At 46.7% G+C, this 72089-nt stretch overlaps 1 pseudogene; it reads left to right on the top strand.

Moving 5' to 3' along the window:
* The first annotated feature begins 20576 nt into the window (after positions 1-20576).
* On the top strand, positions 20577-44862 carry LOC146822522 (uncharacterized; annotated as a pseudogene).
* The last annotated feature ends 27227 nt before the right edge of the window (positions 44863-72089 follow it).

Below are 72089 nucleotides of genomic sequence, written 5' to 3'. Positions count from 1 at the left end.
AGGTACCTACCTATGCAAACTAGAGACCCCCAAATCTAACAAGGGTGGAGATAATTTTTGCAAGCTTTCATCTCAGGCTGTCACGAAGGAGAGGAAGGTCAGACACCAACCTGTCAAGGAAAGGGGGATTTCCAGGGAGAGAGTGCATACTCTGAGTGGGCTTTTTGTGATTGCTAGATAATCCTCATCAGAATACAGCAGCGAAGTCTTCATGACCACTGAATGTAAACTGTGCTGCACATAAGTCATCTTGTTATGTGTGTGAATGGCCTCTTGGTACTTCCCCACTTCAGCAGACCCTAGTGTGCTGCTGGCAAAGCAAAACAAAAACAGAGCCCCCTGTGGTCTTACAGTTGTCCAATGCATTATAAGTGATTTTGGGGCAAATGGGATGAACCAGATGGTCTAACAAAATGGCAGAATGCATGTATGAACATTAATTCCTTTAAGAGAAAGAGCGATGGAAAAGAGGTTAAATGCAAGGAAGGAGATAGAATATAAGAGCAAAGACAAGAAAGTGAATAGAGTCTGCCACAACAGCCTACACTTGTCTGGCAGGGTTTCTAAGTCAGCACCAAAAGGCTTTCTTTTACTGGATCTCAGTGGTCTTCCTTCTGAGATCAATTATGACACGGACAACAACCTTGTAGTCCTTTTACCCTTCTTGAAAGTGTCAGGAGATCAGGAGTTGGACTAGCCTATATAGAGAGCACTACAATGATCAACTTGGGCACAAACAGCAGATTTGTTATCTCATTAACAAGTCAGCGGTGGATTTTAAACATGTTGTCCACCCATGTTACCTATTGCTATCAATGTGTGTGCACTCAGGTGAAAGGGAACCTTGGTAATGTCCCACAACGCCAGCTCACGTAATGGAAGCCAGGACCAGCTGCCGTTTCTGTTTTAAGCATGTGGAAGGAACCGGATGTTCGCATTTTAGATAGGATAAGATTTTTTATGTTTCTTGTGAAATTGCAAAGATTTTTCCTAAAAAATGACTACCAAACTGCATGCAGCAGCAAGTCTGTGGTAATCATTGATATTGGACTTTGGAATTTTGTATCATAGGTCAAACACATTTGACATGGCTCGTTTCCTGCTGCCAAAAGATGGTAGGTCACTCAAACAAAAGGCCGAAACAGATGTGAAAAGAGCTGTAAAAATTAGGAGGAATGATACCTCCTACCTGGACCTTGGATTCACCTATATCACCATAAATGGTGAAATAAAGTCAGTGTGTGGTTTGTGGCATGACCTTGGCTATCAAGAGTCTGCAACCAAACCAATGAAAGCACCACATGGAAACTAAACATGTGTCGCAGGTAGGAAAGAATACAGATTATTTTGCCAGAAAGCTGGAAGACATCATCCACCAAAAAGAGACTGTGAAAAATGTGGTCTTCACATCAACAAATGCCTTGAAAGCATCTTACAAAGTGGTGTACCACATTGCCAAAATCAAAAAAAGTCTTTTACAGATGGGGGAAAAGATTTTTCCAGCAATGCTTTATGTGGCCAACACAATGCTTGGTGAAAAAGCGGCAGAGAAGTTGAAAATGGTACCACTCTCAGACATAACAATTTGCCGCCGAATCTGACATGTCAGAGGATATCCACAGACTACTTCTTGCACGCTTGAAATCGAGTTTGTTTGCTTTGCAATTGGATGAAGCGACTGACTTAGCTAAGGAAGCTCATTTAATTGCTTATGTCAGATACTGCCACAAAACTAATATTGGAAGATTTGTTATTCTGTAAACCAATCAAGGGACAAACAACAGCATCAACCCTGTTTGACATTCTCAATGACTTCCTGTGCTCCAATGGCTTAAAATGGGACAACTGTGTTGGGATCTGTACGGATGGTGCTCCTTCCATGTAGTGTTAAAAGTGGCTCCTCGTATTCTATGGAACCCCTGTATGATACGCCGGGAAGCCCTTGCAGTCTGAAACATGGATAGAGAACTTGGGGATGTGTTGGATTGTGCTGTGAAAATTGTTAATTTCATAAAGGCTCACCCCAGTAGAGCTAGTCTGTTTGCAATTGTGTGTGCAGAATTGGGAGCTGAACATAATGTTTTCTTTTCCATACAAAAGTCCGATGGTTATCCAGAGGGAAGGTTCTGAATGGTATTTTTGAACTGAGAAATGAATTACAGCAATTCCTTCTATATTTGGATACATACAAAGCAGAACAGACATCTTAAATAAATTAAATTCCTTGAATTTGTCTTTGCAAGGAGCTTAAAGTACATCTTTCATAGTATGCAAAAAAATATCTGCTTTCAAGAAGAAGCTGGAGTTGTGGAAAAGACTAATCCAATGTGGCCTGATGGAGGCATTCCCATGTTCATCAGAAGCTGTTGAGGACACAGGATATGAACTTGAAAGTGCTGCATAAGAAATCACTTGACTTCTCTCAGGGACTGTTTAGAAAAGTACTTTCCTGAGGACATTGATCATGACTGGGTCTTCCAAACGTTTCTAGTGGATGCAGGTACTCATCTCCCAATGCACCTTCAGGGAGACCTAATTGAGGTCCAGACAGATCGCGTTCTCCAGATGCAATTCAGCAAAATCTCATTGAAATTTTTGACAAACATGAATGTCCTTCAGACATTTTTAGCCAAAAATTCCCCCAGTCAAGACTATTCTGCCTTTTAGTTCATCATATTTATGCAATATTGGGTTCTCAGCATTGCCAGTATTAAAAGACGAAGTACCGTTCAAAACTTGAGGTGGAACACAACCAGAGGATGGCAGTAGCAAAAATACATCCACAGACTGACCATCTCTCTGGAGAAAAACAGGCAAACCCATCACATTATTTCAGAAATGTGTGATCAAGTTGTGTCAAATTATGTTTTGTTTAGGAAAAGTACTTTTGTGTATTTTTGGGAATTTCTTTTTTGAGCCTTTTTGTTTGAACTCTGTAGTAAGCCTGTGACTCCGAACCACAGTCACCCACAAACCTTTAATTTGCTAAACACCGTTTAATAATATTGCCCCACCGTAAACATGATTTGCCATGGGAACTGGGGGAGTTTGTGGTGGTTGGTGAGGAGTATCAAGTTCTAGAAATTTGTTAGGAGGAGGTCCTCACGCCTGGAAATTTTGACATTGGGGTCTCAGCATCCAAGAGTGACAGTGACTGTCACTGAGGTCACAAGACCCTTGAGGCCAAGTTTAAGTTCAGCCCACAGGTTCACCTTGTCCTCCAGCCAGGCAAATATCACAGATTTAGACCAGTTAATATTTACTCCCGAGAGACCCCCAAATTTGATGAGTTCCCTTAGCACTACATCCAGATTGGACGCAGAATATACAGCGTAATATCGGCATACAGCAAAATCAAAAGACTCCTTGCTCCAAATCCTATGCCTTTTTCGGTATGGTGTTGCCTGATGCGAGCTGCCAATGGCTCCATCGCAATAGCAAATAGTAAAGGGGACAACGGGCATCCCTGCCTAGTGCCTCGCGTTATATGGAACGTGGCGGAGATCATACCATTCACTCGCACCCTTGCCTATGGCTTAGTGTATAGCAATTGTATCCATTTAATGAACAGGGGGCCAATGCCCATTCGTGCCAAAATTTGTAAGAGGTATGGCCATTCAAGCGAGTCGAATGCCTTTGTAGCATCCAGGAATACCACCGCTGCTTGAACATCAGAGTGCAGATAATGTAAGACTGAAAACACCGTCCTAAGGTTGTGAGATGTGGATCTGCCAGGTATGAAACCCGATTGATCCGGTAGCGCCATCATTGGAAGTAAAGGTTGCAGCCTATTCGCAAACAGTTTTGCCAAGATTTTAACGTCTACATTAATAAGTGACAGTGGTCTATATGAGTCTAATTCGGTTTCTGGCTTGCCTGGCTTGAGTAAGGGGATAATGATAGCTTCACGCATTGACTGAGGCAGAATACCCGTTTCATGCGCCTCCCCATACACAGCAAGGAGTTTGGGCGCCAGTTCTTCAACGTATGTTTTGTAAAATGCGGTCGTCAGACCATCTGAACCGAGGGCCTTATCCAAAGGCAGGCTATTAATAACATCTTTGACATCGTCCACTGAGAACGGTAGGTGCATATATTCTCTGTGTCTATCATTAAACCACACCAGCGCCACTGAATCCAGGAAATCCTGCCTACCCTCCGGACAAGCAGTTTTTATGGCTGTGTAGAGATTTGTATAAAATAATGAAAACTCATGTAAAATCTGAGGAGCCCCCGACAACGTCACTGTACCGGACCCGGTGGGTCGTTCGGCCGGGCCCCGGGGATTACCTTGAGGGAAGTGGTTGGTTTGTCAGAAACACGACAGAAACAGTTAGAGGGTTGGTGAAAGAAGGGCTGCTTCTTTTGTTTTATTTCGTTGCCTTGCTCAGGTGCTGGGTAATCGAACACCGGAGGTTTGAAAAATGGGGAAAAGGGTAGAACACCAGGAGGTAATCGTCCCGTGTGGGGCCAGAATCTTCTTCCCTTGCGAAGTCCGTCGGCTGTTTGCTGTCTCGCTCCTCTGGAAGGATTCCGGACCTCAGCGACATGCAAAATAATAAAGGTACGGGGTTACTGTTTTGCTCCTACGCTAGGAACTTTGTGTGCAACCATCACCAGGGGTTTGGGGGGTTTTCGTGCGTTTTTTATCGTGACTATCAAGGAGAACTGGTCGGGGTGAGACAGGGTGCTGTTCGGTCGGGAAAAGGTCAGTGGCGACACAGGCTTCACCTCCAACCCTCTTGTGCCCCTTTTTACAGCCCCATGCAACTCTGCCCAGCCCACCACCACAGTGAACCCCGAGCGGTCACTTGCCTTGAGCCAGGGACTGGGCCGCGGCGCTGGGACCTTGAGCGTTCTTGGTAGTCTCTGCACTCCGGGACCCTCCGGTCTTCGGATCTGCCGCCTTCCGCTCTCTTGGGTCACCGCTGGACTCCTCACCGCTGGACTCCTCACCGCTGGACTCCTCACCGCTGGACTCCTCACCGCTGGACTCCTCACCGCTGGACTCCTCACCGCTGGACTCCTCACCGCTGGACTCCTCACCGCTGGACTCCTCACCGCTGGACTCCTCACCGCTGGACTCCTCACCGCTGGACTCCTCACCGCTGGACTCCTCACCGCTGGACTCCTCACCGCTGGACTCCTCACCGCTGGACTCCTCACCGCTGGACTCCTCACCGCTGGACTCCTCACCGCTGGACTCCTCACCGCTGGACTCCTCACCGCTGGACTCCTCACCGCTGGACTCCTCACCGCTGGACTCCTCACCGCTGGACTCCTCACCGCTGGACTCCTCACCGCTGGACTCCTCACCGCTGGACTCCTCACCGCTGGACTCCTCACCGCTGGACTCCTCACCGCTGGACTCCTCACCGCTGGACTCCTCACCGCTGGACTCCTCACCGCTGGACTCCTCACCGCTGGACTCCTCACCGCTGGACTCCTCACCGCTGGACTCCTCACCGCTGGACTCCTCACCGCTGGACTCCTCACCGCTGGACTCCTCACCGCTGGACTCCTCACCGCTGGACTCCTCACCGCTGGACTCCTCACCGCTGGACTCCTCACCGCTGGACTCCTCACCGCTGGGCTCCTTCCCGCTGGGCTCCTTCCCGCTGGGCTCCTTCCCGCTGGGCTCGTCCGCTTCTCTACTCTCGCCTTTCTCCGTCTCGCTGACTGTCTCTTCCGGTCGGCAGACAACTCTCTCTTCGTTCCCCGCCCCTTTTCTTTCCTGGACTTCCCTTTTCTCCGCCTTCTTTTGGTCGTGGCACCAATCCCCTGTCAGCGATGTTGGTGACGCCGGGAGGTGTGTCCGGAGTGTTTGGGCCACTAGACCGCTCCGTGCTTCTGGAGGCGAGTCGCCATCCCCCTCGCCTGAGCTCCGTGTTCCGTCGCCATCACAGTCACCCTGTGGACTTATGATTTCCGGGACAAATGCTGCAGAGCGGGAGGCACGAAGCATATCAGCCAGTGTTCTCCCCGGTCTGTCTCCTTCCTCATACCTCCGGGCCTCTGCATATTTCCCCAGAAACTTTACCTTCCTCTGTGCTTCCTCTTCATATTCCAGCAGCTTGACCATCAACTCAGCCAAAAGGGCGGCTTCCCCATCTGTCGTACTTTAGAATTTGGGACCGCGTAGGAGGCAGGGCCCTACCCCTGTCTATCCCGGTATTAGTGAACCGCGAATGGTTAATGCGGTATGTACAAGTGCTTTGTGTAACGTTTTAGCTATGAATGCACTGTGTATACGCTATTATACATCACTACGTGGGTTCCATTTTAGAGCGGTGGCCATCTTATGGTTGCCCTCACATAGGCTACATAGCATGAAGCAAATACGGGCCTTTTAGAGCACATGTGCCTTTCTTTGACTTTTCTGTGACCTGGGCAGCTTGGCTCCGCTGCCCCAGGTCAGTCCGGTCTCACGAGTTCCCCGTCCTCTGGCCACCTGTGATTAGCATCAGGGCTTGACACACCATAAAGTCTTTTCATCCTACACAAGCCTCCAGCTAATCTCTTTCGCACCTGACTGTTCCTGCTTTATGGCTTGTTTTCCAAACAGGAGATGCTCATGTTTATTGGGCCCTATCAAATATCTGATGTGGGATCTGAGCCTTGCTGGGTAAATAATTGCGGGCTGGCTTAACTGGAATGTGGGATGGTCATCATGACTCTGCCTTTTCGTTTGAAATGTATACATCTAAATGACCATGCCATAAAACTAGGAATGTATGCCTGAAGCAGGATATTTTGTATTTAAGGAGAAGCCCGTTTCTGTGATTTTCAGCAGTCTCCTGAGAACATACACGCTGTTGTACTTCTAGGATGCCTGTAATTGGTCTGCAGCCAATAAACTGATCTTTGACTTCACCCAGAAGACTCTGTTTCTGTAGGTCTGAAACAGGAAGAACCCGAAGTCATAGGGTGTGTTCCCCTGCACCGCTGGGCTTAAAATTCCCAGTACTCCAGTTGGCGCCCAACTCGGCGCGATTTCAGCAGTACCGGTCCAAGCCAGAGGTTCGTGAGGAGCTTTGTGTGGAAATTCTGGAGGAAGGCCGCCACTTCATCGACCCCTGCATGTCGACGTGGACGAAAGTCTTTTCTGCGAGGTTCTCCGCGTCCCGACGGCTACGAAGGACTGCTGCCCTGATTAATCGCCCTGTTTTGGACCCTTGACGATTTTGGTAGAGCGAAACAATCGAGAGAGTCTTCTGGTGACGCCATTGATCATCGATATTCAGTTAAGTATAAGTGGAGCGTCTCCCAATTTGTTTGGTATCCTTCGGGATAATTTTGGTTTATTTGGAGTTTGCAAACCCCAAAGCCAGAGGACTCATGTATTTACGAGACTATCGTAATCGATAATCCTTTGAAGTTTGGAACTAGACTAGTGAGCAAAGATGCCTGGTGCTAGTGTATTTGGAAGATTATTTTGTTTGGGTTGTGGAAGGGATTTCCAGTTAGAGGATTCATGTCCGGTTCCTCCAATTGGAACTCCAACTTATGAGCTTTATGTAAAACATGGCGTGGGCCCCATTGCATATAATGAAGTATGGATCCGATACACCAGAAAGGACGGTGTTTTAAAATGGCCCCAAAATGGTAGTTTCGATGCAGATATCTTAGATAATTTGGAAGTTAAATTGTTTAAAAAGAAAGCCCGGCCGGCGATGTTTGATTTTTCCGCCTATGGCGAAAGGAAGCCAAACAGAAGGAAATTAAGCTAGCGAAAAGAAATAAGAGAGAAAGAGGTATGTCAGTGATGCAAGCAGCTGTGCAATTTAAAGATAATGAGGAAGAACAAATGAATGAGCAATTGCACAGACAGCGCAGACTAGGGATTGATAAATGTTACCATGTTTTGTCACCCCTTGTGCAAGATGAGACAAAAGAGAAAGAGAAAGATTCCCTAATGTCCCATTTGTTAAGTTCACCACCCCATATGCGCAAAATGCCACAGCACCTCCACAGCTCGTAAATGTGCAGCCTCCGGTAAATATGCCGCAAGCCTTCCCACAGCCGCAGCTCCTCCTCAGCTGGCTCCTATCCCTGCAGTGCAGCCCTCTCAAGGGTCGCCAGTTTTGTTACCTGTTACCCCTGCGCTTCCTGCGACTTTGCCTAGCACGCCAGCGGCTTCCCCTGGCGCTCCTTCTTATACTACCCAGGTACCTGTATCTGAATCTGTTTTTCTTCCCTCTGTCTATCCCCCGTTTTCGCCTCAACTTCTCCTTCAGCACGACAACGACTAGCTAATGTAGTTACTAGTTTAATGTCGCCTCTCTTTGGGTCATCGAGTGCGACTCCTGCCTTACAGCGTAAGCAATTGCGCAGTCAGCTGCCTGGTCCCGACGAGAAAGAGGTGTTAGATCATCTGGCGCGTAGGTGGATTGGTTTCCCTTTACTTTATAATGTGGAATCAGTAGTTACCGTTTTTCACCAATGGGATGCCCCAACACAAAGGTATGTCTTTGACAAAATGTGTGAATTCCTCTGTGAGGAATTGGAGGATAATGGTGCAAACCCAAACCCACAGGAATTGTGTCGAGTGCGATTTGATTTTGAAAAAGGTACAATTGTGGGTCCCAATGTAGATAAAGCAGTTGCGACTTTGCTGTCCTTCAGAAATGGCGATTGTCAGCAATCATTGTTTAAGCAGGATTTCCCTGTGGGGAAGAAGCTAAAAGCACGCCAATATCCGATGCGTGAGGTTCCTCCAGTGTGGAGACCTGGTGATTTAGCTGCTAACCCACCTGTTCAGCCATATTTTCAGCGTGTTTGGGTGCATGTTCCTTGGAAGCGTTCTGAGGTCTTAGCGCTTAAGCAGACATTGCCTGACCCCCGTAAAAACCCTACAGGATATTATAAGGAGTTATCACAAACTGCAGAATCATGTGTAATGAATCTGGCTGACATAGACATGTTGTTTGGGAATGTTGTTCCACAGCCTTTATGGGGATCCATTCGTAATGTAGATCACGCTGCAGAATTGGGTAACACATGGGCTAATATCATTGCTGCAGATGCTGGCCAAGTTGGTGGCGCGAAACCTGATCCTTTGGTAGCAGAACTCTCTGGTCGAATTATCACCTACATGAAAACTATGATGCCTGCGATGCGCGTAAATTGGGATAAACTATCCGCATGTAAGCAGAAGAAAGATGAGACAGTGTCTGATTTCTTCACCAGGTTTGAAGAAACGTTTATCGACCACAGTGGTCAAGACATGAGCACTGAAGGTGGCCAACGGTTATTTGTTGATAAATTTGTGCAGAATCTACTTCCCGAGTTGTGTAGGAAATTAAAAGACTCAGAAAGTTCTTGGGCTGTTTCCTCTTCAGCGCAAATACTGGCTACTGCACAGTATTATGAGAATAGAGACAAAGATGAGAAGGATAGAACAGATAAGAAAACAAAAGAACTGAAAACAAAGGTCCTCTTGCAGCAGGCCTATCCGCCACGTGGAGGACAGAATAATTATAGGCAAACACAAGGTGTCTATCAGCAGCCCCAACAGTTTCAGAATAACCAGCAAATGAATGGGTATTATCAACCACGCATCCCTGTAGGTCCCAACAAATGCTCATATTGCAAAGAGGAAGGGCATTTTAAATATAGTTGCCCTAAATTAATGCAGCGTAACAGTAATGCGTATGGCGCAAGAGGTAGAGGTGGTCAGCAAGCTCCTAGGGGTAGAGGGCGTGGAAATGCTCTCCAGAACGCGCGTCCTCTTCCGCCTCAAAATACCATAAATAGCTTTGATCAGCAAGCCAATGCGTCTGGTAATACAGCTCAGTACTACAATAATGATTATTATGCAGAAGACGACAATATGGAAGATAATGATTACTAGGACAGCCGTAGACAGAGAGAGTGAGTTGTTTCAGTGCCAGTGGATCAGAGCGGACCTTATGTTAAAGTAACTACAGCAAATGTAACGGAGCCCTTTCTGCTGGATACTGGTGCTGCAAAGAGTTCAATCATGCATTCAAAACTCCCTGGCGCACCTTTGTCTGGCGAAATGAATGTCTCAGTAGGTTTTTCTGGCGCCCCAGTTAGGAACCCGATTTCTAGTCCTATGTCACTTTCTGTTGGACCTTGTGAGCTAAAAGCACCCCTCATTCTAACAGGTTGTGGTGAAAATTTGCTAGGCTTAGATTTGCTAAAAAGATTGCATGCAACGCTATATTGTTCTCCCTCAGGAGTACAACTTACATTAGGCAAGAAAGTGATTTCCCCGATGTATTTGTCTAAAAATGCAATGCCACCTGAATTGTCATCCCTTCCGGATGTCCTTTGGGCTACTGGTCCCAATGATGTGGGTCTTTTGGAAATACCGCCATATGTGGTCACTTTAAAAGCCAATGTCAGATTGCCACGTATTCCCCAGTACAAGATCTCCAATGAAGGTCAGAAAGCATTGTTAGCAATTGTCAGTGATTTGATTAAAAAGGGTGTAATTGAAGAGACAAGAGGCAACGTTTGCAATAGTCCTGTTTTACCTGTCTTAAAACGAACTGACCCTTCACAGCCACCTGTTTACAGATTTGTGATTGATCTTAGAGAGGTTAATAAGATTGTTGTACCACAGTTTCCAGTTGTCCCTGATATAACTGCCTTGTTAACCATGATTCCAGCCTCCGCTGCATGGTTCTCAGTGATCGATCTGAAGAATGCTTTCTTTAGCATCCCAATTGCAGAGGAGAGCAGAGACATTTTTGGCTTTAGTTTAGGAGGTCGCAGCTTCCGCTTTAAACGCGCTCCCCAGGGCTACTGTGAAAGTCCATCTATATACAGTCAGGCTTTAAAGGCACAGCTTGATGCACTGGTTTTACCTAGTGGCGCTATCCTCATTCAGTACGTTGACGATTTACTAATCACCGCGGATACTGAAAAGATTTGCAAAAACGCTACCTTGTCATTGTTGCGTCATTTGTCTGCCTTCCATCACAAAGTGTCCCTCTCAAAGCTGCAATATTGTCGACAAGAAGTGACCTACTTAGGTCATCTCTTATCGAAGGAGGGAAGGAAACTGACCCCAGAAAGAATTCAAGCCATTGCACAGTTGAGTGTGCCAAGAACACAGAGAGAAGTGCGTGCTTTCTTGGGCATTACTTCATACTGTAGGCATTGGATTCCTAATTTTTCCTTGTTGGCAAAACCTTAGTTAGCATTAACATGTAAAGACACACCGAATCCTATCCCATGGTCTGAAGAGTGTCAGAAAAGTTTTTGGGAATTGCGTAATGCATTGTGTTCAGCTCCTGTGTTGGGTACCCCTGACTACAGCAAGCCTTTTACATTGTATGTTCATGAGAAAGATGGTTGCGCATTATCAGTGTTAACACAGCCTTTTGGCGACAGACCGCGTCCATGCGCGTATTTTTCGTCAACCTTGGACCCGGTAGCGAGGGCATTGCCAAGCTGTCTGAGAGCCACAGCCGCTGCAGCTATGTCTATTCGACAGTCTGCTGGCCTAGTAATGGATAATACATTGATTGTTATGGTTCCACATGCTGTGGACACATTGTTAAACAGGACCAAGACACAGCACTTAACTAGTGCGCGATTATCTGGTTATGAGCTGACACTGTTAGCAAACCATATACACATAAAGAGATGCAACACATTGAATCCAGCTACACTATTACCAATTCCAGCAGACCTAGACGAGATTGAGCAACATGATTGTCTGTTCAGAACAGAAGAAGAGACAAAAGGGAGAGTAGATCTTAAAGATACTCCCCTGACTGAGTGTGATGGTACTTTATGGGTGGATGGTTCGTGTTTCAAGCTTCCGAATGGTGATACGACTGCTGCATATGCTATCACGACTTTGCACACGATTGTGGAAACTGCACGTGTGCCACAAAATTCGGCTCAAGCAGCAGAATTGATTGCCCTTACGAGAGCATGCGTGTTGTCTGAAGGAATGAAAGTGAACATATATACGGATAGCCAATACGCCTTTGGCGTGGCTCATAGTTTTGGGCGATTATGGAAGGAACGTGGGTTACTGACTTCGCATGGAGCTAAGATTCAGAATGGCAAGTTGGTGTTTGATCTCCTTGAGTCGCTGACCCTACCGTTACAAGTTGCGATTATGAAATGCAGTGCGCACAAGAAAATCACTGATGATGTTGGTCGTGGTAATGCGTTTGCTGATGAAACCGCGAAAGAAACAGCAAAAGATGTGAAGACTCGAATGTATGTTGCAGGCCCTGCTAGATGGGTTGGTGATGTTGGAATGTGTGAAAACACAATAGAGAGTGTAAAGTCCCTTCAAGCTGAAGCCACAGAGAAAGAGTTGAGCAAGTGGAGAGAAAGTATGGGTAAGTTGGATGAGAATGGTTGTTGGATTGATCTGTCAGAACATAGGCGATGGTTGTTACCTGATGCATATGTGCTTCCAGTGGTTACTATGGCACATGGAATGGCACATATTAGTACGAAAGGAATCTGTAAGTTGTTGGCTCCAGTATGGCAGAATGCTGGAATTCCTAAGTGTGCAGAGAATGTGGTCAAGAATTGTATGGTATGCTTGAAGTACAACCCTGGTAGGGGAACCCCAACTCCAGCTGGTCATTTTGCGCCTCCATCATATCCATTTGAAGTTTTGCAGCTAGATTTTATCCACATGGAAAGATGCAACAACCTGAAATATGTATTGGTGGTTGTTTGCGCTTTCTCAAAATGGATAGAGGCCTATCCCCTAAAAGAGAACACTGCTCTATCCACAGCCAAAGCCCTTGTGAAGGAATTTTTCCCTAGGTTTGGAATGCCAAGAATGGTGTGGAGTGATAATGGGAGTGAGTTTGTGGGCCAAGTGATGAAGAATGTGTGTGAGGGAGTAGGGATAAAGCAGAAATTCCACGCTGCAAATCACCCCCAATCAGCTGGATTAGTAGAGCGCTACAATGGCGCTCTAAAACTCAAACTGGCCAAAATCCAAGCGAGCTCAGGTCTTAAATGGCCTGACGCTCTGCCTCTAGCACTCCTGTCCACCAGAATGACTGTGCATTCACGAGTGGGACTTAGTCCCTACGAGGTCGTTTTTGGCCGCCCGGCCAATGTATGGGGTGTGCCAAGACCGACAAAATTCAGTGAAATCGAACACCCAGTACTGCTTGATTACTTGTATGAATTTGACGGCTAAATTACGTGTTTTACATCAACAGGTGCATGATACTCTCCCCCAGGCGTCTGAGGCTCCAGGACACCCTATCGACCCAGGCACGTGGGTCTTGGTGAAAAATTTCCAGCGCAAGAGCAACGAAGAGCCTCGTTGGATCGGCCCTCATCTCGTACTCCTATCCACAAGATCAGCTGTTCGAGTAAAGGGGAAAAGGAACTGGATCCACGGCGCCCACGTGAAGAGGATACCTTTGCCTCTGCCGTATGACCAGTGGGTCCAGGAGGGTATCGCAGACTCTGAAACAGACACTGTACCTCGTTTTGTGCCGTTCAGTGATGCACGCATAAAAGGCACAACTTCAGCACAGGAAAGTGACGATATTTTGCAAGAAGCTGTGCCACCGTCAATTCGATTGGACACCACAGAGCCTGAACTTTTGTTTCAAGATCAAACAGTACCTGGCCGTCTCCATTATAATCTAAGACCAAGGCCTATGGACAAATAAATATTCTTTTTCCTTACCCTTTTGTTTCTGATACCAGAGCTCTCCCATCTGAAGGACTTTCTTGATTTTTGTTTTTCGAACCACCATCCGGGTTCAGCCGCAGGGTCGCGGTGCCACGACTTTGGGGTACAGGCCGAAGACGTTAGGTCGACGGTTCTGGTTGGTCTAGGGCGTTCCCTGGACTGACAGGCGTACTCCTTAGCAGAAGATACTCACCCGCCGCGAGCGGCACGATTAGAGGATGGAGTTTTGTAAGATGGAGAGACTCACTGAGGAAATGAACTTTAAAGCAAGAATGTGTAAAATATTAAAGAGCAAACGTTTTGTATTTTTATGCCTGTTTGTATTATGTAGTATGGTAGTGTTTACTGTAGGATTTGTATTCTTCTCCTCTCAAGAGCCCATTGCACCCACTGTACAACCTATACCTCCTCCTACTGTCTCCTCACACTCTTTTCACCCTCTGCCTGAACATGAACAAGCTATACGGTCTGAGTTTGTAAACAACTCGTTTATTCAGCTCCTGCACCAGCACCAACTAGTGATGAATACAACCAATTGCTGGGTGTGTGGTTTAATGCCACATACCATTAATAAGGGTATTCCCTATCTAGTGCTGCCGTTTAGTTACAATGGATCGTCATGGGCATTCCAGACCATGTTTCTCTATGCACTAGATGCCTACTCCCCGCGACAACCGCGTTCCATCAGACCTAGTACCAATAACAAAGCTTTAATGAAAGGAGTTGCCGATATGAGCAGAGATATCGATGCATACTCATCTATTCCCAAAGAAGAGTTGAGAGCTTATGTAGGGTGGAACGCGACGGGGTATAGTATTAGTCTGGGTGAAAGACAGCGAAGAATCTCATCCCCAATCTGGGTCGTACCCCACATAGGTCGGTTCTGTTTGCAAGGTAATGGTCAGAATCCTAGAGCTCAACTGGGAAGAAGTGACTGTACTGAAACGTACACTTTTCCGTCACAGTTTTCCCCAGCGTTTTTGGCTGCCAAGGGTACATATTTTATCTGCAATGACCGAGCATATACATGGTTGCCCCCTGATTTCTCGGGCACATGTTATATTGCAAATCTGCTACCGCCAACATTTACTGCCGCCTCTGACTATCACAAGACCAGAGTTGTGAGAGGCGTGATTAGTAAGGAGGATACTGCCGGTCAGGAAGCGGGAGACTTCTTTTTGGGTTTCCTACCGTTTTGGGGACCTATGGTCAATAGTAGGAACCTGAGACAACTGACTCGTGTGGTTGAATCCACTGTTAATGTTACGGCTGGTGCCCTTGGTAATTTGACAGCTGAGCTCCAAGCGGATCGCCTCATGACTTTGCAGAACCGCATGGTTCTAGACGTCATACTTGCAGACCGCGGTGGGGTATGTAAGGTTATCCATGAGTCCATACACGTGGATAAAGGAGATTGGTCACTGGTGGGGTGGTTCTGGGAACTGATATCTGCCTGGGGTTGGAAAGTTCTGATGGTCATTGGAATGATCTTAGCCATCCTTTTCCTGTTCTGTCTGTGCATACAGTGTGCTCCTGCGATATGTGGCCTCTGTGCTACATTATGTGTAAGGAAACCTGTATCGAGGGACGAGCTAAGTAATAGGATGATGCTACAGCAACATCTCCATGACTTCGTGAATATTGACCTAGACTCGGATTGAAATGAGTATAGTTATTGCCTATGTAAGGGCAAAAGGAGGGTCTGTCGTACTTTAGAATTTGGGACCGCGTAGGAGGCAGGGCCCTACCCCTGTCTATCCCGGTATTAGTGAACCGCGAATGGTTAATGCGGTATGTACAAGTGCTTTGTGTAACGTTTTAGCTATGAATGCACTGTGTATACGCTATTATACATCACTACGTGGGTTCCATTTTAGAGCGGTGGCCATCTTATGGTTGCCCTCACATAGGCTACATAGCATGAAGCAAATACGGGCCTTTTAGAGCACATGTGCCTTTCTTTGACTTTTCTGTGACCTGGGCAGCTTGGCTCCGCTGCCCCAGGTCAGTCCGGTCTCACGAGTTCCCCGTCCTCTGGCCACCTGTGATTAGCATCAGGGCTTGACACACCATAAAGTCTTTTCATCCTACACAAGCCTCCAGCTAATCTCTTTCGCACCTGACTGTTCCTGCTTTATGGCTTGTTTTCCAAACAGGAGATGCTCATGTTTATTGGGGCCTATCAAATATCTGATGTGGGATCTGAGCCTTGCTGGGTAAATAATTGCGGGCTGGCTTAACTGGAATGTGGGATGGTCATCATGACTCTGCCTTTTTGTTTGAAATGTATACATCTAAATGACCATGCCATAAAACTAGGAATGTATGCCTGAAGCAGGATATTTTGTATTTAAGGAGAAGCCCGTTTCTGTGATTTTCAGCAGTCTCCTGAGAACATACACGCTGTTGTACTTCTAGGATGCCTGTAATTGGTCTGCAGCCAATAAACTGAATTTTGACTTCACCCAGAAGACTCTGTGTTTCTGTAGGTCTGAAACAGGAAGAACCCGAAGTCATAGGGTGAGTTCCCCTGCACCGCTGGGCTTAAAATTCCCAGTACTCCACATCCACTTGTATGCGCGCCTCCAAATCTTTAATTTGTGTCTCAATACTGCACAATGTTGTTCTAATGGCCTTGAGGACACCCGCCTGTCGAGATACATTGACCCCTAATGACCGTATTAAACGCTTCCCATAGTGAGGCCTCCGTGTCGATGGACCCCGTGTTAAGTGTGAAGTAGTCCATAATTTCAGTGCATATTTGTTCTTTGAATGGCTCATCTAAAAGCGCCTGTGGGGGCAGCCTCCAAGAAAATGCCTTCCTTGTAGTGTTGGGCAGGGAGAGGGTCAGCAGGCATGGCGAGTGGTCCGATAGAGTTCGACAGATGCTTAACGTCCTCCACCCAGCTGGCCACATCTTTCAACATCAACCAATTGTCCAACCTAGACCAGGCACGATGGTGTTCTGAGAAGCATGTGCCCTCTTTAGTCAGTGGGTTGCAAAGCCTCCATATGTCCACCATATCACCTTCGTCCAACAGGGCATTTAATACCCTGCTAGCCACAGGGTGATGTGTCCTAGCTGTGCCTTGCCTGTCTAAGTCATCGTGAATAATGGCATTGAAGTTTCCACCCCAGAGGGACGTGGTACAACCAGTGGCCCTAACTTTAGCCCAGACGTCCTGAAAGAACCCAGGGAGTCAGTGTTGGGGGCCATATAGTGCTACAACTGTCAGTAAAGTTCCCCCCAAATAGCCCAGGAGTATGACATAACGGCCATCAGGGTCAGCATAAGTCTCTTTCCCTCCAATCTATGCCTCGCCGCACCAGCACAGCTACTCCCCTAGAGAAATTAGAGTATACTGACACATATGAAGAGCCCCAACGCCTATGTGAGTTTTGTCGAGTGCTGGGATCGGAGAGGAGTCTCCTGCAATAAGCATATGTCGACATTGTGGCGTGCGAGATACGCATGGACCAACCTCGACTTCTTACTGTCATTAAGGCCTCTAATATTCCATGTTAAACAATTTACCGTAGTCTCGTGATCGTCAGCAAAGGTGCATGCGCATCACCCCCCCCCCCCCCCCCGGCCCATCGGACAAATAGTTCTGTCTTTGCGTCCTGAATCAGTCCTAGCAATCGACAGCCACACACCAGCAAATATACCCAAAACAACCCCCCCACCCACATCAACTCCCCAATCAGGTTGGAACAATTCCCCCCCAAAAAACTTAAAACTGAATGTTTCAGGGAAACTTCCCATGGGGACGTATGAGTATCAGCATACTTCCTTACCGTAGCAGGGTGGCCGAGGTACTGCAAGAGACCAAACCTGCACTGCATCTATCCAAACAAAGCATGTGGTCTTAAGGCGACATTCACTTTAACCATCTCTCATCATGTGGTTACGATCATCTATCCCACTTTAACCGTCTCACCCCGCTAGGTTGCAAAGGCATAAGGTGTGAGCGCAGCGGATATCTATCATCTATGGCGTTATTAACCATTACCAATTATTAGAATAATAAGAAAATTCAATGCACTTGTGTGTGACATAGAAAAGCAGAACACTGACTTCTGGAACCTAAATACACAGAATGTCAGTTTGTGTAATTACGAGCATTTGTGTAGGGGGGAAAAAGAACACACGTTCCATAAAGAATACAAATGTCTATTATTTAGTCATTATCACTTAGCTGCCGTTCCTCTGCCACAGCTGGACCTGGACATTTCTTGTTCAGCTTGCCACCCACATGTTTGGCAAATTTCAAGGCTGATTTGGTGAAAAAATGAGCCGAGCGTCATAGGAACCTGAGTTTGGCAGGGTAGAGCAGAGAGTACGGTATATGTGCCTGCAATAGGATCTTCTTTGCCGGTAAGAATTCTCCAGCAGCCTGCACCGCCGGGGTGAAGTCCGGGTAGAAGGTGACTTGGATGCCCTGGTGTGTGATTGTGCCCATCGTACGAGCCTGCCTCAGCACCACATCCCGATCCTGATAGTTCAAGATTCTCGCCAATCTAGGCCGTGGAAGAGCCCCCACCGGTGGCCGCGCTCCCAGAGTACGGTGGGCCCTCTCCACCGCAAAGACCGGTACAGTCTTTAGTGTACACATTCATGTAACTCTCCCTCACTAATGTGAAATGAAGTTTGGATTCTATTAAAGAATCAGAGGTGATGATTATGACTTCTTAATTCAAAATTTAGCAGCAAAAAAAAAAAAAAAAAAAAAAAAAATGTCAACAAACATGGAAGAAAAAATATGACCAGTAATATGAAGGTCAGCTTTCTAGCTCAGCAGTGAGCTCATGTACCGTCCCCCAATCAGGATACAGTATCGGTTATAATTCGCCCTGCTGAGTAGATTACAAAGCATACCCCATGAAGCCATAACACAGCTATTACTGGTTCCAGCAGTTTGGAAAACAATATGGTGCTCAGAAAGGGTCAAAGGGTAATGAGAGAAATTGAAATTTGCGGCCTGAAAAATGCATTGCAGAGAATGAGACCGGTGAATGGGAGTGGAAAGATCAGCATCCATGAGATCTCTGTATTATCCAATGGTCTTTTAGATGGGAATCTCTTAAGCAATGCGTTCCCTCTCTCTTTAAATGTCTATTTGTACGGAAATGCCTTCATTAATGCTCATCCCCACATCATGCTGCTGGTTCTTCGACTCAGAGTGCACGGAGTACAGCTGACCAGACCTTAATGCTAGTGCTCATACCCTTACATAGTGTATGTCAAATTGGCTATACCCAATTCATAAATGCTGGCTTACTTATACGTCCCTAGTGCACAGTACCCAGAGCATGCAGGGCAGAGGGTCCACCCAGGGCTGCAGCACTGAGCGTGACAAAGGTCCACATGGCTCCCAGCTTGCCACTACAGACAGGAAGTGCAGTGTTTGCACTGCCAGTTCGACTGAGATATTTAAAAAGGAATGACAAAGCCATCACTCAACCGCATATGTAAGTTGCCCCTAAGGAAGGCCTATGGAGCCCTATGGCAGGGAGCTATAGTTTGTTAGGACCTATATGTTTCACTTGTCTTAATAAAAACACTTTGAAAGTGTTTTTCTGGGAAAAGTAAGTAGCCCCATTGGCTAAAGCAGGATATCAAATTCAATATCAATATCACAAGGTATCAAATTAATTGTAGTACAGAACTCGAACTCATGTACACACAAACACACACACACGTATGCAGAAGAGGGACTTCGCACTTGAAATCGCTGTGATCTAGGGGGTGAAAAAAACACAGGGGTGTTGAAACGGCCCTCACCCACAGAAATCTGAGGCATGCTTCATTATAGGGCTGCTAACACACCTCTGCGCAGACCAACGCTGGAGATGGAGCAATAGGGGAAGGGAAGACAACACAGAAACAGTGTGGGATCAAGTAGAAATGCTGCAAAGAAAATTTAAAACTGACCACGGGAATTCCAAATGTATACTTTAATAATGGATTCCTTGATCAGAGTAAAAGGTCATTAACGGACCCGTGGATGATGGCATGGTAGGCTATGATTAACACCCTGCCCCTCCACTCTCCACTGCTTGTGCTACTTCTGTCTATGTGAGAAAGCCAAGTAGAAGGGGTAGAGGAAGGGGTTTCTTTGGAGGTCCACACCCCTGTTTAACCCTATGTACCCCAACTTCTCTGGTCAAAACTTTGGGTGGCCACCCACTTTTCAATTCCCAGTGATGCAGGGTGGCCAGAAAGCACAGTTTTCTCAGATGTCGAATCCTTTTTTAGGGAGAGGCCGAGGGAGAGGAATGGGCAAGCAGAAGGGAAAGACAGGTGTACAATGGGAGGACCCGGAGCAGAGGGTGACCTGGAGCATGGAGAGCAACCCATCACCGGGGACGAGAAGGGAGTAAACCCCCTAGTAATGAACCTAACCAACACTGCCCTGACAGGTCCTCAAGGAAGCACTCAACAAGGGGCTTGGTTTTGTTCCGACGAATACCCTAGATGTGTTTAGGATCCGCCAGGAACTGGCAGGTTTCTTCGGCAACATTAGTCTAAGGGTCTTCTTTGAAAACAGGTCGGAGAACACTGAGCCAAAAGGGGACACCAATTTCCGCCCTAAATCCAAATTCACACCCCCCCACTGGTACCCTTCCTATTGAAGTGGAAACATTTGAATGAGCAGTCATCCATGAAGTGGAAACCCTTGCGGGACAAGAAAACTCCCCTTACAAGAATCCCCTTACAAGAATCAGACCAGACCTGAAAAGGAGGTTCTGGAAGAACTAAGGAAGAACCAAAATATCGTGATAAAACCAGCAGGACAAGGGGGAGCCATCGTGATTCAGAAGATCACTTATGAGGCAGAGTGCCTGAGTCTCCTTTCAGATGAAAGCAATTACAGCCTGCTTCGCAGGGATCCCACTGCGGACATCAAAAATGATAGCCTCCATGGTAGAGGAAGCGGTGAATAACGGATGGATCACTGAAAAAGAAGGGAGTTTCTTGTGCCAAGAAGATACGGTGACGCCATACTTCTACACCCTTCCCAAGGTGCACAAACAGACAAGACCTCCGCCAGGAAGACCCATAGTATCAGGCATAGGTGGCTATTGGAACCCCTCTCACAATTCTGATTTCTTCCTGAAGCCATTGGTACAAAGCAGCACAGCCTACCTTAAGCACACCACCGATGTACTGCACCTATTGAAGGACCTGATTTTTGATCCAGAGAAAGAGTTCCTGGTGGTTTTAGACGTAGAGTCACGGTACGTGAACATACCCCAAAAGAGAGAGACTACGCGTGGTGGAGGAGATGCTTTTTACCCTCGACTGGGAATTCTACACCCAGAGACCATTCATTTTACACCTTGGCAGAGATAGCACTGCGAAACTTTTTTACATTCCAGGGCACATACCATCTCCAAACGCATGGGGCTTCCAGGGGGAGCATGTTTGCCCCAAGTCTTGTGGGGCTATGTAGCGGCTTATGAAGACCAATACGTCTTCACCACCGCTAGTTCCTGGAGAAACATCAAGGTGTGGAGGAGCTACATTGATGACGTCCTTTTGATCTTGGAGAGGAATGCAAAGTCCATACAAGACTTCTTGGAGTGGTTGAACAACAGGAACCTCCCTTTACATTTACCATCACTACAGGGAGCTTCCCCTTTTTTGACTTGGTGATTTTCCCCAGCGAAGGACGCCTACAAACTAGAGTGTTCCACAGACAGGAAGTCTCCTCCTCTTTGAGAGCTTCCACCCTAAGTCATTGAGGGTTAGCCTTCCGGTGGGACAGTTCCTGCGTCTCTGGTAAGTGTGTGGGCGGTTTGAATGAGCATTGTAATATGAGATGGAATCCAATACGGCTTACCTATGAGAGGGTGGAACACAGTGCCATAGCGAAACTATGGGAGTTTGGTGTTGCGGATAGAACCGGAACGAAGTTAGAATACGTAACCACTTTGTTGCAGTAACAAGTGCAGGTCGGTACGAGCAAAAGAATTGCCCCATCCTTTGTGGGTGGTTCCCTTAGACGCAAGCAAGCTAAGGACATGTGAAGTGTGTGGCTCTACTTACAGGAGTTCGTAGCTCCGTACATATATGCTTGAGAGACTTGGAACTATAGAGTAAAATTGTTGGAATATACCGCATCTGACATCATGAATATTGCAGGTTGACAAGAAGCAACCGTGAATACACGCCAGGGCAGTGTGAAATACATATTGCAGAAATCATGCGCATTGAGAGCAACCACCTGGTAAATATTTATGGCCTCTAAACAATTTTTAACTGATACACCAAATGCGTGGTATTGTTTTAATTATGTTGTGATGTCCTAACCATGTGGCATGTGTTATGTCTTGAATGTTTGTCTATCTCCCCAGGATCAAAAAAGGAATACTAATGTGTTGACGACTGACCCCGAGCCCTGACGAAATTGCCGTAAGTTTCGTAGGCAATGAAACATGTTGGCCTTCCTTAAATGGAAGTGGTTTGCAACATTGTGCCATTTTTAATTGGAGTAGGTCCACTGCATTGATTAAAGTTGGCAGTCTCGTCAGTTCCCGCTCCTTTTTAGCTTTGAGAAGCGAAACATACGTATTTTTTCTTTTCCTTTGCTCTGCACTATGGGGTCATAATAAGGTAGCACGATTTACGTGTGCAGTCTATTCTGTTCACACACTATTAGAGTATTCTTGCTTTACACTATTCTTCACACATTTCATTTTTGGTCTTGAAAGATACCGATGAAGATGTGAGCATACTGGTGAGTACCTACCAGCAGCTCCTGAGGTTGTGCTTACGTGAAGTACTTTCAGACCACACATTTTTTTCATTTGGGCACTTGTAGTAGGGGATACAAGTAGGGGAGATAGGGTATTGCTGTACAGATTTAAGAAAAGTGGGTCTATTTGGAATAGCACTCATCCTGCTTGACCTTGGCGCGGCCATCTATACAGTCTCACACAGTATTTTGCTCCATCGGCTGCTTGAGATTGGTATTGAAGGCCATGCCCTCGACTGGCTCTCCTCCTTTTTGGGTGACAAGTCATTTCAGGTCATTGCCCCTCCATTTCATTCTTTGACGCACCATGTGCATTATGGAGTCCCACAGGGGTCGGCTTTGAGCCCAACATTGTTTAACATTTATGTTTCTCCGCTGGCCTTGATAGCCAATACCAGCAACCTATGCGGACGATACGTAACTAATTTTTTCCTGTACTAAAGACTCCAGTCAAGACAGGACTACATTTCAGGAAGATTTGGCAGTTATAGATGGGTGGATGGAGGGAAATGGTCTCCAACTCAATTCACCCAAAACAGAATTTCTATTTCTCGGCAGAGACTCACATCGGTGGGGCAACAACTGGTGGCTGTCTATATTGGGCAATCCCCCCCATGCCCAAAAACATGGTGAAAAATCTCAGCGTAAGGTTGGATACTGCTCTCTTTTGAGGAAAATGCTAAAATCTGTGGCAAGGACCGGTTTCAGAATTCTGCACGGACTCAAACCCATTTTGGGTCGGTTTGTCCCTCGAACACGCCAGCTAGTTGTTCAAGCCACAATCCTGTCTAGGTTAGACTATTGTAACAGCCTCCTGTTAGGGGCTAATAAGTCTGTGATAAATAGGCTTCAACACACTATGAATGCGGCAGCTCACATGGTACTTGCTCTACCTAAGTATAGTCCAGTGTCAGGTGTAGTGCGTCAACTCCACTGGCTCCCCGTGGATCAGAGAGTTAAGTACAAAGCACTTTGTTACTCATGAAGTTCTGACGGGCTTCGACCCGGTTATCCTCAATAATTTAGGCTACCAAGATGTCCCATCTCATGCTCTACGCTATGCAGACCTTAATTTGATGTATGTGCCTCGCTTCCGTAGAGCCAAAACTGGAGGACGTTCCTTCAAAGTGTTGGCTCCTACTTTATGGAACTCACTGCCTCTCTATCAGGAGGATTTCTAATCTTCTGATATTTGTAAAGGCAGTAAAGATATGACTGTTCCTGTAACTTTTATATATATATATCTTTCCCTGCTTCTCAGCGCTGGGACGTCTCTTTACTGTTACAGCCATGCGCTTTACACATCTCAGACGCTATTTTATCAGTATAGCAGCCAAGTTTGTTTTTTTGAAATTGCTAGTCCAGCAGCAGATCAGGTCTTTATTTGATTTTGTGTGGAGGGCGGTCTGATTTGTAGAACCCTCTATTGCTCCTTATTGTATATGTTCTTTGAAAAGGAGCCAGAACATAAGGGATTTACTGGTTCATACCAGACCTAGGAATACATCAGCAAGGTATGTCGCAGTCCTGGGCCAGAAGAATGCATGGGGTCTCCCGCTAGTGACAGGGCACACGAGGTGTGGGACATGCAACATTTGTCACCTGACTGCAAACACAGACTGTGGACATTGGTCTTAATTACCCATGGGAACAACAAAAGCATACCAACTGCAGCACGACCAATGTCGTACATGCTCAAATGCCCATGCGGCCTTATCTACATCTGGATGACCACCCGCAGGGTAAAAGTCAGGATAATGGAACTCAGATCCACTGTCAGATGACAAAGGACAACTACCCACCTGACAACTCACTACAAGGAGTGAAAAAACATGGCTGAGAATTTTATGGACAGTCCAGAAGTGGCTTCTCTTCTTAAACAGGGACTAGACGAGGGATGGATTTGCGAAAATGAGTATAAATTTCTATTGAATGCGCATCCAATAACACCGGCCATTTACGGTCTACCGAAAATCCATAAAAGTATAAACAACCCCCCGATGAGGCCTATAGTCAGTAGTATAGGCTCGATGTTGGAACCCTTAAGCAGATATGTTGACCATTTCCTAAAACCGATAGTACAGAAACAGAGGTCTTATATCAAAGACACAGCCCATGCGATTTCTATTTTTGAAGGGCAGAGCTTCAATGGGGTGACCCAACTTTTGGTCACCCTAGACATTGAAGCATTATATACAAATATCCCCCAAAATGACACCATCAGGGTGGTGGCCGATACCCTTGAGAAAGAAAACTTGGAAGGGGCTAATAAAAACTTTATAGTTTCTTGTATAGAAATGGTTCTCAAGAATAATATTTTTTTATTCAAAAATGATGCCTACATACAGGTGAAAGGGACCAGCATGGGGGCTACCTGTGCTCCCAGTCTGGCATGCCTCTATGTCAGCAATTTCGAACAGAAACACATCTTCAACGAGATGGCTCCATATTTTGAGAATGTACAGGGATGGTACCGCTTCATAGACAATATTATTTTTATCTGGAACGGTGACAGCCATGAGTTAGAATCTTTTCTAGACTGGATCAATTTAGGTGATCAAAATCTTAAATTTACAGCGAATTACAGCAACTCGTATGTAGATTTTCTGGACATCAAAATTAAAAATGTGGCTAACTCGTTACAGATGGAGCTTTTTACAAAGCTCACTGATAAGAACACCTTACTCACATATGATAGCAATCACCCTCGTTCCCAAAAAGATAACATCCCCTTTGGTGAATTTCTAAGATTGAGACGCAACTGCACGACCTTGGATGACTTCTACCGCCATGCGGAAATCCTAACAAATAAATTAAAAGCAAGAGGATATCCAAGGAAACTAATAAAGCATTCCTTAAAAAGGGCGAGGTTCTACAACCGAGAATGTCTATTAGAGACCAACAAAAACAAAAACAAAAAAGACATATCGAGTGGTAGAATTGTCTTTGTTTCACAATTTTCCAATATAAGCAATAGAATTAAGAACATAGTTAACAGAAATTGGAAAATTCTCAACTATGAAGCAGAAAGTAGATTAGAAAAACCCCTTTTTTAATTTAGACGGAATAAAACTATCCGTAAATCCCTGGTGAAGACTTACAAACAGAATCATGACACCCAAACCACACTGGCAGGTGAAAAAGCCAAAGGGAACTACAAATGTGGCTCTTGTTCGACTTGTGCACAGTGTTTGGAAGCTAAAAGTATCACATATAACCAGAAGAACATATGGGCAAAAACACTTAACTGCCGTAGCAGAAATGTTGTCTATCTCCTCATCTGCCCGTGTGGATTGGGCTATGTAGGCGAGACAGGCAGAGAACTTCGCACCCGCCTGTCTGAACACAGGTCTGCTATTAGGAATATGAAAGATAAGGCTCCACTTACAGACCATTATGGGAAATTCAAACACGATTGCAATGAATTCAAATGGTTCATCTTAGAAAAAATCACAGTCAACAGGAGAGGAGGGGACTCTAATACCCGAAGAAAACAACGTGAACAGTGGTTCATGTGTTATTTGAACACAGTAGATAGGGGCCTTAATTCCAAAGAAGATTGGATGAGCATCATTACAAGATAAGAGACATTGGAGAGAGCCTTTGCTCTATTGGGTTGCAGATAGTTCCAACTGTAATATTGGCTCTGTGACATCGCCTGGGTATTTATTTGCAACCTTCAGACCTTAGTAGTCGGTGTAAGGAATGGTCCCATATATCTGTAGTTGTGAGGTTTTCATATTCAATCCGGTTAATACCTGAGTTTGTGATAATTGAGAATATTTATGCCATCGCAATTTCGGTTAGCAAGATCTCGACTAAACAGGGACACTTGTTAGAACAGGGTGGTTAGGATATATATATATCCTTTTCCACAAACATAGTGTGTATAAAATGTTGTCAGGATAAACTACTAGAGGTAAGGGGTGGTTTGCCTTTCCTCTCTATAGATAATAAAATGTGGCGGACGTTGTCGGGTAATGCGTAAAACGTATTACCCACATTCCTTAAGTACATAAAGGCTATATGGAGGGTGAGCAGACACATATTACTATTTAAGGTAGTGAGGAAACAACAAAACAACAAAAAAACAAAAATAGACGCAATAGAGACAAAAACGAACAAAATTAGTTTTTTTCTTGTATTAACCTGAGTTGTGGAACAAACTCGTAAAGTTTTAATTGAAATCATTTCCAAAAAAAAGACGAGGAAAACAAAACCACTAGATGGATGTGGGTATATGAGAACCAATGAACGGGGTTCTACTTTAAAATCAGAATACATCATGTTTGCATCTGCGTATGAGCAGGCAGATAACATGTAATAACTACAAGCTACATGAATGAGACAAGGGGATTGGCCCATGATAAGTCACAAGATGAAGGTAACCAATCAGAAAGGGAGTTTGTTAAAACAAATAGAGGACATCGGGAGGTAATAGCGGTAATTACAAACCGCATCTAGGAATTATCCCCGCATGGACGACAGAACCTGTATCTCCAAGGTAAGATTAACGAGGAGGAAAACCTAACAGTGAAATCAGTCGTTTTTCGCTGTAATGGGATAAAAAGTTTGTAGGGGGCACACTCCTAAAATTTCCCCAATATTAATTTCAAAACCGTTTTTTTCATCTCAGAATAGGGGAATTGTCAAACAGGGAGGACGCTCCATTCATTGCCGGTCCTCGAACAGGTCTCAAGTGTACCTGCTTTAAATTGGAAGAAAAGGAACGACATGCGGGCCATAGTATAAACGCCACGAAAAAGGTAGGAAAAAACTTCATACAACAAAGGGCAAACGATAGGAATGGAGGAGGTCGTACATAACAGGGATATGACCATAATATGTATGTATTATAGATCACGATAAACGGACAACAGTAGCTGGGCCAATTGAACAGATAAAGAACAGTGCCCGATTTCCCTGACAAGCCGTATCTGTATTACACAAGCCTAACGGTAAGAATGTAAATCATACCCGAACTATACAATCTATAGGTATTGAGTGAGGCAGTGTAGTTGAGTTAACATGAAAAAGAATGGACATGAGGTAATTTATATGCTTTACAGATTGCATATAGGTGAAGAAGGAAGGTGGACCATTAATTCCCGTTACACAAGAAGTGTCGCCCAATCATCCGCAGTGGGCTGTATCAATAAGGAACAAAGAGTAAAATATACTCAGGTGAGAATATTCAATGAATGTAGACCGCAAAAATATGAACATGTAGTATAAATATGAACATAAGTAACATAATGCCTTAAGTGCTACGAGTGAAAGTGATAGTACCTCAAAAATTCTTGAACATGGAGTTTTCCAGATATAATGATATGAGGATTAGGGCCAGTCTGGACAGGGCATAGCTCATTAGAAACAGTTATGAAATAGATGTAGGTGATAACCCATCTAAATATAATTATAAATCTTTTTCTTTCTTAGCGGAAATTTATAAATCAACACTGAACGAGAGAAAAACATCGATTACTGGTCTTGACAAAGATAGCGGCATAAATTTAGCCCATCGAAACACGTCGACGCATAGAACAAATACAATCCAAAGAAACGGATATCCACTTGATAGGATAAATGGTTTAAGATCTCACAAGTGTTTAATCCCCAGAGCTGTCTTAGATTGGATGTATAGTTTATGACAAAGTGTAGTGTCTTCTTCATGTTGTATTCTCTCTGTTATGCGGGCTCATAATAGGGTTGTGTATTTTATCATTTGACTTGTTTATGGTAAATTTGCAATTTTGTCTTAGGCTTTTTTTGTATTTGCGAGTCATTATATGTTGTATGTGATTAGACTCAGGGTGTTGATTAGAACAGGAAATCAATATCAAGTGATGTTTTTAAATGTGATGAAATACATGTTTCTTATAAAATAAATGTACGTGGCCTTTTTAATTTGATTGTGTGTAAATGTAAATGTAAATGTCAAGGTACTTATAGAGCGCACTGTCACCAGACGGACACCTTGCAGTGTCGCCTTTGCGGTTTCCTGGCGCTGATACTCATACCGCTGTGGAACCCCTCCTGGCTTTCCCTGTGAAGTGTCCACTCCTGGGCACCCCCAGGGTGAAGCCAGGCATCCTTAGCGCTGTTGGGGCCGGTGTGGAGGCTAAGCAAGCTATTGCCCAGAGTTGCAGCGTGGGGCCCGTGATTAGAATAGGCACCGAGGCGAGAATAGACAGGTCCGAGGAAATTGAGCCCGAGCCCCGCCAAGGCGGGAATCGAACCCTGGTCCCTGGCCAGAACTCTGCTTCAGGGTCTGCCGCTCTAACCATTGAACCATTGAGTGACTATCTTTGTAAATCTACATTGCTTTAATATATTTGTGTTCAAGGGACTGCTAGTTGTTACTTGGAAGAGTACCCTATTCCCTTGAATCTCACAAGGGGTCTCTCTCTATTTTTAAACACTTGAGCCCAATATCACAGCCACTGCCCGTAACCCAGAAAACACTTCATTAGGGAGCAAAACTGGATAAATGGGGTTTAGAGCAACATTGAGGGCCTGAACGATGACATTCCTTGGAATGCACTGAATAACTTATGAGACACCTTCGGGCCACCGGTTTCCCTCCCTGACCAGCCTTGAACGTTGGGGACTATTTATGACATCCAATACACATATGCAGAGGGATCTGGGATCACCTCATTTATGTGGAGTCAGATACGGCCCCCTGTCCCTCCCAGTCATTTCACCCGTCTGGACCACATTTGAGTTATTTTTTGCTTGGGACTTTGTTTCCTCTTGGAGCATACATGTACTCAGTATTGGCCACTGTATGTGTAGACAGACACTACCCTATAGATGCAGCACAAGCCGGTACCAGTCTAGGGACCAATCATTTCTTGTTTTTGGTCACTACAATTATAATCTGGTTGCTGCACACACGTTATTTTAGCATATACTTATTATAGCATGTTTTTCCCACCAAGGTAGTTACTAGCAAACATACACCAGGTATGAGGAATATTTGTAATATGGGCACACCGGACAGGCACTGCACGCGCACATTATCTATTTTGATGGTGTCATGCATGAGATCTACTTTTCCATGAGCTTGATACACGCACCTGCACCTTCATAAACGCACCTGCACCAAGACACAACCTACACCCAATATGGGATAGGTGGTCAGCGCTGCAACTTTCTCTCTGCCTCTAACGAACCACCGGTTGCGCACGTCTATCAAGTAAGTCTTTCTCTCCAATGCCGCCCCGAGGGTGGAGGAAGCACTTTGTGCTATCGCTACAGAAGGTACACCAAGTCCCTATGCCTACTCGGGGATTAGGTTTAGCAGAGCACACTACCGCGTCGGCCCCGAGGCAGGTCCAATTTTTCTACTCATTACATAGTTAACTATTGGATTTCCTCCTCTTTTATCTCCGTATCCCAAAAGTGTGTGACTATATGGAGCTGTCCTCGCTCCCCTGCCAGTTCAAGCATTGATTTTAATAAACTCAGTAAGATTTGCCGAATTAATGACTGTCTTTCGTTTAGCACAGATGCCTTCTTTGGGTACTATTAATGTAAGGAACAAGTGTGTATTGAGCACTCAAATGGGAAGTCTATCCTCATCAAATGGGGCACAAGGCCTTACAACTCGCACTAGTGGTCTTTTTAATATTGTGACGCCAATTGGAATCGCTGTTTTGATCGGGTTGGTCAAAACCACCTTTGACATTTTTTTCACAGAGGGCACTGTATGTTTGATATAGGTTTTGTTGATTTTATTACAGGTATCCCACGGAGAGCAAGTTACTCTTTGATTTTGTCAGAGTATTCACTCATTCGTGTGTCTACACTCTACCATAGAAGTGAGGCGGTAGGGGTAGTACCTATGGGATCTTTGTTAGTCCTGATGAAAGCCAGGGTAATTACGGTAGCTGGATGAAGCATGTCGAAAGTTTGTAGAGTGGAGGTGTAGTGGGTTCATCATAGCCTATCATACCATCATCAATGGGTCCATTAATGACCTTTTACTCTGATCAGAGAATCCATTATTAAAGTATACATTTGGAATTCCCTTGGTCCATTTTAAATTGTTTCTCTGCATCATTTACACTTGATCCCACACTGTTTCTTTATGTATTGTATTGTCTTCCCCTCCCCTATTGCTCCACCTCCAGCTTTGGTCTGGTCTGTGTGTTAGCAGCCCTATGATGAAGCATGCCACAGATTTCTGTGGATGAGGGCAGTTTTAACACCCCGGTGTGTTTTGTCACCCCTAGATCACAGCAGCTTCAAATGCAAAGCCCCCCTTCTAGATGTGTTTAAGTGTTTATAGGAGGTCAAAGTAAGGCGTTTTTCCTCCTACCCTTTAACTTGTGTGTTGAACTTGAACTCATGCCCAGGTTGAGGGTACTGTCATATTTAAGGTTTTGCAACTTTTAGCAAGTTGCCACTCTTTGCCCAGCTAGTCCAGTGGCCTCAGAAAGGCGCCAGACAACTTTCTGCCTGCCTGGAGAGATGTTATGTTATGTTATGTTAAATGGGACTTTTATAGCGCAACGGCTACTCCAAAGGAGTGTCCCGGCGCTTTTGTGCTCCAGACCAAAGAAAGAGCTGGAAAACATAATAGTAAAAAGAGCAGGGGCCTAAAGAGGGGGCAGATTATCCAGTGAACAGCCAGGTTTTTAAGTCTTTTCTGAAGGCAAGCAGGTTAGCGGTGTTTCGCAAGGACACCGGTAAGGAATTCCATAGCTGCGGAGCAAGAAAGCTAAAGGACCGGCCGCCTAGCCGAGCCCTTTTGATGCGTGGCACCCGAGCCAAAGCTTCTGACCTGAGGGATCGTACAGGCCGATAGAAGTCCAGCCTCCTCTGAAGATATTTGGCACCATTGCCATGCAAGGCCTTATGGGCGAGAGTCATGGCCTTGAAAAGTATCCTCTTCCGCACCGGAAGCCAGTGAAGGGATACGAGGAGATTGGAGGCACTGGTGCGACGGTGCAGGCCAAAAATTGCACGAGCAGCAGCGTTCTGAGTAACCTGCAAACGCTGGAGGAGGTATTCAGGCAGACCCAGATATAGGACATTTGCATAGTCCAATCTGGACCCTATGAGTGCCTGAACAGTAATCCTCCGATGTTCCTCCGAGAGAAGGGGAAAGAACTTGCGCAACATTCTGAGTATCCCAAAGCATGTTCCCGTAAGAGTGGAAACCTGGGATTTGAGCGAAAGCTCGTTGTCAATTTTAACCCCCAGGTTCTTAGCCCACTTAGAGGACTGAGTGGGAGGGAACATGTCAGCAGGCCACCATCCCTGCCAATCTGGTTCTGATGGGCATCCGAAGAATAGTATTTCGGATTTGTCCGAGTTGCATTTGAGGCTGTTGTGTGAAAACCAGCTAAAGACAGCCCCAAGGCACTCGCAGATCCTTTCTCCATCGAACTCTTCGCTCTTACGACAGGTGAATAGAAGCTGGGTGTCGTCAGCATAAGAGACGATCCGGGCCCCGTAGGACTCCGCCAGTGTCGCCAGAGGGGTCATAAGGATGTTAAATAGAGTGGGGCTCAGTACAGAGCCCTGAGGCACTCCGACTCCCAATGGCGGCATCTCGGCGGACCCGGGTGGGACCCAGACCGTCTGCCGGCGGTTGGCCAGAAAGGAACGAAACCAGTTGAGCACCGTCCCCCCTAGACCGATGTTATGAAGTCTAGTGAGGAGATCCTCGTGGGGGACGGTGTCAAACGCCACCGACAGGTCTAACATGACTAACATCACCCTGCCTCCTGTGTCCAGCACCTCCTTCACGATCTCCGAGACTTCCAGGAGCGCCGTCTCGGTGCTTAAGTTGGAACGAAAGCCCGATTGGGATTCATGAAGTAACTCATTAGACTCCAGGAAGTTAGAAAGCACGCTGTGCACGTGTTTCTCCAGGATCTTGGTCAGTGCTGGAAGGAGCGAGATTGGCCTATAATTAGAAGGCGCCTCTGGATCAAGATTGGGCTTCTTGATCAGGGGGATGACCATGGCTTGCTTCCAGGCCTGGGGCAGAAAACCCTGACTCAGGGATAAATTGAGGATAGGATTAGCTATGGGATTAATGACATCTGCCATTTTCGCTAAGAATTTTGCTGGACACGGATCTAATGGTGAGCCTGATTTAAGGTTCCTCATCAAGGCTAAGGATGCGGCAACCGGAAGGGGAGGAAAGTCTAGCAAAGCTGGGCCAGGAGGAGACAGGAAGACTGTCTCCGTCGGCATCGTAGATAAATCATCTAACGCTCTCGACGGGAAAGAATCCTGAATTAGCCTGATTTTGGTGGTGAAGAAATTGGCAATAGTGTTAGCCCAGGTCTCCACCGGGGCACCCTGAGTAGAGGTTGTCCGGGGGCTGGTAAATTCACGTACAATAGAAAAAATCTCCTTACAGGAGTTAGCTGCGTCTTCAATCCTTTTAGCGAAGTAACATTTCTTGCCCTGTAAAATAAGATCGTGGTAGGACTTCATCATGATTTTATAGCGTTGTTTGGCTTCAGGCTCATACTGGACTCTCCACGCCCGCTCAGCAGCTTTACATTGCCTACGAGCGTGGGCTAAATCCTCCGTAAACCAGGGGGCAGAGACCCGCCGGGCAGCAGATCTGGGTGGCTGTGAGGGAGTGAGCTCATTTAGTCTGGCAAGAAGCCAGGATTGTAGGCTCTCCAGATCTTTCTCCAGGTCGCCAGTACAGGAAACAGGGTGATCTGCCAGGGCATGCGTTAGCATGTCTGGGGTCACCCGGTGGAATGCCCTATAGCTGCTGCCCTGCTGCCTCATGACACTGGCCGGAGAGGTCACAGTAGAAAGTATTTCAAAGTGGGCAAGATAATGATCAGACCAGACGACTGGCAGAAGAGTTACAGCCATGATAGGTGTGGTGGAAAACACCTGATCGAGTGTGTGGCCTTTGTTGTGGGTCGGACCAGAAAGATAGGGGGAAAGGCCTAGAGTGGATGCAATATCCAGCAATTTGATGGCGTCCTGGTCATTATGGTCGTCCAAATGGAAATTAAAATCTCCCGCCAGTAGGCACAGCTCCGATCTAAGGACAAGGATCGACATGGCCTGCTGGAGATCATCAAAAAAGGATCCCACTGGGCCCGGGGGTCTGTAAACAATCAGACCCTTCAGCGCTTGTTGCGGCGATAGGGAGATCGTAAAGGCTAAAGAGTCCGCCCCTGCGATGGTGTGAGTATGCGTGACCGTGCACGGAAAAGATTTTTTAACAACCAAGGCAACTCCTCCTCCCCTACCCTTGTCTCTGTCCTGTCGATGGATGGTATAGTCCGTGGGGATGGCTGCCACAATGTCCGGGTGGGGGGAATCATTCAGCCATGTTTCAGTAAGCATCAGACAGGTAGGACTGGTCGTTGAGAGGAGATCAAAAATCTCTTGAGTGTGTCGGTGCAACGACCTCGTATTGAGGAGTACACAAAGGTGTTTGATGCTACACTCCTTAGCAGGGATAGGGGAAGGGAAGGAGCGAACAGGGTGCCAATGGCAGGCAGGGCACGTATGTTTACCCTTATATCGGCCAGGAAAAACCGTGTAACACGACGCATTCCAGTTACGCAAAGAGTATAGCTCCTGAGCGGAGTAGGAGAGCATAGGGGCCAGAGGTACCAGCCACGCCAGACGCTTCCGGGACGCTGACGGGCGCAGACGGGCAGGACTCTAGCACGACTCCGGCGCAGGTCCGGCGCATCCGCTGGTCGCGTCCGCTGCGCGGAGCCGTAAGTGCCTGTTTTTATAGTCCTTGTCTATGGCCTCCCCAACCCAGCCCAAACAAAGATGGCCGCCAAAACCGGCGTCCACCCCTCGGCATCAACACTCAGCCGAGGGTGGGACCGGAGCTGCAGGGAGGGGGGAAAAAAGAGTTTTTAAGCGCTGCTGAGCGCTGGGGGGTCTCTACACACTGCTGCAGGCTAGAAAATACAATTAGCAAGCACAGGTGAAAAAACGAGTAAAATCACGAAAATTAGTTTAAAATTGAAAGAAAAGCAGGAGACCTCCCGGCTTCCGCCTCAGGAGGGGAAAGGTGTGTGCAGAGTCTGAGATGTGTGAATGACTCCAAGGCTAAGGGACAAAAGGCAGTTGCTGCAGAGTGAGGTGTTAACTCCTCGCCCAGGAATGCCACTCGTAGTGTTAGCCCAAAAAGCGAGCTGCATAGGGGAAGTCACGTATGAAGGTCACCTGTGACAACACAGAAGGATGCCTTTTGTTCAAGCAGACAAGTTTTAGACAGGGACAGAGAGGGAATACCCATCCCCAAAAGTAGCCTCAGCTCTAGGGTAGGCTACCAAGCTAATGACGGGCCACAACATTTTGAGAGTGGCTTGAATAGTGTACCCTAAGATAGCCAGATTCCACACACTGCAGGAGACATGTCACCAGAAGGGAAGGGGACCCAGGAGCCCATTGGCTAATGACGACAGTACGTTCCAGGCATTTTCCTGAGATAATTATGGCACCCTGCACATCAGATTACTCTGGATTCGAAGAAAGGACCAAAGAAGGACCGGCCTGCTGCCCTTAAAACTGCACAAGGAGAGGCTGCACTGTTGGAAGGACTACACCTGCTGCAGTTTGCGCTAGTCAGGTTTGGACTGTGCCTGCAGCTCCTGACCCAGGCAAAAGTGGATTCCTGGGCCTCAAAACCATAACAGTGACTCCAAGGATCAGTCGGCTGATCCCCTGGAACCAGCTCCAGGGACTTGAGTTAAAGAAACTGAAACAGGCAAGTTGGTAGTCACCACAGATGTTTTGCCACTACCTGCTGCCGGGCACACAAAGTGACCAATCCACAATGACCAAAAGTTGCACTCAAGCTGGAAGAGCTGTCAATCTGGATTCATCCCCCAAGAGGGATACTAGTACCTGCCAAAGGACTTTGCCCTGACCATGGTACAAGGAGACCAGTAGCCCAGTGTTGGACTTGGCCCTTCTGGCAGGTTCACCCCTAAACTTTTTGCTTTTACTGGTGCCCTGGTGGTAGTGATTTTTGGTTTCTGCGCACTTTCCCTGTGTCCCAGAGTAAAGTGCGTGCGCACTCTGGGTGCATGTGGTGAGATACGCCTGCCCTCCCATAGGAATACATGGGGGAATGCATGTGTCCCTGGTAGTTCCTGATGCGTGGGGAGTGCAGGTGCGAGTTTGGTATGTGCGGACTCGTGTGATTAAATGCTGCGCGATGATGTGTGCGGTGTCCATGTAGCTAGTGTGGAAGCACCACTTCTAGACGCTGGCATAAATGTGCAGTGACTGCCTGTCGCGTGATTGGCTGGCTGAAGTCATGTGACGGGCTAGGAAATCCCCAGAGTCAGGAGGAGTCACCCAGTGGTGAATAGGAAGATCAGCAGCCAGATGGGTGGGAGGAGTACACCTAGGACCTGAATAGGGCTGGGCTTTCCCCACACAATGCTGGCTCCGCCCCCTGTGGTGCGACTGATGACCCTTGCCTGTCCTGTGAATAGGGAGAGGGGCTGAGCAAAACAAAGTGCTCAGGAACCAGTTGTTACTGGTTCGCCCCTTCCCTGCATCTTGAGACAAAGGAAAGCTATGTATAAAAAGGGGCTGTGACCCCATGAATGTGTTCTCTTCCAGGATCCTGCCTGAGGGGGGCTGCTGCTGTTGCTGGACCAGAGGACTGCCACTTGGACTACCTCCCTGCCTGGAGGCCCAGTAAGCTGGCTCTAGGTCCAGCCTTGCCCCCCCCCCCCCCTGCCTTGCTGCATACAGAGGAGAACTTTGCTGGACTTTTATATTCTCCCCTAAAGCGCCTGGAAGTGCTTTTATTTGACTTATAGCGCTAGGAGCGCTTTATTTGGGACCCCAGTGTCGAGGAGCACTTTACTTGGTGCTTTGCTGAAGCCTCCAGCGCCTGGAAGCGCTGGACTTGCCTTCAGCGCAGAGAGCGCTTTCACCTTTACCCTTAGCGCCAGGAGCACTTTATTTCTGAAAGCCGGTGCCCACCCGGCCTTTGCCCCATTCTTGGCAGATCCTGAAGCCCCCCTGGCAGGTGCCCACCCTGCCAGGGACATTGCCGCCCATAACGGGTGCCCACCCCGCTCGTATGTTTAAAGAAGAGGGAGCCTACCCCTCTGTCAGGGTCCGGGTTCTGAGACACCGATGTTACCTTCTCCTCCCCCACTCACCGATGTTTCCACCTTTCAGTCGCCGGACCCTGCCACGCTTTGGACGGCATCATCAGAGTTCCCCCCCTTCCGGGTACTGGCCCTTTCAGGAACAGACGGAAGACTACGGACTCCGCCCCCGGGGGTGGAGCACCATCGCGTCATCTGACGTAAAAAGACCGGCCGCCACGGAAAAGGTAGTCAACAGCGGGAAGGAGGAAGGAGAACGCCGAGACGAACAACGGAGAGGAGAGGAGACGAGGACGCGAAGAATCCAGTGGTGTCGAGGACCCCGGAGGACGAGAGTACAGAGGAGCCTGGAGGCCAACAATCCCGCGAAGCGCCCTGCCACGGTCCCGGAGGACGGTGGCTCGAACAGGTACGGCAGCGTTTGCTGGGTACCGGGAGCCGGGTCCATCATAGAGCCGAAGGAGGAGTGGGGCTGCCCGGTAGGGAATCCTGACCTCTGCGCACGAAACAAGAATCGATAGATGGTGACATCCCGCACTCCCTTGCCCTTAAGCAAAACAAGACCTGTATATTCCTAATCGGTCTCCTTTCTATTTCTGTTCTACCCTCATAACAACGTCGGACGAGTGATTCCTGGTCGAGGGGACAAGGCGAGCATCTTCAAAGAGGGAGAACCTATCCCCCTGGAGGAAGAAGAACATGACTCACCCCCTTTCGTTATGGGTTCTTTTGATGCCCGACTTTGACATTTCTTTATTGTTACACCGAGACCTTTGACTATTCCCCATTAAACAATCATAAGACTACCACGCCTGTGTCAAGCTGTTTCTGCCAACTCTTATACCCTCATTGCTGCCGTACTGAAATCACCGCCGTGGCATCCAGGAAGTCAGGCAGTTCTTGTTAGGACGTGGGCGGGGCCTCGTCCCGAAACGGAAGTCGATGGGAGCCCACCCCGCGCTCCGGTAGCCACAGCGAAAAGGCCGTCCCGAAGGAGAGAGCCCCCGAGGAGCTGGAGCTCTCTTGTGGCCGTCGTACTGCCCCCGAAGAGTCCGGTGTGCCTCGAGCCTCGGAGGCTCCCCAAGAGAACTGCAGGCTGAGGAGACCGGCAGCGGGGAAGACGCCGGTGAGACCAGGCGGAGACAACGCGGGAGTCCCAGGTAAGCGGGACTCCACATGGTAGTAGTCTCTGCCCCCTGTCCCCCACAGTGGCGCCGCAGTTGCAGGCTGCTCCGACGGGGGCAACACTGAAGAGAGTGCCCCTTCGCCCCCGGAGAGGCGTTAGTATCCTAGAGCGCTAGTGCGCTCCACCCGAGGCCAGAAGTAGCTGTCCAGAGCCCCCGAGCGGGACTCCGACCCCGGGGGCATTATTTGTTGCTCAGAGTCCAGAGGGACTCCAACGACGGCGCATTGTTTGTTTAGAGCCCACGAGGCTCCAACGTTGCCCCAGGGCATATTTGTAGTTCAGAGCCACGGAGGCTCTAGGGGGGCATTTCTTGTTGTTTGAGCCCAGCGAGGCTCCAAGGGGCCAGTCCTGTGTTTAGAGCCCAGAGGGGCTCAGGGGACAGTCAGTTGGCCAGAGCCTGCAAGGTTCCGGCGTTGGCCCCCCCATTGTTCTACAGCTGCCCAGCACTTCATGGGCAGCTGGTCCGTTTAGGCCCCCGACATTGGGACACAGGGCGTCCTAGCCCCTACGAAGCCAGTTGGCCTAGGGACTGCCACAGGTGGTGGCTAATGTGAGTTTTGCGCTATTGTTCCCAACCTACACCTCTGAATGTGTTGTGATGCATCATGTGTAATGTGTTTCTACCCCTACAGGTATTGTGATACTTAGGTGGTTATTCTCCCTAGTACAGGTGGTGCTAGTGAGGTCCTGGTTCCCTGCGTGACATTCTCCTAAGGTGGTTAGGGTTGCGTAGGTGGTACTTGCCTGTTACCAGTAGTTACTGGTTGTGTGCTACATGTGTTATTTTGTGCTACAATAATTTGATATCCTATGTTCTAAGTGCTAAGTTCTAAAAGTGCTAATTCCTGACAGTGGTCCATGTGGCCCTGTCCCCTGTACATATAATCCCTTGTAAAATTCTGCCCAGTGCCAGTTGGTACAGTGTAAATTGTGTGAATAGTATCTAATGTGTTTTGGTATAATACAAAGGCTATTTTTATAGAACCTTGTGTGGAGTTTCCTTTGTGGTGGGCCTTGGGTGGTGGTGTTGTGTGCGCGCGCAAACGCTTTACACATTGCCTCCGGGATAAGCCTGACTGCTCGTGCTAAGCTACCAAGGGGGTGAGCAGGGGTTATCTTTGGCGTGTAACTCCCCAGCCCTGACTAGAGTGGTGGTTTCTGCCTGGCTTTGGCGCAAGCCCTAGCCAACCAGAAATCGCCATTTCTAACACCCAGCATTGGCTGGCCAACTGCTGCAACCATGAAGACTTCGTGGACCCCAACCTCTTTGGCCAAAGTCTCCCCACACCACTCATGGACCAAGAACTTACCACAAATGCACTCCTGTCGACAGCACATCAACTGTGGCATTCCTGAGCATCTTTTGTTTTCTCCTATAATCGGATCATCAGGACCACTCTTATAGTCTATGGTGCTTGCCCTGTAAAAGTTTGGAACTTGATGTAAAAATGCTGTAGCGATGAGTTAACTGCCCAAAGTATCCTTTCTGGACCCATAGACCACCATCCTGCCAGATTTGCTGACCCAAGCCGGGCTACAGATGGTGAACTAACTCTTTGGAAACCTTTGGAAAGTTTTAAACTCGTTGACGAATGCTTGTTTGTGGTTGCATTTAAAATAATTTATATCTTCAAAAAACTATCTACGAAAAACTCTGGTGGATTTTCCTCAGTGTCTAAAAATATTCTGATTGTTTATAGATTTTTCATGGTGCGTGACTCCTATTGTGGTTTGGTGCTGTTGAATGCTTTATAGTAAGTTCCTTTGTCAAGCCTTGCTGCTTGAAGCCATAGCTAACCAAGGTTCTGCAAAGGTGATCAAGACTAGCATGACAGGTCTCAAGACAGTTTCTGTACGTGTATTCTATGATAAGCCCCTCCCCCAGCCTATCATGACACACCCAGGTCATTTTCCTGCAGTCGTTTGATACATTTTGTATCATTAAATAGTGATTAAAATTTATATTCTTAGATCTACTAGTTTAAAATGGATGAGGGTTATTTAATATTCAAAGACATGGCTGTAGTGTTTCTTCTGTTGACAACGGTATCAGCACACGATCCATATGATACCTTGAAGAAATATTTGAATATTCACAGTATGTCCAGCAGGATTCACATGTTAATTCTTACAGGTACAATATCCCTTCAGTTACGAGTCAGGAAGCTAGACGAGTTTGAGACAGCACACAAAAAAAAAGAAGACAGCACTGACGCTAAAAAGAGCCTTTTTGTGAATTTAAATGGCACATTCAACTCCCACTGCTGAAAAGTATTATTGAATGAGGATTGGAAAATATCTGTGCTGCAGCCAAACTGCTAGATGAACGTACCCATGGAAAGCAAAAGGTGAGACAATTGTTTTGCCATCTGACCTTTAGAAAACCATACCCATAATATTTATACTTTAATGACAAGTAAATATTGTATGCAGAGCACCATTTCAAACAATCACAAACTATTATTATTGGTTGTGTTCATTGGCAGAGGCTTGAAGCAAGAGCCGGCCATGCATATTGCAGCATCATCTAAAGAGATGTTAAAGGTACGCTATGTAACGTGTCTCAATCTTTTAAATACAATTATCTGTCCTAAAGTTATGAGCAACTAAAGATCACAAAGAATTAAACATTTGTGTTCTTTAATTTACATATACATTTTTAAGCTACTGCTTTAGAAATAGGCGACTGACACCTATAGATGTTCAAGCGTGTAGCATAATTACAATAACGAGACATGTGAATGCTCTTTCAAAATCATTTCACTTTAAACCACACAACACTATAGTAATACGCTTGTGCCAATATTTCTTTTTTTTTTATTTAAATGGCACTGCAAAAGGCGCAGCCTGCATCAAAAGTGTCCAGCAAAAATGTGCTTTGTTTGCTCACGAGTATTCAAAAATAATTTCTATTATTGACTGGAAACCCACTGAGCACCGAAGAACAAACTACAGTGGCTGGGGTTCATGATTGTCAAGCATATGAGAAGCAGTGAATGAAACAGCAATTTATACGAAATTAGGAAACAACAAGTGAACATATAGGGAAATGGTTTGACAAGTTTACTTTTTAGAAATAAAAATAAATTTTATTTCTTTAAATCTCAGAACATTTTCCACAAAGGCAATCAACAGAAAAGAGGGTACTAAGGCTTTCAAATAAAAACAAATAGATAAGGAATGCTGCAGATGTACAGGATATGATCCAGAGCTGGAAGCCCATCACAGAAATCACATTACGAACAAACAGCTGATAAACACATTAAATCGTGTACACATAGTTAATGGGGGAGTGGAGTCTGTTATTGATGAAGGAAAGTCACTGCAAATGGCATATTTCAAACAGAAGAGATTGTGTCCGATTCTAATGGTGAGCTTAGATCTGTAGTGGAAGGACTTCAGATTAAAGAACTGGAAAAGAGAGGACTTGCTTTTTACAGAGTTGGGGAGTCTTTACTGCATGGCTGCCACAAACGCCCCATGTCTACTGTATTATAAATTGGTGTGTGACTTACTTGGTTGTTTGGTGCTGTTGAATGCGTTACACTGCGTTCCTTTGTCAAGCCTTGCTGCTTGAAGCCGCAGCTACCCAGGGTTGTGCAAAGGTGATACAAATGAGCTTCTCCCATGCAACACCAGTGTTGTATCGCAGGTTTGGTGTGCATCACCAGTGCTGCGTCTCAGATTTAGTGTGCATCACTAGTGGTCCATGAAAAAGTAACTCTATTATTAAATGATTTAAAACTAAATGGAGATATACATTTTGTTTAGGGTGTTATTAAGCACCTGTTCCATGCTTTTTTCCCATTTTCCACCATTTTTGAGCATTTTATGACACTTTGAAGCACTGGTGATGAGTTGGGAAATTGATGATTTTTGTGATGAGGGATGATTCAAAAGTGCTGAAAATACATTTGGGACCTATTCAGAACACTGCAATCACACCTATATAGTTTTAAAATGATTATGAAGTATTACAAATTTTAACCTCCATAAGGGAGGCAAGCTGAAATTTTACACCACTCTGAGTTCCATGACCTCGTACACAAAAGTGACCTTGTCCCCCTGAAATTGAAAATGCTAATTTTCATCTTTATTTGTAAAGCTATTCATTCTGTTTCATTCATTGTGTGTTTATAATGCTCTAAGGCCACTTTAACACTCATTTATTTTCATTCCAATCCACTTTTGACCGTTTTAGAGCACTTTGATGCACCAATGATGTATTTGGACTTAGTCTTTTTTCCTTTCATGGAGACTTCAACAGTGTTAGAAATTCATTTTGGAAATACACAGAACAGTGCAAATGCATTTATATACCATTCAGAAAGCTGCAATTACACCTATATAGTTTTTAAATGATTTTGATTAACATTGTTGACCTCCATGGGGAGGGCCCTTAAGCTGAACTTTTACACAGCTCAGAGTTCCACGACCTCTGACACAACTGTGACCTTGTCCCCCCCCCCCCAACCTATTTTTGAGACTATTCATTTTGTTTCATTCATTGTGTGTTTATAATGTGATTAGGCCACTGTAACACTCAATTATTTTCATTTTAATCCATTTTTGAGCATTTTTTAACACTTTGATGCATCATTGATGTTTTGGGTCTTTGACATTTTTTGCCTCAGGTACACTTCAAAAGTCTTAGAAATTCATTTTGGAGGTACACAGGACACTGTAAGTGCACCTATATAGCATTCCAGACACTGCAATTGTACCTATATACTTTGTAAATGATTTTGTAATAAATATTTTTTTGACCTCTTGGAGCACATGGAGCAGCACCATAGCCTTCTGTAGAAGAAGTGACTCTGTTCCCTGAACACCTAAAAATATGACAAATATCACTAAAACAGGTGGCTGGATGCTAGAATTGGGACTCAGACATTGCTGGTACATCACCTGAGGTATAATGTGGATTCCTGATGTCCACAAGGACCCACAAACTGTCATGAGTTGATACCAAAAATTAGCAAAAATTGTAAAAAAAAGTGTTTGACAAGATTTGCTAATTTTCCAAATAGCTCAGAATGGATATCACGGTCACTTTGTGAGTACCCAGGACCTAAATATACTTGTTAGAAAGCTCAGATCTGATGTTTTCATGTGATCTATGTACCTTTGGTATTATCTCAAGTTTTTTTTCAGCTTCTAGCCAAGGGAAAAACCTGATATCGTACCCGATTATGTGCACCTTGGGCTGGGTGAAAGAAGTGACTTTGCCCCCTTAAACCAAAAAACTTCAAAAAGTCATCCCTGGAGGCCAGAAATGGGTCTTAGACACTCTTGGTATGTCATCTGAGATATACTATGGGGTCCTTGGGTCCAGAACTAGAAATGTGATGTTACTCTGAGCTCTATGGCCTATAATGGAAAAAATGAGTTTGACACCAAACACCTTGAAATGTCACAAATAGGAGTCAGACATGTACCTGGAGGCTGGAAATGAGCCCTAGCCACTCTTGTTATATCACCTGAGATATATTATGGGGTCCTGGTGGCTACAGGGACCTGAAAACAGTCATGAGGGATGATATTGAAAATTAGCAAAAATTGTCAAAAAATGTTTTTGACAAAATTTGCTAATTTTCCAAATAGCTCAGAATGGATATCACAGTAACTTTGTGAGTACCCAGGACCTAAATATACTTGTTATAAAGCTCAGATCTAATACTTTGAAGGGGTTTGTGGACCTTATGGACTATAAGAAGGTTTTTTCCAATTCCAGCCATGGGGAAAAACCTGGAATCTTACGGAAGTGGTAATAGAATACGTCATTGTTTTTCATCTCACTGATTTTTAGAAAACAGTTACTTTACTCATTATCCTTATGCTTTTAATGCAACTATTTATTGTATTTAGACATATTTTGAACATTTGTTAACCATTCTTACTATCTGTGTTTGTTTGCAGATGCTTGAAACAAGATAATTCTATACACTGCAGACAACCACTTGATAAGAGACGGCAAAGGTATGCTACGTAGAATGTGCTGCTTTGTTTTTCGTATGCAATCATCTGTCATAAATTATGACCACCTTGTAGATCGTATGTGTTTTGCATGGTCTAATTTACAGATACATTTTGTAAGCTACTGTTTCAGTATTAGGCTACTGACAGTTATAGATTTTATGCACTTTGCATATATGCAAAATGAAAAATACTCACTTTCTATAACACAGAACCATTTACTAATGCTTAACTTTGTCTTTATGTACTTAAAGGGCACGGCATAATGGGCCTTCTACATCCAAAGTACCTGGTGAAAAAAATCATGATGTATTCATACATTTTGAAAAAGAGTTTCCTGTGACACTGAATGGGAATCCACCAGGTAAAAAAGACCGAATTGCCCTGGTTGGTGATCACGAGCGGCGTGCATATGATAAGTGGAGACTGAAACAGCAACTTCTAAGAAAGGAGGTAACAATGAGTAAGTAAACATTTAGATATGCTGAAATATATTGAAAAGTTACAATTTTAGAAACTGATATCAATTTATTTTGTTTCTTTCAATCACAGAACAGTTCCAGCGAAGGCAACCAAAAGAAAAATGTGTACTAAAGTTTTATAATAAAATGCAATGGAGAAAGAATGTACCCGAAGTTGCAGAGCTAATCCAGAATTGGAAACCAATGACAGAAAGCACTTCACCAATGGGTGATAAACAAATTAACTCATGTCTGAGTCACCAACGGTGGAGTGGAGTTTCTGTTGTTGATGAAGAAGGTAGAAGGAAGGCCGTTGCATCACGCATTTTTCAAAAAGGAGAGGTGGTCTGCGATGATTTTCATGGGGAGCTAATATCTGCAACAGAAGGAATACAGAAGTTAAATGAGCTGCCTAAAAAAAAAATGAACAGCTTATTTTTTTTTTACCAATTATCGGAAGGAACGGTATTGCATGGATGCCACAAACAGTCCATGCTCATGTCACCCCTTACTGGAAACTCCTGGAAAGCTAGTGCGGACATCAAAAAAGAAATTTAATGTCAAACCAGTTCTTGAGACTTTTGAAAGAGATGAAAAGCTGAGATACGTTATTTTATTTGTTGCGTTGCAAACTATTCAGATCAGTTGTGATCTTACTTTTGACTATGTTCTATCAACAAAAGCCCACAGAGGCCAGGTGCCACCCTGCATTGATTAAGGACAATTCACATAAGACTTAGGGGCTCATTACAATGGCGGGAGGATCGCCACCGCTGGCCCGGCAGGGATTGGGTTTGGGGGATCGTTGTGGGCCAACCTTGGGGGGGGGGGTGTTGCTACACTGGGGGATACCCATGGCACCCCCCTGCATTTCCTTGCACCAAGTGGCAGGCACCGCATGGTGCCTGCCAAGTGGTGCAGGAAATAAGGTGCAAGCACCTTTCACATTCGGAAGGTGCTGCAGCCAGCAGCACCACCCGCAATGTTAAAGGCCAACGATGCGCCCGCCAGTATGAAGGGTGTATACTAATTGCAGTGGTGGGACCGCCACATATCTGGCAGCCGGTCCCAATCACCACTATGGTGGCAGGCGGACCAAGTCTACCCATCATCGTAATGAGCCCCACAGTTTTTAGAGTTTTAAGGATGGTTTACTACATCAAAAATACTGTGGATATTCTATTCTCTGTACTTTAACCCATTGCGTGCGACGGACGGCTGGGAGCCGTCTGACGTCATGGTGGGCATGTGCGTCAGACAGCTCCTGGCCGTCCTAGCACCCACCCTGCAAACAGTCATTATGGTTGGTACTGAAAATTAGCAATATCAGATATCAGATATCTGGATATCAGAGACACTGTTTGAGTGCACAAGATATAAATACACTTCTTAGAAAGGTCAGGTCTGATCCTTTCATGTGATCTATCTACCTTTGGTATTATCTGAAGTTTTTTTTTCAGCTTCCAGCCAAGGGAAAAACTTGATATTGTACCCAATTTTGAGCACCTTGGGCTGGGTGGAAGAAGTGACTTTGCCCCCTTAAACCTCAAAACTTCATAAAGTCACCCCTGGAGGCCATCTGGTCACTCCATTGAAATGGATAGGATATAATACACAGCAGAATGTGCCATATAATTCTTGAAGCGTATAAGGTAGAGACTTAATTTCAATTGTAGATTGTAGCTGAGATATGTACGCATTATGGTACCAATTCTGATGTTTGTGGCTTATAGGAACAAGGTGCAAATTAGGTGTGACCTCGAGGTATGTTTTTCTTTCGGCTTCAGGTAGGTTGAAAACACTATGTATTTGCCTATAATTCTAACACCATACTATCTGGAACCATAATTCAAAGAGGAGCATCATGCTGACATCAGTCCACTGTTCTGTGTCCATTTGTATGCATGTGGCATGTTTAGAAGCAGTACAAATCATTCACTAATTCCATTCATATTTTTAGAATGTTGCTTCCAGTTTTGGGAACATGTGTCACATACATTGTGTCATAATTCATGATTCATACAATAGTTCAAAGGTTCACCACCCCTTATCATCCTCAATGCAATGGGCTTGTTGAAAGATTTAACAAGACCCTAAAGGGTATGATCAAAGGACTCCCAGAAAAGCTCAGGCGAAAATGGGATGTTTTTCTGTCCTGCCTTCTCTTTGCATACAGGGAGGTGCCACAGAAGGGGGTTGGTTACAGCCCTTTTGAACTTTTGTTTGGCCACCTTGTCAGAGGGCCACTCTGTCTAGTGAAGGAGGGGTGGGAGTTACCTCTCAAACCCCCTAAACAGGATATTGTGGACTATGTACTTGGTCTCCGCTCCAGGATGGCTGAGTACATGAAGGCGGCGACAAAACACCTTGAGGCAAGTCAGGAATTACAGAAAGCCTGGCATGACCAAAAGGCTGTACTGGTGGTGTACCAGCCAGGACAGAAGGTATGGGTGTTGGAGCCAGTGGCTCCAGCAGGCCTCCAAGACAAATGGAGTGGACCCCATACCATATTGGAACAGAAGGGAGAGGTCACCTACTTGGTGGACCTTGGCACTCCCAGATGTCCCCACAGGGTACTTCACGTAAACAGACTGAAACAATATGTGGACAGGGCTGACATCGGCTTCCTCATGGCAACTGATAAAGACAGGAGGAGGAGAGTGACCCTCTCCCAGACCTGCTCTCTCACAACCCTGATGGGTCAGTAGATGGTGTAGCCTTGGCAGGCAGCCTCACTGCCCAGCAACAGTCTGACTGCAGACAAGTTCTCCAGTCATTCAGACATATGTTTTCACTGACTCCAAGTCAGACCACCTGGTGCACTCATGAAGTGACTGGAGTAACGAATTTTTTCGTGGTTGTCAATGAATAATTTGCTCAATTATGTAGTTGAAAGTTTTTTAATTTTGCACTTGATTTTTCATTAATCCGTTGGAAAACTTCATTTCCCAAAATGCAACATGTTAATTTCACAAAGTTGTCTCAATCAGTGTTCCAATGCATTTCGGCAAACTGCCTTCATCAGGGAACATCTAAAACAAAAGATTTAAACTGTCTGTAGTGATACCAGATAGATATGTACAATACACAATACTAGTCACATACATTGTAACAAATATTAAACAAATGGCATGCAAATGTATCTAGCGTGGTTTTTAACTCGAGAGAAAGGCTGTAAGGGGACCGTGTGGGTGAACATCGTGCCAAATAGCGGTTTACTCACTTAGAAAAGATGTGTGGGGGTTATAACTGAAATCGCTATACGGAAGTGACTAAATAAATATAATATGGACGTTGAAGAGTAAATGAGCAAACTGGAGGGGACTACGGAGGCTAATATCAAGATCTTACCGGAGCTGAGACCGTCGGTTCACTCAGGTGCCTTCCATGAGTGTGCTGCTAGTTCGAAACTCGCTGTGTGGTGTGGTATTTAAACGTGAATGACGTGCTACTAAAGGTGAAAAGCGGACTGCTAAAGTGTGCGTGTGGGAGAAAAAAAGTTCCTAAAAGAGAATTAAATTAGGCTCTCATGGCGTGCTGTTTTTGTGGTATGTAATATCAAACGTTTACCAACAGTCTGTATAGTGGATACAGTTAATCAGTTCTAAGACATTGTCAATCAATGAGAAAACGGCAGCCTTCCGATATGGTACCCAAGGCTAATATCGCAGTCAGTATGGTCTGTTTAGGTTGAATGTTTATAAATAACAAGAAAATTCGACCCTGTCATTCATTCCGTGCGGTTGTAGAGAGTTCAAATTGTAAATCCAATGATTTTCTCTTTGCAGTAATGCTGTACGGTTATCAATTCCTTCCCGTTTTTGCACTACCTCTAAAATGCAAGCTTTTAATTGGCTGTTGTGGTGTTGAGCTTCAATAAAGTGATGAGCTACCATTGATTTGGTTTGTTTGGTTCTTATATTGCTTTTGTGTTCATTCAATCGAACTTTTAGTTTGCGTTCTGTTTGTCCGACATAGACTTTTCCGCATGGGCATTTTAACATGTAGATGATATTTGAAGTATCACATGTAGCTGTCACCTGTAGTTTGATTTTATGTCCTTTCATGGGGTGCATGATGTACGTCCCCTTAATGATGTTGTGACAGTTGCTGCAATTTAAACATGGTATCGTGCCTTTGTAGGTAGCTTGTTGAGACTTTGTGGGTGAGTATTTAATGAGCTCTCCGATGTTTTTGCCTCGTTTTTAGTTTTAGTCACTTTTACATCCAGGAAGTTGATCGTATGTTCGCTGATCTCATGGGTAAATTGGATCCTGTCATCAATAAGGTTAAGTAGTTGGATTTGATCTTCGAGTTCTTCATGGGTTCCTTTCCATAATAGGAAGATGTCATCAATGAATCTTAGGTACAACGGGGTCTGATTCTTCCAGGGTTGAGTGTTTAGGATGTATTCTTCTTCAAAGGAGTTCATAAAGATATTGGCATACGCGGGCGCTGCACAGTTGCCCATCGAAGTGCCAGTCTTCTGTAAATACCATGTGTCTTGCCACTGGAAGTAGGAGTGTAGAAGAGTGAAATCTAGGAGTTCCATCAAGTAGATCTTCATGCCTTCGTCATAATCTGTATTTAAAAGGGCCTTTTCAACTGCTTCAATCCCTGCTTGATGTGGGATCGATGTGTATAGAGATTTAACAACTCGAAGATCAAATCCAACTACTTAACCTTATTGATGACAGGATCCAATTTACCCATGAGATCAGCGAACATACGATCAACTTCCTGGATGTAAAAGTGACTAAAACTGTGAGAGGGTTCGAAACCAACCTGTACAGAAAATCTTCAGACAGAAACAACACCTTAACATATGACAGCTTCCATCCCCAACCGCTCAAACAACATCTACCGTATTCTCAATTAATGAGGGTAAAAAGGATTGTCTCAGACTGTGCTGAATCCACCAAACAACAAGAAGACATGTTACAGCGATTTAGACAGAGAGGATACCCAGAACATATACTAACAGAAGCTAAAGAACGTGTCAGCAACTTCTCAAGACAACAACTACTTTTGACAAGACCCAAAACTACTGCTGAAAGAATCACATGCGTTAGCAAATTTTCTACCATGAGCCAACACTTGAAAAAGGCTGTTAAAAAACACTGGCCATTGTTACAACTAGAGCAGGATTTCAAAAACACCTTCATCCGTGAACCGATATTTGCTTACACACGAGGCAAAAACATCGGAGAGCTCATTAAATACTCACCCACAAAGTCTCAACAAGCTACCTACAAGGGCACGATACCATGTTTAAATTGCAGCAACTGTCACAACATCATTAAGGGGACGTACATCATGCACCCCATGGAAGGACATAAAATCAAACTACAGGTGACAGCTACATGTGATACTTCAAATATCATCTACATGTTAAAATGCCCATGCGGAAAAGTCTATGTCGGACAAACAGAATGCAAACTAAAAGTTCGATTGAATGAACACAAAAGCAATATAAGAACCAAACAAACCAAATCAATGGTAGCTCATCACTTTATTGAAGCTCAACACCACAACAGCCAATTAAAAGCTTGCATTTTAGAGGTAGTGCAAAAACGGGAAGGAATTGATAACCGTACAGCATTACTGCAAAGAGAAAATCATTGGATTTACAATTTGAACTCTCTACAACCGCACAGAATGAATGACAGGGTCGAATTTTCTTGTTATTTATAAACATTCAACCTAAACAGACCATACTGACTGCGATATTAGCCTTGGGTACCATATCGGAAGGCTGCCGTTTTCTCATTGATTGACAATGTCTTAGAACTGATTAACTGTATCCACTATACAGACTGTTGGTAAACGTTTGATATTACATACCACAAAAACAGCACGCCATGAGAGCCTAATTTAATTCTCTTTTAGGAACTTTTTTTCTCCCACACGCACACTTTAGCAGTCCGCTTTTCACCTTTAGTAGCACGTCATTCACGTTTAAATACCACACCACACAGCGAGTTTCGAACTAGCAGCACACTCATGGAAGGCACCTGAGTGAACCGACGGTCTCAGCTCCGGTAAGATCTTGATATTAGCCTCCGTAGTCCCCTCCAGTTTGCTCATTTACTCTTCAACGTCCGTATTATATTTATTTAGTCACTTCCGTATAGCGATTTCAGTTATAACCCCCACACATCTTTTCTAAGTGAGTAAACCGCTATTTGGCACGATGTTCACCCACACGGTCCCCTTACAGCCTTTCTCTCGAGTTAAAAACCACGCTAGATACATTTGCATGCCATTTGTTTAATATTTGTTACAATGTATGTGACTAGTATTGTGTATTGTACATATCTATCTGGTATCACTACAGACAGTTTAAATCTTTTGTTTTAGATGTTCCCTGATGAAGGCAGTTTGCCGAAATGCATTGGAACACTGATTGAGACAACTTTGTGAAATTAACATGTTGCATTTTGGGAAATGAAGTTTTCCAACGGATTAATGAAAAATCAAGTGCAAAATTAAAAAACTTTCAACTACATAATTAAGCAAATTATTCATTGACAACCACGAAAAAATTAGTTACTCCAGTCCAGTGCCCGGGGATACACCCCACAGGGGTGGGGTCGTTACCTATTGTTTGATTTTCACACACTCTCTGGCAGGGAGTGATACCCTGGAGCACGGCACAGATTTTTGAAAATTCTTCTAACCACAGCAGTGCACAATTGACCATAACTAGTTTCGCACTCATGAAGTGGACACTGGGGACAGTCTGCCTGTGAAGAATAAGATCTACAGGCAACCTGACCATGTCAGGGACTGTATAAGGACAGAAGCCCAAAAGATGTTGGAATTGGGAGTTATTGAGCCCTCAGATACCCCTTGGGCTAGCCCAGTAGTCCTGGTACCCAAACCTCACACCCAGGGTGGCAAGAAAGAGATGAGGTTTTGTGTAGACTACAGAGGACTCAATGCAGTCACTAGGACTGATGCACATCCCATTCCCAGAGCAGATGAGCTCATAGATAAATTGGCCTCAGCCAAATATCTGAGCACATTTGATCTGACAGCTGGCTACTGGCAGATAAGGTTAGCTAAATCTGCAAAAGCCAAAACAGCATTTTCAACGCCTGGTGGGCATTATCAATTTATTGTAATGCCCTTTGGTTTGAAAAATGCACCTGCCACTTTTCAAAGGTTGGTGAACCAAGTCCTCACAGGCCTGGATGACTTTAGTGCAGCATATCTAGATGATATTGCTGTCTTCAGCTCCACCTGGGAGGATCCCCTGATCCACCTAAGGAAAGTTTTGGAAGCCCTGAAAGGACTCACTATCAAGGCTACCAAGTGCCAGATAGGGCAGAGTCAGGTTGTGTACCTGGGCCACCTTGTAGGTGGAGGCCAGGTTCAACCACTACAGAACAAAATCCAGACCATCATGGACTGGGTTGCTCCCACCACCCAGACTCCGGTCTGAGCTTTCTTAGGCCTGACTGGGTACTACAGAAGATTTGTAAAGGGATATGGAACCATTGTGACCCCCTTAAATGACAACCTCTAAGAGGATGACCAAGAAAGTTCAGTGGACTGTCAGCTGTCAGAAAGCTTTTGATGACCTAAAACAGGCCATGTGCTCTGCTCCAGTGCTCCAAAGCCCCAACTACTCCAAAGAATACATAGTTCAAACTGATGCATCTGAGGTGGGGGTAGGTGCTGTATTATCACAACTGAATGAAGAGGGCCAGGATCAACCAGTAACTTTTATTAGCAGAAGGTTGACCCCCAGAGAGAAACGTTGGTCATCTATAGAGAGGGAGGCCTTTGCTGTGGTCTGGGCCTTGAAGAAGCTGAGGCCATACTTGTTTGGCACTCACTTTATTGTTCAAACCGACCATAAGCCCCCCCTATGGCTAAAACAGATAAAGGGTGAAAACCCCAAACTACTCAGGTGGTCCATTTCCCTACAGGGGATGCACTATACAGTGGAACATAGACCTTGGAGCAACCATGCCAATGCAGATGGGCTCTCCAGATATTTCCACTTAGAACATGAAGACTCAACTGGTCAAGGTTAGTTTAATGTCCCTGCGTTTGGGGGGGGGGGGGATCATGTAGGAGATTGGCATCGACTGCAAAGTTGCCCCCAACTTTTTGCTGATGTTTTAACTGTTTGACTCTAGCCAGGCTGTGGCCCTGCTATCCATGACCCCAGCCTATCTGCTTCCTCTCTAAACCGATGTGAGTACCATATGTACATACCAATTTGATACGAAGGACACCCTATGAGCCCCTTGTAGATGGTACCCTAGGCCTACCAGGGGCTGAAGCACTCAATGTGCCACCCCTGGGACAGCCATACAAACTGACACCACCAGACCACTACTGTAGTCTGGGTAAGGTGGCGCTTGCACCCCTTACAAGGATATAGGTATCCTGTATCCCACCTAAATACAACACATATATCCTCATAAATCACCCCTAAGGCAGGCCTTGCTAATCCTACAAGGCAGGGTGCTGAGATGTGTGTGAGGGGAACCCCTACGTGAGTAGGGCCCCTCTGTAACTTTCGTAAAACGATTGCGAGGTTGTTTTTAGTGCAGCCATACCATATACTCTTAAGCGCATTATAAATCAATCGCAGTAGAATGCTAACTTGAGAATGACTGCACAGAACCATGTCGTGTTTGGTGTCAAACATCTTGGAATCACACCCCCAATCCAGCCATTGGAGGGAGGGCATGATTCCACCCTGCTAGGGGGGTGATAAGGTAAAAGCGGTTGATTCAAACACTAATTTAAAAGACCACACGTTGTACAAAATGGATGCTACCCGCCACCCACACAATTCTGGCTGCCTGTTGCTGGGTAGAACTCCAGCCACGGCAGCTGGACAATAGGGATCCTGTTGCAGGGAGGTGCCCTCACCTCCCCAGACAGACTATGTGGATTGGAACTGGGTGGGTGCACTTTAGGATTCCTTTCAAACTTGCACGTAGGCTCCTCCAGTGCCTACTTCTGCATACACTGCTTCAGACCAGTTATGGGGCATCCTGTCCCCTGCCATGGCAGGAAACACACAAAGGGGAGAGGGTGTAGCCACCCTTTCCTGCCTGAACTCCCATTGGTGGGCCCTGGTTGTCACTCCCCTAATCCCTGGATAAAGGTGGGTGCGGGGTCCCCAGAGCCTCAGATTAATCTTGGACGAGAACTTTGCTTCAAAGACTTGAAACTTCGATGAGCTGCCACTCAGCTGACGGAACAAATCTCCCTTGGGGTAAAGGAGTTACCCCCCTGCTTGGCAGGCACCTGAAACACTGCAAGTGACCCGGTTGGCACTCTGCTGCTCCTACAGACATAGAAGACTTCTGCCTACCCTGAGGGGGGTTCCCAAGCATCCCAGAGGCCAGTGAGTGTGCACAGCAAGGCTGAGCACCGTGTACCCCGTGGGTGCCGAGATACCCAATACCCCCAGGACACCGGCCACCTCTTGCCCAGCACACGAACCAGACGAGTGGGGAAGTTGTGCTTTGGCCCATCTGTGAGCCAACCTCTCAGCATCATCTGTGCCCAAGATCCATGCCCCAGCCTGCTCCGGCGACCCGTGGGCGCATCTTTACGCACGCCAAATTGCTGCCTCCCGCGGTCCCTTGTCTCTCGACTGGTGGGCCCTGGCAGAGGTCAATCTTCACTTTAACGAGCTCTCCTGGTTGCTCCAGGCCTGCTCTTCAGTCTCCTCACTGGAGACTTCGTTCAAACCTTGTGGGTCTGCACCGTAGCTGTTTCTTTATCCTTGCTTGTGTTGCGGTTGCCAAGGCTTAGTGGATCCAATCCGTACACTAACACTGCAGCGGCCTTCATTCTTTGTGGGACAGTCGCCCTCCAGCAGCTGGCTTTCCTTGACGCCTCCTGGACCCCGTGGCTGCTGATCCAAGCTGCCCTTCTTTGACCTGGAAGCACCCGACATTCAAGGGCTCTCTCTCCTGAGGCCCCTGGTCACTGGCTAGTGACCCAGACTCTGTCCCCTCTGCTTTCAGGTCCTCTCCTTAAAGATCTTCATCTTCAACCTGCACGACATCGACGACGCTTCTCACCAGCAGCAATTCTTCACGTTTTTTCATAGAAAACGAGACATCGACACGACACCGAAAACAACCTATGCACCTGGCTTCCCTGGGGCAGGTAACAGTGGTACCTCGGTACTATCGTTGGTGTGGGCCCTCCAAGAGCTTAACTTAAAACTCCCGAACTCGAACTCTTGCTTGAAGTGTCTAGATTCTAGCATTTTCCAACCGCGACATTTCCCATAGGGTTTAACGGGGATCCCGGCCTTAGTTTCACTACTGCACACGCTCCCCGTGGGTCCCCTTCCTCACTACCTTGGGTGGTTTCGTAAGGGGCCAGCGATCCTAAGTGCCCTAGGCACTGTCTGCAGAACTGTTGTGGTTCTTATACCACTTTAATATATGGTTTGGTCCCCCCCACGGGGCCCTGTGATTCCAGTGCTATTTATTGTAACTATAAATGCTTTATTGAATTGTATCTTTACCTCCAGCCTCATAAAGAGACTAGTGGGATTTGTTCTTAGAATAAATACATATATTGTGAATATATACCTGTGTGGGTTACTCTTTCTTTTGGTTATTCAAGAGGTTATCCATGGTAAAACAATACGCTTAACACTCCTTCAAGACTTAGCCTGAAGGCTGCTCTCCACAGCTACCACTAGGATAGCTTTCTTTAAAGGTTGTCTTTTAACCTATCACCTTAGGAGTCGAATTGGACAAGTGCAAGGTGTCCCCTATAACTAGTGGACAGCATATGCCAGGCCAACTTCTCACAGGCAGTATGGTGTTCAGTGGGGGAAAGGATGTGGCACTCTGGCCAGAGCTGTCGAATTTTGAACTGGGGAACCAGGTTCAGCCTTTATGACCAGTCCTTTCTCCTGAGAGAGCACATTCCCATGCTAGACCTTAGAAGGCCCCAAAAGACCTTAGAAGGCTCCAAAAGACCTTAGAAGGCTCCAAAAGACCTTAGAAGCCCAGAAAGTGCCCCGGGGGCGAACAGGCATTCGTGCCTGCTTCGCGGGCACTGTCAGTGCGCCTCCTGAGAGGGGGAGAAATGGGCCCCTGTAGGAGAGTAGGGTCTGCTATCCTATGGTCACCCCAAATTTTTGCTTTTTGCTTCACTGGTTTTTGACGTATTGAGGCTGTGGGCCTGCTAATCAGACCCCCAGCCTGCTGTTCTCTCTGCTAAATTGACACTATGCACTTTAGGTGCATGACCCATTGGAACTGGATCACCCTGTGAGCCCCTGTACTAGTGTACCCTAGGTACTCAGGGCATTGGTGTATCTGAGGCCTACCAGGGGCTGAAGCATGTATTGTGCCACCCCTGGCCTGGCCTAGCAATTTGACACAACTGGCTGATCACTCAGCTGGGGTAAGTTGGTGTATCCACCTCTTACTTAGGTGTAGTATGCCTATACCTAACCTTAAATGGAACACATGTTAACCTATAAGTCACTCCTATGGCAGGCCTTAACAATCCTGAAGGCAGAGTGCTTGGTTCCATGTGAGATGGTGCTGTGGCATGAGCTGAGCCTGTCTGCAGTGGTCGGAACAACTTCCTTCTACCGTTTCCAGATATCGCCATACCATATACTCTTAAGTGCATTATGAACCTCGCGGTTGAATGCTCTTTGGTTTGGCTTTATCGAAACATGTCGAGTAAGGTGTCATACGAATTGGAATACTTACCCCTCGCCAATTCTGGCAACGGGGTTAGCATTCCACCCTCCTAGGGGGACACGACCTGTACAGAACCTGAAACCCGGGTGAAATCAGACATAGCCTCAGCTCCACAAAAGGGACGCTGCCACCACAGACACAAGTCTGCCCTCCTGCTGCTGGGAGTCCTTCCTGCTTGGGAGACGTGGACAAAGGGTTTCCTGCCAGGGGAGGTGCGAGCACCACCCCAGACAGGATTTTGTGTATTGGTCAGGTAGGGCTTGAAAGGAAACAGACATGCCTGAGGCTCACAAGGAGCCTCGGTGCATATGCCAGTTCAATCCGGTCCTGGGGCACACCAGCCCCAGACCTGGGGCGAGCTGGACAAAGGATTGGGGGTGTAACCACCCCCCTTCCTGGTCCCACCCTTACGGAGGGACCTAGCAGGTAGTCCGGCAACTAGAATCCGCTTAAAGGTAGGAGCTGTGTCCAAAAACTTCAGACATCCTGGAATCAACTTGTAACTAAGAAGAAGACGGGAACTTCGATGTTCTGCTGCACAGAAGACTGAAGGAAATCTCCCCTATGGTCAGGGAGTGACCATCTTGCTAACGCAAGCACCATCCAGCGAATCGACGTTTGCTTTGCCGCCGCCTCCCGCCGGAGCCCAAGCCCAGAGACCAACAAGGACTGGACCTCCAGAACTCTCACCGCCCGATCCACAGTCCCTGCAAAGAAGGAACCCGTGGAGGCAGCGAGACAGGTGGAGCCATCCATCTTGGATGACACTCGATTAGCTGAAAGTGCAACAACAGAGGCTCCCTCCAAGTTGTGCTTTGGGTCCTGAGAAGCCCAACATCCGAGCAGCATCTGCACCAAAGGTGAGCCCTCCAGCATCTACACGATCTGCGTGGGGCCCCTCTGCACTTCGCGACTCGACGCGCCTAACCGGTTACTGGTCCGTTGACTAGTGGCCATCTTGGCGACCATCTTGAAAAACTACGATGCTGGTCTAGTTACTCCAGACTGGCCCCTGCTTCCCTCCAAAGGAGCAGCCCCTCTGACCTTGCTGGTCAGAGCGAACAGGTTTTTTTGATTCCTGCGACTCCTGCTTTTGCCAAGGCTTGTTTGCTTCTTCTGAGTCGCCGACACTGCCGACAGCGAGAGCCTGCGTGGGACAGCGTGTGAACCGACTCCTGGACGTCGTCAACCTTCAGGGACCACGTGGCTGCAGAGACGAGCGACACCTCTTCACTTGTTTGCACCCGACATCGCCTGGTACCTACCTGGTGCCACGCCGGTCACTGGCTAGTGACTGTGAACACTGTCCCCTCTGCTTACAGGTCTTCTACACTTCCGATCCATCCTTGGATCCACCGCATCTCTTCTGGACCGACCGCCTGCAGCATCTTTGTCGTCAGGCTCCATTGAACAGATAGACGAAACCCGACGCACTTCGAGCCCTATGCACCCGCTTCCTGTGGGTGAGGTAAAGCTGGCACTCCGGTGCACAAGTGTAGAGTAACATCTCTAATGTCTAGGTTTGAAGCCTTGAATTCGTAGTCTAACCAGAAGACCCTTCTAGCAGTAACTTTTGAACAATTACGCACCCATTGAAAACCTATGGGCGCCCGCGTGTAACTTTCCTCACTGCACACGCGACCCGTGGACCTCCTGGTCACTAACTAAAGTTAGCTCCTTGTAGGCCCAGCGATTCTAGATGCCCTAGGCCTTCTCCCTTTCCTGTTCGTGGTACTTATACCACTATTCTAGTATATGGTTTGAGCGGCCACCAGGGCCTATCCATATAAAGTGCAACTTTCGTATATTGTGATACTTTCTTGTTTAACGATTTGTGCTCCTGTGCTCATAAAGAGTCTAGGGGATACTTTGAGTAATAAATACATATATATTTTGAATATATATCTGTGTGGTGTCCTTTCATTGGTATAAAGGGGGGTTACATATGGTAAAACAGCTTGCTTAACATGCCTAAACGAGTTTAGCCTCAAAGACTGCTTAGCCTACGCGACCACTAGGGCAGCTGGTCCGAAAAGGTTGACTTACAACCACACCATAAGGGTTGCTTGGCATGGTACAAGGTGGTCACTTTAATTAGTGAACATCATGTACCAGGCCAACTTCTCACAGCCCCCCAGACATCGACTTTAAAAGTGTAGATAAAAGGTCAAAAGGGTCGCAAAAAATATTTGCCTCTTTTTTTTCCTAGCATGTGTTGTGAATTTGGCTCAACATTTCCCTTCTACATTGATATAACTTCGCTTCTCAGCAAATGTTTACTTTAAATCTTAGCACAATTATTTCACTTTTTCCCATGACCTTTAATTCTGGCCCAGTTCTTTGCATTTTTGTATTGTCCTCTGGGGATACTTTGATGGCATATTACTATTTCTCGCACATCAAACCTATTAATGATAATAATACGATTACCCCTAAGGCAACTATTCCTACTTCTCCGACTGCTCTGACCGCTACTACTAATTTCACTACTGCCAGCGCTACAACAGCTTCTAGCTCTACTAGAAATCATATCAGAGGGGAACAGCTACATGCTTTTGGATTTGTTTTCAGGAAAAATCATTTCAGATTAGCAACATTTGTAGGAGATAAGGGGAAAATATTTTTGTAAATCTGATTTTGCCAATTCCTACTAACCTAGCATTCTCCTTCAAAAACAAGTCTATTGGCTATGACCTCATGTGCACCATGCTAGGCCCTAAACATGAAGTGATGGATGATTTTGAAAATGGCTTTTGCCTTAGTATGCAGAGGTGAATGGCATCTGTTTACCTGCCTTTGTTCTGTAAATGGTGGCACTGTCACATGATTACAATTTCCTCAACCTGCAGCTCACTGGAAAATGAGCAACTCTGATAAATTACCTTTGGCTGATGTCCTTTGTTAAATTTTCTTCTTGCCTCATCTGAGGCCTCATGTCCCCCTGTATCACCAACTTGACCAAGCAGCTGGGGAGGGGACACAATATGCCAATCCTGTTTAGTGGGCAGCCTCCTGTAAACTCTCGCCATCTGTTTCTTTCATTAGTGGTGGCAATTGAGTGGGAGATTCTCTTTTGATGGGGAGTCCCTGTTCTTTACCAAGGTTTGTTTTTCCAAACCTCTCAGGATACAACAGGATTGCTGTGGAAGGTCTGCCTTACCCTACTTTCTCAGCTGCTGTTTCGAGAGGTTCTCTTACTTAGGGTTGCACCCTACTAACGTAGAGTTAATATATCCAGACAATAAGGTCACCTGGGATGGGGTGGTTAGTGGCTGTATTTATTGGTAGCTGCAGTCTAGGGTGGACACAGCTTGTAGCAGTTCAAACTTTTATTTCACAGGGCACTTGTGTCCAGAGATGACTCAGGGGCAATTTAATTTGGAGAGGCGAGTACTGGTTTCTTGTTCCACTCCCAAAAATGGATTTAAAGTGATGTATCTCGGGAGCTGTATGTTGTAGAAACCAACCAGAGATCATGTGTTGTGTGCACTCGGACTCTAGCTCTGAGGGCTAGGGGAGTGTGCCTTTTCCTTTTTGTCTGAGGCAGGGTTGGGGCAGTGCTCCTGTGGTGCAGGCTGCAGGTGCTCAGCCCCCTTTTGAAATGGTGCTGCTATCAAGCCGGGTCTGGTGGCTAAGTAGACTAATGCATCCACTGCAGGCGTCTGTGTTCGACCTCATGGTCACAGGTTCAAATCCTGGCGGGTCCACTTAGCCTTTTATCCACCTCAGGTTGATAAAATGAGTACCATTGAGTTGGATAAGAACAAACATCTGTTATTCAGCGCCTTGAGACCCTAGCTTGGGTGATACTTGTGCTTTACAAATACACGTTATGCGGCTGACAGAAAGGCAGTGTGCTTCGTGGGGGCCTGGGTGGCAGGGGCATGACATTGATGGGATGAAGGTGAAGAGCCTGGACAGACAATGCCAGACCTGTGTGTGATTATTAGGTATTGAGAGACAGGGCCAGAGATGGATGGATGGATGGATGGATGGGATGGATGGATGGGATGGATTGGATGGGATGGATTGGATGGGATGGATTGGATGGATGGATGGGATGGATGGATGGGATGAAAAAGGCATGTGTGAACTGTTTAACTCTGCACAAGACTTCCAGGGTTTTACGGGACACCCTACTTCTCACAGCCAGGGGAGCTTCTAATGTGGCTACATATATTCTTGCAGAGTGGAAGGCCCTTTACAAAGGTTGAGTTGACATCTTTGTTGTTCATTGCTGTATTTTAATTATAAACTGGTACTGATGAGGTGAAACCTTTGGCCATTGTTACCGTGTATAGAGAAATGTCAAAATAATAAAGCAGTAGTATCCCAAAATATGCGCACCACATTGCTTTATTTACATTTTCTTACCACACAATTTAGTCGACCCTGCTTTATAATTTGGTCCTCCCTTGCCTCATAATTTTAGTAGCCCTTCCTATAGGGCAGTCTGGCAGTGCCCTAAGGGGAGGGCAGTCAGGTCAGCGTGTGTGCTTTGTTTTGATGCATGCTGACTTGTTTTACAGTCTGGTGGGCTGTTTTTACTCTTAATTTTTGTGCTATTACCACAAATATGGTCTGCAGGATGCACAAGTGCATGTAGTCTACCAGACCTTGCAAAATACCTCCACAGCTCTGCCTCACAAGTTTAAAACTGTGGCATAATTCGGTCCTCTGTTACCTCATAATTTTAGTAGCCCTGCCTATAGGGCAGTCTGGTCACGCCCAAAGGGCTTGCAGGTCAGGTCAGTGGTCTTGATTTATGTGCTATTACCACAAATATTGTCTGCATGAAGCACAAATGCATGCAGTCTACCATACCTTGCAAAACGTCGCAACTGAAACCTAAATCCCAGCCTGATCCAAGTGAGGTTCCACAGGAGCAAAGATGCTGGGCCAAACACTTCTAGACAACAACTCCCGGAGGAATATATAGTAACTCACTCACAGGAAATTGCTCGCCAAAAAGTGAAGGGAATAAATCATAGAGTGACCACCACTCTTCCCCAGATGTGGCAACAGGTAACGTTGTAGTGTGGAACTGGATAGACAGAGTGCTAAAAGATAACTAGTCTTAGAACATTAATGCATGTCAATTCCAGTTAAATATAGTCCACTTACCAGCTGGAATGTCCCAGTATCTCATGGAAAGTGACAGGCAATAGTTGATATCAATGATAAGCCTGGAGAGAAGTCTGAGGTGACTACTGGGAGAGTGAGCACTTAAGGGACGAGGTAATGACACTCACATCCACACTCATACAAGGTTACTTAGGGAATAACAAGGTGTTTAAGAGTGGGATCCCAAAAGGATTGAAAAGGTGTGAGAGGTAACCTAAGGCGCCTTTAAATCAGCGTGCTAGCCGGCTCCAATGATAGAGGTTGAGCGGAGCAGCAATTCTTTTAAAAGAAACTAAAAGGGAATTTCAAGACGTGGCGCACTGGCCGGCTCAGGAGGGGGAAAGGAGCGGATCAGCAGTGCACACGCTTTCAGGCAGGGAGAGAAAGTGAATGCGGCATGGCATGCTGACCGGCTCCGGTTAGGGGAAAGGAGCAGAACAGTCATGCACACGCTTCCCAGCTGGTGATCCTCAAGAGGAAAGGCGGCATGGCGTGCTGTCCGGCTCCGATGGGGATGGAGCGGAGCAGCTGTGAAAAACACCAAACGCCAACACAAGGAAACCAAATGAAGCAGGATTCCAGGGGACTTTAGCTAAAGTCTTCAAGGCGTATCAAGATAGGGAGACGAAGACTGCAAGCAGGAAGCAATACCACAAGAAACAGGAACTCGATCGGAACAAGGAGGGGCGTGGTCACTTGTCAGGAACAGTAAGCCAAGCATCGGCTTACGGGGGAGATGGCCTCTGAGAGTTTGGGGCCTTCACAATATGATAAGCTCAGTGAACTAACAAAGTCGTTGATCATGCATTAAGGCTCTAACATTCTATGTACCCCGGCTGTGCTACCTGAAGCTTGAATCCTAACACAAATCACATACCGCTCAATTACAGTTTACAAACAGCCCCGCTTTCCAAATATGGGCCCCTTTTTAAGATCTCATATATGCTGCACTCACGCAGTAAACGTCATGGTCCTCTTTGCACTATATCCCTTAAAGCTCAGTGAGCTCCAGTGATGAGAGGGGAGGCGACACTTGGTGGCACTGGCAGGAAGCTAGAGAATGTCAAGCTGGGTGCCAGGTTTAGAAATCCTAACTATAGGTGACAAAGGTTGTCAGACCTGACACCATTGGCGTGGGACTTCCTTCCATTTTTTGCTGTTGCCTCATGTGTTTTTACTGGTTATAGATGCTTTGGGCACTGTGCCACTGCTGTTCAGTGCCACAGTGCAAGTGCTCCCTATGGTAAATTGATGTATGGATTAGTGACTCCATGATTGGCTTAACTGGTTTACTTGTCAGACCCTAGTACAGTGCACTGTGTGTGCCCAGGGCTTGTAACCAATGCTGCTGGTGGGCTTGCAGCACTGATTGTGCCACACACCGGAGCAGCTTGTAAAGTGTGTCTCAGGTCTGCCATTGCAGAGCTTGTGTGCAGTCTGGTACTGCCTGTAACGCCCTGAACGTCTCGGGATCGTTTAACAGACACGATAATGAGGACGCAACCACTTGTGAAGGGTTAGTTATTTTAATGAAGGCAAAAATAACACAAAGAAGAAACAAAAGTTATAGTCACTGGAATCCTCCAGGCTAAGTACGTTACCAGCCCACAGCACGGGTGGTCCTAACCGTCCTCTGCATATACTCCGGTCCCGGCGTATGCCAACAGAGGGCAGAAATGAAATGGCCGACAATACCAATCGGTAGGCTGTGAGGGGCACGAAGAGTGTTGGGGAGAATAGAGGAGTCAGGGAAACACCCAGCCGGGGTCTCTACCTGAAGGGAGCAGCCGCTCAACCTCTTCCTCAGACTGCACCGGGACGCGGAGTCACCTCCTGGTGATGCGTCACCGATACCCCAATCAAAACCAAGAAGACTGAACCGAGAGCAGCCGCTCGATCGATCCTGTGGACTTCCGAGTCTGTAACGCGGCAAACACCTCCTGGTGTGCGTTACAGCTGGCAGTCCCTGTATCTCTGGTCGGGCTGGGAGTTACGACTCCAACCAGCAAAAGCGCCACTGCGCTTTGACTCAGCCGAGTCAAAAAGCGAAGCTCAAGGGTTGACCGGTAGAGCTTCCGGGTCCTTCACAGGTGACGATGGGGCAAGACACGGCCCAGGGAGTAACGACTCGACCTACCTCCGTTCTTGCCTTACTGGAGCTCCACTCCGGAACACTGCTCTTCACGAAGCAGGTACGTCGGTGTAAACACAATATCCAACAGCGTTGTACCTCCCGGTTCCTCCCTTTATAGGGCGTGTTTTCCTTGAGTTATGGAACAGCTCTCCTGTTTACATAAGGGCGTGTTTTCCTTGAGTTATGTAACAGCTCTCCTGTTTACATAAGGGCGTGCTTTCCTTGAATCATGTAACAGCTCTCCTGTTTACATAAGGGCGTGTTTTCCTTGAGTTATGTAACAGCTCTCCTGTTTACATAAGGGCGTGTTTCCTTGAGTTATGTAACAGCTCTCCTGTTTACATAACCTCTCAACCGCTAAGCATCCTGGGAGATGTAGTCCGTTTTCGCTGGTTACCGTTTTCCTCCCCTCGCATGACAGGAATTCTTGACAGTACATCCTCCCTCTCAGTGGCTCCCCACGGGTCCAGCGCAGGCAGGAAAACGCCGATGGAACAAGGAGACCAAGCGCGGAGCATGAACCCCTTCAGCCGGTTCCCATGATTGCTCCTCCGGGCCATAGCCTTTCCACGCCACCAGGTACCACACCTTCCCCCTGCGCCATTTGGACGCCCGTATGCCCGACACTTCATACTCCACCTCCGACTCCACGCATACCGGCCTAGGTGTCCCAGACGGCTTGGAGGGTGCTGGTTTGAACAATGATACATGAAAGACAGGGTGTATCCGCAATGACTGGGGCAAGCACACCTTCACGTTCACGGGACCCATACACTTGGTAATTCGATAGGGGCCCATGTACTTGGGATGGAACACACTGTTCTTTCGAAACCTCATGTTTCTTGTGGATATCCAGACGTAGTCTCCAGTGCGGTACAGTGGCCCGGGCCTTCTCTTCCTGTCTGCCGCAGCCTTGTATCTTCTCTTGGCCTCAATTAGGACAGCCCTTGAGCGCATCAACGTGTCTTTTATGTGTGCCACCCTGTCCGCTGTGGCGGGAATCCTGTCCTCTCTGAACGGATGTAGAAATGGCAAGAACCTGGGATGTTGGCCATAGTTGCTATAGAACGGAGATGACTGTGTGGAGCTGTGAGTGGCGTTGTTATAGGCTATCTCTGGAACCCATAGCAAGTCGACCCATTCTTCCCTGCCCTGGTCCACAAAACATCGCAGATACTGTTTGAGCGTTTGGTTCAGGCGCTCGGTTTGGCCGTCCGTTTGAGGGTGGTAGCTGGTGGACAGGGCAGTCTTAACATGCAGCGCAGTGCACCAAGTCTCCCAGAATTGCGCAGTAAACTGCGACCCTCGGTCCGACACGATCACCCCCGGTAATCCATGCAGTCGTACCACATTCTTTAGGAGTAGTGACGCCAATTCCCCGGCCGTAGGGACTCTCTTGCAGGGCATGAAGTGCCCCATTTTCATCAAGTAATCCACCACCACCAGTATCGCCGTCATCCCCTGGTCTACCGGTAGGCCCACCACGAAGTCCAGTGATATGCTATCCCATGGTCTATCCGGGGTCGGAAGTGGATGTAAGAGCCCTTGGGTTCGGCCATGGTCGGCCTTCATGGTAGCACACGTAGGACACTCCTGTCCCCACCTCCTGACATCCACTCTCATGGTTGGCCACCAGAAATGCCGTCCCATGCTAGCCACCGTTTTTTCAAAGCCCAAATGACCTGCGCATGGAGAGTCATGGCACCAGATGAATGCTTGTTTCCTTAGCCTAGGCGTGGGTATCAATAGGCACCTGCCCTTCAGGGGTATCCCGTCCTTCAGCTGCCATTCTCTGTGACTGAGGAGCCACCTCCGCCATGCGAACGACCTGATCCCTCTCTTTATTCCCCTCAGGAAAGTATCCGGTTGGATAACCCCCAATACCATCCTCGGGGAAATGATGGAACGCTCGGTCACAGGCAATGGTTCCTTAACTGCAGATTGACGGGACAGGGCGTCCGCCTTCCGGTTTTCCGTCCCCGGCCGATATGTGATGCGGAAGTAGAACCCCGCAAAGAAGATCATCCACCGCAGCTGCCTGGGAGAAAGGTGTCTTGTGGCCGTCATGAACTGCAGGTTCCGATGGTCCGTGTACCACATGTCTTGCCCCCATCAACCAATGCCTCCATTCGGTGAAGGCGTCCTTGATTGCGAGAAGCTCCTTCTCCGCAATATGGTAGTTGCGTTCGGCGTCGTTGAGTTTGCGGGACATGTACGCAACGGGATGAAGCACCCCTGTGTCGTGGTTGCGTTGGGACAAGATAGCCCCCAGCGCCACATCCGATGCGTCCGCTTCCACCACGTAGGGGAGATCCGGATCGGGGTGAGCCAACACCGGCGCCTTACCAAAGGCGCTTTTCAGGGCCTCAAAGGCTTTGTTCGCCTCAGGGGACCAGACAAACTCCTTGGACTTCCTCAGTAGCTGTGTGATTGGGGCCACCAATCCTGAAAATCCATCTATAAACCGCCTGTAAAAGTTGGCGAAGCCAATGAAACTTTGGACGTCCTTCACGCTTTGGGGCACCGGCCATTCTTTCACCGCCTTGATCTTTCGTTCTGCCATCTCCTGTCCCTCTGGACTCAGCATCACTCCGAGGAATTCCACGGATGTGACGTGGAAGTCACACTTGCTGAGTTTACAAAACAGCATGTTTTATCTCAGCTTGTGGAGCACAGCTGTGACGTGGTGTACGTGCTCCTCCTCACTGGACGAATAGATGAGGATGTCGTCGATATATACGACCACGTAGATATCCAACTCCTCTCTGAATACCTCATTCAAAAAGTACTGAAAGGCTGCCGGGGCGTTGCAGTCCGAACGGCATGACGAGGTACTCAAAAAGGCCAAACCTGGTCTTAAAGGCGGTCTTCCACTCGTCTCCGTCCCTCATGCGCACCAGATGGTATGCCCCTTTCAAATCCAACTTGGTGTAGATACGAGCTTTCTTGACCTGTTCCAGAAGTACACTGATGAGAGGCAAGGGGTACCGATTTTTTATGGTTATCGCATTCAATGCCCTAAAGTCCACACAGGCTCTCAGCTCCCCGTTAGCCTTCGGGATGAAGAAGAGTGGCGAGGCGGCCGGAGACTTGGACGGGCGGATGAATCCTAGCTTGAGGAGTTTATCCAGGTACCCCCGGAGATGCACGTTTTCAGGCTCCGTCAGGGCATACAGCCTGCCGCTGGGAACGCTGGCCCCTGGCACCAGGTCGATCTGGCAGTCAAACTGTCTATGTGGTGGTAGCACTTCCGCCTTCACCTCATCAAATACATCCTCAAAACTGTGATAAGCCTGGGGGAGAGCCACATCTTTTTCTGCCGCTGTAGCCACCGTCTGACTCCCGCTCTCATCTGCGTCAAGGGATTCCGTTCTTATTCCACAATGCAGGATGCAATACGGTGACGTCATTTCGAGGCGATGTGTTGGCCAATCCACAGAGGGGTTGTGTTTCTGTAGCCACGGCAATCCCAATATGACGCCATATTGGGGCGCTCGGATGATGTTAAAATCGATTTGTTCCAAATGGTTCCTCCCATATCTCATCGGAAGGACCCCCGTGTGCTGCCCGATGGGCCCCGTCACCAATCGCCTTCCGTCTACAGCATAGACGTCTTCGGGTACAGCTTTGGGAAGAAGCACTAGCCCTAGCCTGCATGCCTCGTTGTGGTCCATAAACATGCCAGTGGCCCCTGAATCCACCATGGCCACAACGGGTATCCACTGGTCATGCACTCCCACGTGCACCGTGAGAAACAGGTGTCATTGTCCCTTAGTGACCGAGTTGGAAAGTGAAGGGATGGATGAGTGACTCCGAGATGCCCCTTCTTTGGTCTGGGAGTCCTCTAGTTTTCCGCCGGTATGTCCACCACGGCTGTTACCGACCGGTTGGCCCGATAACGTGACGTCTTCGGTTTGGCAGGGCATTCACGTACGTAGTGGCCTTTTTTGCCACAATATAGGCACAATCCTTGTTTACGGCGTGACTCTTTCTCCGTGGCTGTGAGGCTCGCTCGTATTGCGCCGATGTCCATGGGTTCTCCCTTGGATGCGGTGGAAGTTTCAGGACTTCCCACCGTCACATAGGATGGAAGGGATTTTCCTTTTCTCCCATGATCCCCCTTTCTTTCACTTAGCCTATGTTCCAGCCGTAATACCAGGTTGATAAGGCCCTCACATGTCTTGGGTTGAGGGTCAATATGAGCCACGGCGTCCTTGAGCTCATCACACAGCCCTTGATAGAAGAGCGCCGTCTGTTTAGCAACAGGCCACTTGGTTTCCGCAACCAGCCTTCGGAACGCGTTGAGATACTGCACCAGGTCGTTGGATCCCTGTCTCAACTCAAGCATTTCACGGTCCGCCGTGTACGAGTCAGCCCTTCTGTCGAACACCTTCAGGAATTCCTCGCGAAAAGCACCCCAATCACATAAGATGGGGTCGTCCCTGCTTACCAGAGGTACGGCCCATTGTGCCGCGTTTCCAGCCAAATAGGAAATAAGGAAAGCCACACGAGCCTGACTCGTGGGGAACGCCCTTGGTTTGCACGTTAAATGTAGCGCCACTTGTGTGAGGAATACCTGCACTGTGTTAGGATCCCCACTGTACCTCTCTGGTGTTGCCAAGGGGATGGCTACCGGCATTTCCACTACTACCGCAGGGGTCGGGTTCGTGAGGGAGGTGCTGGGCGTGAGCGGGTCCAATTGGATAGCATCCAGTCTGGCTTTTACATCGGCTGTTTCTTGCCTAGAGGCAGCCACTTCAGCTTGCACGGTCGCTAAAGCAGCCAGCACATCATCAAGTGTTGCCATGTCTGTTATCGACCGGGAGACAGTTAGTGTTATTTAAGGTCGGATATTTTGTAACACCCTGAACGTCTCGGGATCGTTTAACAGACACGATAATGAGGACCCAACCACTTGTGAAGGGTTAGTTATTTTAATGAAGGCAAAAATAACACAAAGAAGAAACAAGAGTTATAGTCACTGGAATCCTCCAGGCTAAGTACGTTACCAGCCCACAGCACGGGTGGTCCTAACCGTCCTCTGCATATACGCCGGTCCCGGCGTATGCCAACAGAGGGCAGAAATGAAATGGCCGACAATACCAATCGGTAGGCTGTGAGGGGCACGAAGAGTGGTGGGGAGAATCGAGGAGTCAGGGAAACACCCAGCCGGGGTCTCTACCTGAAGGGAGCAGCCGCTCAACCTCTTCCTCAGACTGCACCGGGACGCGGAGTCACCTCCTGGTGATGCGTCACCGATACCCCAATCAAAACCAAGAAGACTGAACCGAGAGCAGCCGCTCGATCGATCCTGTGGACTTCCGAGTCTGTAACGCGGCAAACACCTCCTGGTGTGCGTTACAGCTGGCAGTCCCTGTATCTCTGGTCGGGCTGGGAGTTACGACTCCAACCAGCAAAAGCGCCACTGCGCTTTGACTCAGCCGAGTCAAAAAGCGAAGCTCAATGGTTGACCGGTAGAGCTTCCGGGTCCTTCACAGGTGACGATGGGGCAAGACACGGCCCAGGGAGTAACGACTCGACCTACCTCCATTCTTGCCTTACTGGAGCTCCACTCCGGAACACTGCTCTTCACGAAGCAGGTACGTCGGTGTAAACACAATATCCGACAGCGTTGTACCTCCCGGTTCCTCCCTTTATAGGGCGTGTTTTCCTTGAGTTATGGAACAGCTCTCCTGTTTACATAAGGGCGTGTTTTCCTTGAGTTATGTAACAGCTCTCCTGTTTACATAAGGGCGTGCTTTCCTTGAGTTATGTAACAGCTCTCCTGTTTACATAAGGGCGTGCTTTCCTTGAGTTATGTAACAGCTCTCCTGTTTACATAAGGGCGTGTTTTCCTTGAGTTATGTAACAGCTCTCCTGTTTACATAAGGGCGTGTTTTCCTTGAGTTATGTAACAGCTCTCCTGTTTACATAACCTCTCAACCGCTAAGCATCCTGGGAGATGTAGTCCGTTTTCGCTGGTTACCGTTTTCCTCCCCTCGCATGACAGGAATTCTTGACACTGCCATGCTGACTGGGCAAGTGCACCCACATGCCAATCCCTAAACCTTCCCTTTTATACATATTAGTCACCCCTATGGTAGGCCCAAGGGCAAGGTGCATTGTAGGTAAAAGGTAGGACATGCCCTGGTGTGTGTGGCATGTCCTAATAGTGAATTACAGCCCTTTTTCGTTTTTCACTATTGCGAGGCTACCTGTTCCCCATAGGCCAGAATGGGCAGTTTGATTATTACATCTTATAATCCTAACTGACTCAGAAATTTGAAGCGCGGGGCATCGCCAGAGAAGCGGGACGCTGCCACAGAGGTCATCATCGCATCACCGGAGAAAGGCGTCGCAGGGCCTGTCGCAGCTCCAAAAGGTAATCGAGTCGCCGCACGGCCGTCGGGCGTGCACACATCACACCAACGTTGTCACATAGCAACCAAGACGCCATTTTGTCGCATCGCAACCAAGACGCCATTTTGTCGCATCGCACCGATGAAGAGCATCGCATCGAGGTGCCAGCGGTTGCCTCGCACCAGAGAGCAGTAAGAAGCCAACGCATCAACTCCCCACACAGTAAGGAAGCGAGCATCAACTCCCCTGCGCAGCAGTAAGGAACCGACGCATCCACTCCCCAGCGTGTAAAGAACCGTCACATCACCTTCCCTGCAACCCTTTTGTTTTCTTTGCGCTACACATCTAAGGTACATTGAGAGTAAAGTGTTGAATTTACAACTTGAGAGAACTGAGCTATTTTATAATATTTGAGAGACTATTTTTGAGTACAGTATTGTGGATTTTTGTCGTTTGGTCATGTGTTAAGTCTATATAAAAATACCTATTTTTATAATACAACCTGTGTGGTGTCCATTTGTAGTGTTGTCACTGTATTACTGTATGTGTTCACAAATGCTTTACACACTGCCTCCGAGATAAGCCTGCCTGCTCATGCCAAGCTACCAAGGGGGTGAGCAGGGTTATTTTAGGAGTGTAGCCCCTTACCCTGACTAGACACAAGGGTCCCTATTTGTCACAAGTACATACCTATGCAAACTATAGACCCCCAAATCTAACAAGGGTGGAGATAATTTTTGCAAGCTTTCATCTCAGGCTGTCACGAAGGAGAGGAAGGTCAGACACCAACCTGTCAAGGAAATGGGGATTTCCAGGGAGAGAGTGCATACTCTTTGAGTGGGCTTTTTGTGATTGCTAGATAATCCTCATCAGAATACAGCAGCGAAGTCTTCATGACCACTGAATGTAAACTGCTGCACATAAGTCATCTTGTTGTGTGTGTGAGTGGCCTCTTGGTACTTCCCCACTTCAGCAGAGCCTGGTGTGCTGCTGGCAAAGCAAAACAAAAACAAAGAGCCCCCTGTGGTCTTACAGTTGTCCAATGCATTATAAGTGATTTTGGGGCAAATAGGATGAACCAGATGGTCTAACAAAATGGCAGAATGCATGTATGAACATTAATTCCTTCAAGAGAAAGAGCGATATGAAAGAGGTTAAATGCAAGGAAGGAGATAGAATATAAGAGCAAAGACAAGAAAGTGAATAGAGTCTGCCACAACAGCCTACAATTGTCTGGCAGGGTTTCTAAGTCAGCACCACAAGGCTTTCTTTTACTGGATCTCAGTGGTCTTCCTTCTGAGATCAATTATGACACGGACAACAACCTTGTAGTCCTTTTACCCTTCTTGAAAGTGTCAGGAGATCAGGAGTTGGACTAGCCTATATAGAGAGCACTACAATAATCAATTTGGGCACAAACAGCAGATTTGTTATCTCATTAACAAGTCGGCGGTGGATTTTAAACATGTTGTCCACCCATGTCACCTATTGCTATCAATGTGTGTGCACTCAAGTGAAGGGGAACCTTGGTAATGTCCCACAACGCCAGCTCACGTAATGGAAGCCAGGACCAGCTGCCATTTCTGTTTTAAGCATGTGGAAGGAACCAGATGTTCGCATTTTAGATAGGATACGATTTTTTAGGTTTCTTGTGAAATTGCAAAGAGTTTTCCTAAAAAATGACTACCAAACTGCATGCAGCAGGAAGTCTGTGGTAATCATTGATATTGGAGGTTGGAATTTTGTATCATAGGTCAAACACATTTGACATGGCTCGTTTCCTGCTGCCAATAGATGGTAGGTCACTCAAACAAAAGCCGAAACAGATGTGAAAAGAGCTGTAAAAATTAGGAAGTATGATGCCTCCTACCTGGACCTTGGATTCACCTATATCACCATAAATGGTGAAATAAAGCCAGTGTGTGGTTTGTGGCATGACCTTGGTTAACGAGAGTCTGCAACCAAACCAATGAAAGCACCACATAGAAACTAAACATGTGTCGCAGGTAGGAAAGAATACAGATTATTTTGCAAGAAAGCTGGAAGACATCATCCACCAAAAAGAGACTGTGAAAAATGTGGTCTTCACATCAACAAATGCCTTGAAAGCATCTTACCAAGTGGCGTACCACATTGCCAAAAACAAAAAAAGTCTTTTACAGATGGGGGAAAAGATTTTTCCAGCAATGCTTTATGTGGCCAAGACAATGCTTGGTGAAAAAGTGGCAGAGAAGTTGAAAATGGTATCACTCTCAGACACAACAATTTGCCGCCGAATCTGACATGTCAGAGGATATCCACAGACTACTTCTTGCACACTTGAAATCGAGTTGGTTTGCTTTGCAATTGGATGAAGCGACTGACTTAGCTAAGGAAGCTCATTTAATTGCTTATGTCAGATACTGCCACAAAACTAATATTGGAAGATTTGTTATTCTGTAAACCAATCAAGGGACAAGCAACAGCATCAACCCTGTTTGACATTCTCAGTGACTTCCTGTGCTCCAATGGCTTAAAATGGGACAACTATGTTGGGATCTGTACGGATGGTGCTCCTTCCATGTAGTGTTAAAAGTGGCTCCTCGTATTCTATGGAACCACTGTATGATA

Source organism: Triturus cristatus, chromosome 6, assembly GCF_964204655.1.
Source record: "Triturus cristatus chromosome 6, aTriCri1.1, whole genome shotgun sequence".
Lineage (NCBI taxonomy): Eukaryota > Metazoa > Chordata > Amphibia > Caudata > Salamandridae > Triturus > Triturus cristatus.
The sequence above is the reverse complement of the archived record's forward strand: the minus strand, read 5'-3'. Positions and strand labels throughout refer to the sequence as shown.